The following is a 72,089-nucleotide window of genomic DNA, read 5'->3' as shown; positions in this document are numbered from 1 at the left end:
TTAAATAATTTGAAAGATCTTCGACTTCATAAGAACCATGTGGAATCGTTATATCGTAACCATCTATATAAAACTTGTTGTTTGTTTGGTCTACATTTGGAATTGTATTGTATGACATGAAATCTATTAAACCTAGTACATACTGTTCATTTTCGTTTAAAATAATTGGTGGGTAAATTTTTGTTGATAACACCGATTCTCTTCCAGATAACACAAAAGTGTACGACATGTTCAAACGATAATCATAGAGTAAATAAAAGAATATTCTTTTAAAAAGGGTATTTATTTAAAAAATCTAAACACAATTGTCCACAATTTACAGTGTTATAAGTTTGATAAATTTTATGATTATAAACAATTTGAGAATAACCATTTGAATTAAAGTATGATATAGCTTCCAACGGTGGTCTCAGATTACCAAAACTATCAAAATATACGACTTTGGATTTATTCTTCTTGTAAGCTGTCCAATGAGTTCCAGGACCGTCTTTATTGTCTAAATTAATAATTCCACTCTCATGTTGCCAAATTTTTTTCGGAAACCCATTTCTCATCATTACACCTCTAAAATGTGGGATTTTCATTAATTTTGCATATTTTTGTAACTCTACATTTGTCAAAGCATGTTTTGGAATTTTTATTTGATCCATTTTCTTATTCATAAAAAAATACCCATTCCACTTTTATATGGTTTCAAGTATAAACCTTTTCCAATTGCCAGTGCTTCCATTTTACGATTATGACGTTGTTTTTCGAGTAAATCTTCTTTAGCTGCTTTTGCTTCGTTAATAGTTTTAACGATAGCTGATGTACCCCCAGCAATAGTGCCCAATGCGCTTAACCCAGCAAATATCGGTATTAGAGGTAATATACCCCCAGTTTTTGGAACTTGGATTACTCGACCACGTGGTTTTTTAATGTTTTTGTAGGATTTCACAATTCGTAATGCTTGTTGAATAGCTTCCCTTAACGTTCTTGGTTTGCTTTCCAATAGTTTCTTTCTAATGTCTCGAATTACTCTCAATAAACTAAATGACTTTTGCTTTGAAATTTTTCTTTTAGAAGATGAGGAGGAGGATGTGACCTTTCTTTTAGTGCTGTTTCTTGTCTTATTACCAACCATCTTGACTGTTTCCAACCAACTACCCATAATACACACAACAACAAGTCTTTATTAAAAAAAAAACGACAATAGAAAATAGAGCATATATTAATTATTATTAATTACATAAAAAATTTTTAAAATTACTGTCTTCGAACGTGGTTGATTCCTTCGATTGGAAATGGTAGCGGTCTCCTTCCCAATGGGTAATCGGCATCTCTATGGGGTTCTAAATGGTTAAGCCTCCCTAGTTGTTATGCTTGAACACCCTCATCTCTTTGCCGATACCTACTAAATTCTCTCGTGAAGAGTCTTGTCCTGGCATTGTCTCTTTGCTTAGTATGGAATTCAACAACACAACTCTTAACTCCCATTTCACTGTTATCTTTACTTTTTTTCTCTGTTGAACTGTTAACACACAGCTTATTAACAACGATACAGATCAGACTGAATTAGTTATTGGTATATGTGCGTATATATATAGTATCTACATATTTTTTCATTATATTTTTTAATTTAATACAATTTACTTATTATATCTTAACTTTTTTCTTAACTGGATCATCATCATCCTCATCTTCATTGTTTATGTCTCGTTTTCTTTTTTGGGTATTGTTTAATAAGTAATTTAAGTTGATTTTTGCTTTTTTGACACCAACTACATTGTCATCAATTATTTTTCGTTTTTCTCTTCTTTTGGAAAGAAGGTCATCATCATCATCAACAAAATCATCTGTAATGTCCACATCCATATTATTTTCTAATTGTTTTGCTCTTTTATGATTTAAAAGCTTTTGTTGTATTTTTTGTTTATTTTTTTTTACATTTTGTTTGCGTTTACTTGATTTGGAAATAGTTAATCCTTGGAGTAATAAAGTACAATGGTCTATATTTTCAGTTAGTTTTTCTAAATTATTTTTAGCTTTGTTCAATTCTTTATTACAACTTTTTGTTACAGCTTTATATTTAGTAGAACCTAGACCCATACCTAATTTCACTTTTGCTTTCATTGCACCAGCTACACCAAGTGCTGCCAATTTTTCGGAAAATGCTGTATTTTTCGATTGAAACTGTTCAAGAGCTTTTTCACCTAGAATCTTATCAGCCTTATGTCGTTCGGATAGATCTTTATTTTGAGAATATGCAATATCATGTTCACGACACGCCTCGTCTAATCCATTTATTCCCCTATCTCCTCGTGCTAGTCGTTTCTGTAATTTGGTGCCGGGTCCACAAAACCTATAACCTCCAGGGATGTGCATTTCGAAAGGTAATTTATTAATGACAGCGTTTAACATATTGGTAGCGTACTCGTAGACGATTTACAAATTAATACATAGTTATTCTAAATATAAGTCTTTATATATTTTTTCTCTTCTTCAGACAACTGACCTCACATTTCACCAAACATACTACTTGGTATATTTTTAGCACCAGATCTGGATCTCAAATATTCTATGTAGTCACAGTTTATACAATTCCTATTAGATATTTCAGTCTCCCCACCACACTTTGGACATTTATACTTTACTGGTACAGGCATACTTATTTTTGGATAAATAGATGACTTGGGTTATTTTTGTCACCACCAAATTGTCTAAATATACTTTTTAAGTAACAATTTACACAAAGTGTATTTGGAATCTCAGTTTCACCACCACACTTTGTACATTTATATGTCACAGGTACAGGCATATTCAAAGGGCAAAATAAAAATGAGCTTTATGTTATATTTACAGCTATTTTATTATTCTAATTTTTTATCATGCGATTACATTATTTTTTATTGTTGCGGTCTCTGTCTCTTTACATACATTCTACTAGGTATATTTTTAGCACCACTCTCTTCCTTGTACACCTCTTCCAATTCACAATTTATACACAGGTCATTTCGTTCTTCAGTGTCACCCCCACACTTTGGACATTTATGTTTCACAGGAACAGGCATATTTATTGTTCTCACTCACAATTTATTTGTTGTTGTCATTGATTCTCTGAAAAATGGGATAAACTCTTTCTACAAAGGCACAATCGGGACTAAATTTTTTGTGATCTTCGATTATATTGTCATTTGATTCCCATTTGTAAATCTCTACGCCACACTTGAAACACTTTACTATATCTTCCACTTGGAGAAAGTAAAATCCACAAGCAGCTAACTCTATTTCAGATTTATTCCCCTTCCAATTGTTAAAAGTTGAGAGCCTTGAATAAAACTCGTCTAGCATGTACACCTCAAGACACATCTTGATTACTGACAAAATTTTGCTGGATACATTTATTTAAAATAAATAACTTGTTTCAAAACAAATAAAATTTATAGTATCAATCCAATATTGTTTTATTTACATCTACCCACATATATCATTAAAATATATATACACAATAAAGCATTTATGTGATACATAGTTATTTTTCCTTTTCCTTTCAAAAGTAAAGATAAGACTAGGCAGGCTAGGCTAGGCAGGCTATACAGATATATCTAAGCATCGTACACAAAAAAAATTTTTGACGCAACAACACCTAAAATATTTCCAAGTCTCAATACAAAATTTATTTTTTCGATCACCCTGTACAAATTTAACGAAAAGAAGAGGAGATGAAGCGATAAGCGATGAGTTTTGCACTCGACATACAAGGTGGTCCGTTCCACTCAAAGACACCCCCTCTGGTCATTGTCGACCGATTCTTTTACTTCTTCAGGACAGGTAAGACAAAGAAGAGACAAGTGAGACAGGTGTAAAAACATACAGGTAACGTAGGTGACAATTCTTCGGCTGAGAAGAAGAGATCTAGAGATAAGCGACTAGTTCTTACGACCCTCTGGTCATTGTCGATCACTTCTTCGGGAGAGAAGAAGAAGAGATCAAGCGATAAGCGACCAGTTCTTACAACCCTCTGGTCATTGTCGATCACTTCTTGTACTTCTTGTACACCCCCAAGGTCAAATCATGGCATCGATACCTTCGCATCGGAGACCCTGATGGACAGGTTACCAAAGTGATTCAGGACCCCGCTTCCTTATCTACTCATATCCTCTGTGTTATTCCATTCTTCTAGCTATCTTTCAATTGATTTTTCCGTTTCGTGTCTTCTCTAGGTCATGGTAAGGTCTAGGTCTCTTATCTCATATAGCTTTTTTTTCTTATACTGCGAATATATGCGAATGAATACATCCAGTGACAACCCACAAAGCTGCCTCAGACACAGCTTGTGTCACTCGTAGCATACTTGTTTTTGTCTACTTATATCAAAAGTCTCCTGTAGGCCAGTATTTCTATCACCACACTACAAATTGCTATCGCATAGAGGACGATCGACTGCACAACACCATGTAAAGCCCTCGTTCTTTCAGATTTGGGTCCATCAATGTTGGGTATTATGCTTTCCAGCGCAGTCGCACTATTCGCAGCTTTTCGAACCATTTCCTAGATACGCCCTTGCACATTGTAGTTTTACCTTTTCCCTTTAGAATGATGGCTTTGATCTTCTCTGCCGTGAGTTTTATTGCATGCCATGTCATTCAATTCTTTGAGACGCTGTTTTAATATGGCTTAATCCATGCCACCACTAACACGACGTGGTCATTCGCGAATACTAAGAGTGCTCTCTCTGTATTTATAGTTTATAAATCATTCATTTGCCAGGTTCCATGGCGTGGTGCCCAAGACAAATCCCTGAGAAACCCCGGCCGTCACGTCGACGAGCATGCTCTTCTCTTAGTTTGTTCTGTTGCAACGTACTGAATGCATTCTTAACATCGAACAACAGCAGGACCGCTTAGCGGTATTGTTTATGACCTATGTTGTGCAGTGCGTCGAATACACTCACGATTGCATTAGCCATGCATTTCTCTTTGTAAAAATAAAATTGTCTCAAAAATAAGAACCAATGCATCCTTGCAGCATTCTTTTATACAGCTTACGAAAGAACGCCACATATGTACGATAGAAGGTAGGTAAGACAGTTATTTTACCCTAGTTTTGGTGAGCAGTACCAACCTCGATGTTTTAAAATATTTATAATGGGACGTCGTTTAGAAGAATCCTCTTGATACTTGGAAAAAATAGTTTTTATCTCCTAAAAAATTTCAAAATTCAATATCTGTTTAAAAGAAATAATTTTAAACTTCTGGTTTAAAGAGAAACATTACATATTTATTTTTATTTCACATATACATTTATTAGAAACAAATATATAAATTTATCAACAAACTTCACATTGAACCTTTCAACAACAAAACAAAATTTAAAACTATGGTTATGTACCAAATGGTAGAAAAAGATGTACTAACTGTCATATTATGTCGAAATAAACTTCTAAACTTTTGTCAAATATTAATTAATTAATAACGGTTAATTTTTATTTAAAAGAAATATAACATATAACAATTAGCTGATACATAAAACTCTATTTATTTATAAACTTTTAAATTTGTCATGAAAGCAAATTTTAGTATAATAACGAAAAATGTTTATTTAGAAAAATTTAACCAAACTGTTTCTTTTTAAGTTATTAAAAAAGGTTGGTATATTAGATCTAAATACAAAAACACTATCCCACAAATACTTTAAACGATCTGGATCCGGGACTCATGGGAGACACAAAATGGAAGCTGAATAAATCTTGGGAGAGGTTAAACATCAAATTGGCCCTCAGGTTATCCAGGATATATGTATTCTTTAAACTCGGTTGCTTATTTTTCACTCAAAACCATGTAGGCTCACTTAGCCCTCAGAAACGCTGTTATCAGATCCCTTGACACAGAATACAGCAACAAACCGGTGATTATCTCATTTTAAAAAGACTGCCAGATATCATTTTGAGATTAAATCACCTCCTTCTAATCAAAACTCATCGAACTAAACGTAATTTGCCGGTTAACTATCTGCGATGTTTTAGTGTTCAGACCGAAATATGTTCTCCGACTGCTACACTAACGAATTTTCGACGACAAAATCTGAAATCAAACAATGAAATCAAGTGCTCTGGCAGTCGGTTGACCAAGTATTGATCTCATCCCCCAACAATCGGTATAAATGTAAATGAAAAAATTTCTGTTTATCTTCTGTGTAAATTTCTAGGCGAAAAAAGATCAATCGAAAGAGCAGTTTTAATTATTATAAACAAACTCGAAAATAAATATATTATCAATATCAGAGACGTAAAAATATTAAGAATCTTTTTGGGCGTTTTAGGATATATGGAGTGAATCGAAAATGTTACAAAGTAGCAAAGTATAACTTGTAAATGTCAATTATAAAGTAACTTGTAAATCGTGAAGGTAAATTGAGATCCCTAAGCTTAATAAGTAATCTAAGTGAGCGAAGTTGCAAATCCAGGTCAGAACTTGTGCGGAAAAATAAAGGAAGAATTTTGCATAAAAATAGAATATATTCATATTACTTCAGTCGTCATAGACGAAAATGTCACTCAAACTTTAAATTATACGAACAAGCTGAATTTTACCGAGAATATTAATTTCGATACCCAAAAAAAGATGCAAAAAATTTACCACTTTTACCCCGGGCTTCGCACTAAAACCCCCTCAGGTAGGGGTGGGGGGTAAAAACACAAATAAATCGATTTACTAAGAATCTGTACGTCGTAGAAAAAAATTTTTTAAATGAAAAATGGAGCTGAGATAATTTTAAACAAAAATGTCTATTATCATTTTTTGTGTAGAATGAACTGTTCTCACAGAAACAACGCTTGAAGCGACCGTCGATTTTAAATGTCAGTTATGTGCGCGAAATCAATGTTCAATAAAATTTGTATCAGTTCAACAGTAAAAATTCTTTATCTTTCGATCCAAGTGTCCTATCGACAAAAATCAAAATATATTTTAAAGGTAAAGAGTTTAGCTTACGTATGTAATTTTTGTGTTTTGCCGCATGTAAACTTAAATTTTATAAAGGTGTTAAATAAATAAACGTGGCCCGTTTGTTTCCATTTTTATCATTTTTATGAAATAAATAAAATCTATCCCTTTTATTGACTGACCACTATAAAGTTTTGATTACTAGAGCCTAACATTTAAAACATATAGCATGAAATTTTAGTTTTGAGTTTTGGCAACAAATGTAACGCATTTGAAATATGGTTAAAAAACACTGGATTTGAACTTTCGCATAACAAACAGTCTAAAACGTTTCAAACTTTTTTTTATAAAACTAGTACGTTTTTCAAAAGAACCAAACTTCTGCTATAAACTACATCTAAAACCGTCTTCTTGAAGGCACTTCCCGCGACGTGCGATTATTTAAAATGTAAAACATCAAATTCTGCGTTTTTTATTCATATTTCAAATACTTCATATTTTTTGCCAGATCTCAAAATTGAAATTTTATGTCATAGGTTTTAAAGACTAATCTCTAAACATGAGAATTTTATTACGACTGGTTAATGAAAGTAATCAATTTTATTGATCTCACAAGGATCTTATAAAATGGCAAAAATCGCGCTACGTTTATTTATTTAACAACTTTATAAAAACTGAGTTTATTCGCGGCAAAATACAAAAATTGAAGACGAAAGTTGCGCTCTTTACCTTTAAAATGCATGTTGATTTTTGTCGATAGGACACTTCAATCAGAATATATCGAATTTTTACCGCCGAGCTGATACAAATTTTATTGAACATTGATTTCGCGCATGTAACTGGCATTCGAAATCGACGGTCGCTTCAAGCGTTGTTTCTAAGAAAACGATTCATTCTACACAGTAAGTGCTAATTTTTACTTAAAATTATCTCAGCTACATTTTTTATTTAAAATATTTTTTTCTACGACTCACGGATTCTTGGTAAATCGATTTTGTTGTGTTTTTACCCCCTACGAGGGAGGTTTTAGGAGGAATATGGTGGAATATAGAAAAGTAGTTAATTTTTTAGAATATTTTTTGGGGTCTTAAAATAAATATTCTCCGCAAAATTCAGCTTGTTCGTATGATTTTTAGGGGTCAACTCTCTGACGACTGAACTTCATATATAGAGATAATAATTGGAATATAAGTGATAGTTATACATAAGTGAGAATAGTAATAAGGAGATAAAAAGACAATCAGTGATTGAATGAAAAAACAATATCACGAGTTAACAGTAGTCTAAAGAAACTCAATATAGATAGGCGTAAAAGTGATAATTAATTTTACTATTATTAAGATTAAGACGACATAATTATAGTACAAATTGTATAAATTTAAATACTGTAGGTAAGTACAGATGGCAATACTTAATTAATGATGAAAAATTTATCTTCTCCGAAAGAGATAACTCGAGAGAATTTTTTTCTTTTAGGAACAGTGGTATGGTATTAAAGTAGTATAAAAGACGTATCTCAAAAATACTGAGATAAATATAGGCATTCAAAAATAGAAGTATCAAAAATATTAGAATTGTGTTTCGAATTTGTAAATAATTGTTTTTCAATAGTAAACTAAAGCACACATATTGGATAACATGCGTATTTTTTATAACATTTTTGGTTTACCTTAGGTTAACCTTGTAGATTTAGCACTATTATCAACATATTTGGCCTAGTAACAAATTTATGTGTACTTGAATCTTGATGTTATACAAATATAAACAGAAAGGAATCGGGACACTTAATAATCTAATTTATTCGTAGGAGGTATTCATAATTTAACATGTAAACACGCAATTAATTAAATAAGTAATGGCTTCCAGTATAAGTTATCCCGTTATAAAAAGTAGTGAACAATTAATCACCAATCTTTCTCCCAAGTAGTCAAGATGCAGTTGTATAAGAAATATCGCCAATCCATTTAGGCAATAATATGGTGGCATTACGAGATACGAGTTATATTCATTTAATTATAATATAAATATATTGTCGAACTTGAAAAGTGGTTTTGTGAAAAGCTCTAGCAGAGCTCTAGCGTTTCCTTTTTAGATTCGGTAAAGGTGGCATCAGGTCTAATAAGTAGGCCTGGTCCCTTTGCTTGGAAAGAATGTTGTAAATTCTAATGATGGCAAGTATATCTAAAATACTCTAACAGAACCTTCTCAAAGATTTCCTTTTCGCTTCTTATTATATTTGTTATGGGTTTTCTTTATATTTCCCAGTTACCCAATTCTCTAGATCCCAGATGCAAGTACATTTTTTTTCTGTATGATTTTTTCTGTGGAGTTCCCTCTTTCGTGACCGTTACTCTTCCTTGATCTGCTTAACGTTATTAAAGTTAACACTTGTTCTGGTGTTAACTATTGGCTTTGCCATCACCAGCACTTCGATGTTCTTTTCTACAGCGGTAGTCTGCTCCAAGATCATCTGCTTATCCTATCCCTTCCTACGAAGTATGTAAGATAATGTTCTTTAACATTATCTTACATACTTTTTCCACTCACGCACTTTTCTTGGGACTAGTTCTCAGTAATTTCTATTTTTAACCAGTTAATCGGTCTTTGGGCATCTACTTAAATTCGTCACATACTTGGTCATATCGCAATTAAGGCATCTGGATGTTTCTCTCTTGCATTTCAACGCTCTGAGCTGTATGAGAAGAAAAATCCTCTTCTCTTCTCCCCCTTACATCATTGCTCGTGTCCAAATGAAAAGCATCTCCTACATCTCGTTATTGCTACGCTTTATTCTATCACTCAAGAGTATGTAAAATCTATCTTTATTCTTTTAATTTTTCTTCTTCTTCCTGTTCATTCCAGAGATGCTCCTCGATGTTTTAACTCGGAATGCTGTCTGCATGTGGATCCCCAGGGTTTGTTTTCTTGTATATATATATATATATATATATATATATATATATATATATATATATATATATATATCTTTTTATTTTAGTTGCCGTGTTGCCAGATTCCAGTACGAGCCTAAGAAGGTATCCATTGACTTCTGACAGGCAACGGTGGAGGAAATATTTTTTAGACATCTAACGTCATGGAGCAAGACATCCTGGCATCTTGCGGCTGAATAGGATACTAGGCCAGAATACCACAGGGTAGTGCCGTATTAACCATATTCCAGCTAAAACCTTAACTACCGTTCTAAAGGAGTGTTTTGCCACTCAATGAACAACTAAAATGAAAAATTAAACACTTACAGATAATCATACCTACTACCGAAAATTAGAAAATATTTCCGTGAGGCCGTAAACTAATAAATAATAATAACCATAAATTTCAGATCCCTGGTTCAATTTCCTCCTCTGTTCTCTTGTTCCTTCTTCTTCATCACCCCATAAACCAGACAGTGTACTCCTCTTCATTTTTTTCTCTCCCCTCAACATTATCTTAATCATGTTCCTTTCTTCTAACCCGAAACCCATTTGCCTCTCGAAGTCTCTTCTTTTATTTGTCCACCTCTGGCAGTTAAAAATGTAGGCCAGAGCGTCCGGTACCCCGCAAATAGTACAGTCTGCCGAAGCAGATTTGTCTATTCTACTTGTGAAGGTGGCAAAATTACCATGTCCGGTCGGAAACTGCGCCCGGAAGTAGTCTAGTTTCTTCTACTTTTCGTTATCATTTGCTCATTCTCCCTGCCAATCTACTATCGTTCTCTTTCTCTCATTCTCATCTATATTTCCATCCAATCTCCTCGCATACGTCCTCGCTCGTTCTTTGCACAAGAAAACGATCGGCATCACCGCTCCAATGACATACAGAACCTCATTTTAAACCATCCTGTATGCGCTAGATACCCTGAGGAGCATTCGCCTTTGTGAAGTTTTCATTAATTTAGCGTATTTCGCAGTTTTTAGTGCACTACACCACCACGGGGGCAGCGTAGGCTACTACCAACTGGAGAACTCCATTTAGCACCCTTCTTTTTGTGCTACCTGGGCCTCCAATGTTTGGCATCAGCAGTATCAACGCCTCCAGATTTCAGTTTGTCTTCTCTACCATCTTTTGGATGTGTACTCCGAACCTTAGTCCTTCCAACAACCAGACCAGAAGAGAGAATTTATTCCGGCTTCCTTTGGGAACTAACACCTCAATTTTCTAAGGTGCTAGCTGTAGATCGTTCTCTCTGATCCACCTACTAATACAACGCTGTGTTAGCCGCATTAGCTATGTCCGTTTTTTTACTCGCCTTCGCAGCCAGTGCGAGATCATCGGCATAAGCTACAAGAGAGTATCCTCTTGGCATCTGTAGCCTCAACACCCCGTCGTACAGGACATTCCACAGAATGGGATCTAATACTGAACCCTGCAAAATACATTGCGACAAACTGATGTATCTATCAATTACGTATCTGTCTCAAGCAGGATGAGAACCTGCGTGATTGTATCCTGCGTGACTAAAGAGGTTACTTCTGTGACAGCATCTATGGTGGACCTTTTGGCCCTAAAACCATATTGGCGGTCGCTTAGCTTATGCTTTTCTTTCAGCTCTCGCTCAAGGCGGTCTTTAACAAGCTGCTTGTACAATTTAGCTACCGAAATAAAAGGAAAATTGGCTGAAATCGCACCTCTTCCTCTTTACCTTTACCTTTCGGGATAAGGACAACCTTAGCGTCTTTCAACATTCTTGGAAACTGCTCTTGCTCAAGCAGTTTGTTTAGCAATCTCAGGGAAACCTGCGGGTATCTTAGTGCGGAGAGTCTTACTGTCTCCGGCATGACTCCATCTATGTAAGATGTCTTATGGATCATCATCCAAGAGCCTCGCTGAGTTCCAACTAAGTAAAAGATTCGGCCTCTACGAAACCAGTAACCCTTTTACGCCTATCCTCTACTTGAGGAAAGAGTTCCCGAATTACACTAAGTTTCTTCTCCTCAGGGGTGTCTTTTTCACTTTCAATTCGGTACAGAGAATCTTGAAGCCCTGTCCCCAGATATCCCTTTCGAAATTCTGAAGCAGGTTACCGTCATTTAGCACGGTAAGCCCCATGGCGTGGATCCATTCTGATAGATATTTCTCTCTCCCATCTTGCACTCGTGGCGATCCATGGACGATCCTTCGCATCCAGTTCACCAGCTACGACGACCGGTACAGTCTTCGTCCTAGCCTCTTGCATAATGGAGTCAATGTACTCTTCATATACTCGAAGCACTATGTTTGGTGAAACATAGCATACACCACTAAGTTTCCGACATATACCTTAACAAGACCATTCTTAACAGATTGTCTGGTAATGCCAGCTCCTCGATTCACCACGTATACGCTCATGTCAGATCTCTTTGTCAACCGTTTTCCATCCACTCCTGAATGTAGGTCTCTCCCAATTGTTTCCATCTTTCTCTACCTTGCTCCAATCTAATCCACTGTTTGCCTGCCACTGCTCTTATGTCATCTACCCATCTTTTTGAGGTCTTCCCATGCTTCTTGTTGTCGTCCTTGGTCTCCATTCTAGAGTTCTCCGTGTCCACCTGTTGTCATTATATCGGGCTACATGACCTGCCCAGCACCATTTCATTTAATTTTTGTAACATATAATTTAGTTCTTGGATATTATCGGCTATTAAAACTATGTCATCTGCGAATCTCAAGTGGTTTAAGTATGATCCGTCGACGTTGATACCCTTGTTGTTCCATTTTAGTTTCTTACAAATATGTCTTCTAGAGCAAGGGTAAATAGTTTGGATGACGTGGTGCCTCCTTGTCTTACTCCCCGTTGTAGTTTTATGGGATTAGTTTTTGTGCTTTCATCCAGCTTTATCTGCATTTTCATATGTGTTTTTAATTATGTTAGTGTATCTTCAATCTATACTTGCATTTTCTAGAGATTCAAACACTGGCCATAATTCGATGGAATCGAATGCTTTATGGAAATCTACGAACGCCATATGAATTGGAACATTATACTCGGTGCATTTTTCTGTCAGTGTTCTTACGGTGTGCAAGTGGGCTATGGTACTAAAATGTTTTCTGAATCGAGCCTGCTCGATATGTTGATAGAAATCGAGCTTATGTGTTAGGCGGTTGGTTATGATTTTACTTAGTAATTTATGCAGATATAATAGCAAGGATATTGGTCGGTAATTCTCGATGTTTGCATTGTCTCCTTTCTTGAATAGTAGAATGACTTCTGAGTTGTACCATTCTTGAGGAATCTTTTCTCATCAATTACTTTATTAAATAAAATATTTAATACCTGTTCCATTTTTCTGACACTAATTTTCAACATTTCAACTGTAATTTTATCCTCTCCCGGACATTTATTCGTTTTTAGTTAATTTAGATCCATTCTTATTTCCTAGACATCATGTCAGATAACCTATCTTTAATGATCCTCTTTAAATCTCCTGAAATAGAATCATGTCTAACCTTCCCTTCTTGCGAGTGCCTCTACAACATCGTGAGCAACTCTCGACCTTCGCACATTTATTTGTAGAAACTTCGTAATAAATGGTTTTTATCTCTTTAACTTACTTACCCGTACGCTGTCTAATTACTGGTCCTAAGTGCTTTCACCCGCTCTTTCCTCCACCCTGCTGATAGGGGTCTCTCTTGAGCTTCCGTTTTTCCAGGATGAGTTTTCTATACTCCGGGCGTCGTAAGCTATCGGTTTTGTGCCCAGATTCTTTAAAAGTGAGGAAAAAAGCCTCCTGGTTACTGCATTGCCGTGCCTGGTGACTCATATACATATGTATCTATGTATGTATATCTAGGCCACCTTTATTTTTAAATTATCCGCAACTTTTTTTAATGATATTCTATTTCTTTATTTATTGTTTAGGTACGTCCAAGATGAATGCCGGTTTTCGGAGTCAGACAGCCGGGCGCCGATCCTCGCTGAATGGGTGTACAAATAATAATCCTTTATATTGTCGTACGGCCGTAGCGTCCTCCTGGTTTTCAGGGGTTTCTGGACGATCTACAACCGCCGCTCTCGAAGAAGATCTCAAGTTTCGAGTCCATCTTCGTATTTATGGAGTTGATGAAGATACCGGCCGCTACGGACAAGAAGTTCCGCCGAGCCTTTGTGGTAGGTGAGGAGACACCGGCAATCAGAATTCTCTTACAGTTCGAGCTTTCTTACAGACAAAATATTCTTAAACTTTGATCAGATAAAAGGCATATATCGAGCACAGTTTAATTTAATCTTGCCCAAGTACTTTCGATCCCTAGATCATCTTCAGGGGCATCTAAAATAAGCCAAGAAACGATTTTTTATAACCAAAGAAATTGATTAACTTCGATAAAAACTCGAAGTTTATGGTTGATAAAGAGTTTTTATGTGATTAACGTTTATAGACTTACTTCGTCAATTGCGGCCTATCCGACAAGAACAAAATGTCATAAACATATAAATGTACATCACACTACACTACAATAGGACAAACAAACACTTTAAAATTATTTAAGAAAGGCTACATAACTTGCAGAAGCCGGAGACAGAATGGCTCCCGATCTAACGGAAATGTTGGGGTGACATGTGACAAATGACAGCTTGGATGAGCAGTCACAATCATAGATATGTGATCTGCACCTTTTACAATTCTATGAAACTAAGTATTGACCAAAAGTCCAACTGACACTACTATAGGAAGTCACTGATGAAATATAAAATTATATAGAATATTTTTTAAGTAGATTGAATAATCCAGATCTCACACTCGAACCTGTCTGTAATAATTAAGGTGTTAGTTTGAGAGCAACTGAAGTCGACGTAAAGTAAGAATGCAAGAAAAGGACTAAACAATATATTAGACAGTGGGTAGTTGACTACAATAAAATGGTCTACCAAGCACTATCTGTAATGTAGAAAGGAAGAGATCTGACTATGTAATTAAAATACTAAAAATTGAAAATCAAAATTGAAAGCAAAGTATATAAATGGGGTGTAATCCAAGTAGTTCAGTTGAACCCGCAGTCAATGGTATAACTATAAAATTAATATGGATGTGCTCAGTGCAGGAAGTCTAAACAGTCGAGCTGGGTCCCCTACGAGGTGAAGCTGTAATAAAGTTTTTAAAAATAGGTTTAAATTTAGTACAATTTAAATTAATTTGAGTATTAAGACAGTGAGAGTTTTCATTTGTTTCCCTTGTAATCTCAAAATCTTCCAATAAATCCAACTTCATAAAGTTTTTCTTTCTACTAATGTCATGTAAGATAGATGAACCAGTGTTGATGTTAAAATTGTGTTTACTGGATAATAAGTGTTGACCAAAACTTGAAGAGTTTGGTCTTTTCAAATGTTCTGAAACTCTAGTGGATAACTTTCTAATGGTTATACCTACATAAGAGGCATCACAATCATCACATTTTAATTTGTAAATACCACTTTTGTTAAGTGTGTTCATCCTATCTTTGGTGTTGATTAAGAAGGAACCTAAGGTGTTTTGTGACTTGAAGGAAATTTTAATGTTATCAATTGTAGAAGTAAAAAGTTTAGATATCTTATTGGAAATGCTGCTAATGTAAGTGAAGGAGAAATATCTGGTGTTATTTGAAGCAGTAGGTTGAAGAAAACATTGTTACGAATATGCAAGCTTTTCTGCTTCTGCAATTTTTAGTTTAGCTCTATTAAGAAGCTTATAGATAATCTTAGAAGCTTAGGATCATAACCATTATTGAAAGCAATTTGTTTAAGAGTATTAAGTTCTGAATTAAAATTATCATTAGAAAGTGGAAATTTGAGTAACCTATGAATATAACTGTTGAAAGCAGCCATTTTATGTTGAGTTGGATGATTAGATGTATCATGTATAACATGATCTGTTTGGGTAGGTTTTCTGTAAATATTGTACTCTAAAGAATCTTTATTACGGGATATAGACATATCCATGAAGTTCAACTTTTTATCAGATTCTGGTTCCAGAGTAAAAGAGATGTTGGGATGGAGGTTATTAAGATCATCCAGAATCTGTAAAGCATCATCTTGGGTTCCCTGTATGAGAGCTATACAATCATCAACATACCTTGACCAAAAAACTATTTTGTTTTGCCGTCTAAGAAAATGTCGGCTAGAAAAGGTGATAATGGAGATCCCATTGCTAAACCTGTTGGTTGTTTATATATTTTTTGATTGAATTGAAAGAAGTCCTGATTCAGACAGAATTTAAGTATAGTTAAGATAGCATCAAAGTTTGTAGCTTCTTAATAGAGCTAAATTAAAAATTGCAGAAAAGCTTGCATATTCGTCACAATGTTTTCTTCAACCTACTGCTTCAAATAACACCAGATATTTCTCCTTCACTTACCTTAGCAGCATTTCCAATAAGATATCTAAACTTTTTACTTCTACAATTGATAACATTAAAATTTCCTTCAAGTCACACAACACCTTAGGTTCCTTCTTAATCAACACCAAAGATAGGATGAACACACTTGACAAAAGTGGTATTTACAAATTAAAATATGATGATTGTGATGCCTCTTATGTAGGTAGAACCATTAGAAAGTTATCCACTAGAGTTTCAGAACATTTGAAAAGACCAAACTCTTCAAGTTTTGGTCAACACTTATTATCCAGTAAACACAATTTTAACATCAACACTGGTTCATCTATCTTACATGACATTAGTAGAAAGAAAAACTATATGGAGTTGGATTTATTCGAAGATTTGGAGATTACAAGGGAAACAAATGAAAACTCTTACTGTCTTAATACTCAAATTAATTTAAATTGTACTAAATTTAAACCTATTTTTAAAAACTTTATTACAGCTTCACCTCGAAGGGGACCCAGCTCGACTGTTTAGACTTCCTGCACTGAGCACATCCATATTAATTTTATAGTTATACCATTGACTGTGGGTTAAACTGAACTACTTGGAATACACCCCATTTATAAACTTTGCTTTCAATTTTGATTTTCAATTTTTAGTATTTTAATTACATAGTCAGATCTCTTCCTTTCTACATTACAGATAGTGCTTGGTAGACCATTTTATTGTAGTCAACTACCCACTGTCTAATATATTGTTTAGTCCTTTTCTTGCATTCTTACTTTACGTCGACTTCAGTTGCTCTCAAACTAACACCTTAATTATTACAGACAGGTTTAAGTGTGAGATCTGGATTATTCAATCTACTTAAAAAATATTATATATAATTTTATATTTCATCAGTGCCTTCCTGTAGTAGTGGCAGTTGGACTTTTGGTCAATACTTGGTTTCATAGAATTGTAAAAGGTGCAGATCACATATCTATGATTGTGACTGCTCATCCAAGCTGTCATTTGTCACATGTCACCCCAACATTTCCGTTAGATCGGGAGCCATTCTGTCTCCGGCTTCTGCAAGTTATGTAGCCTTTCTTAAATAATTTTAAAGTGTTTGTTTGTCCTTTTGTAGTGTAGTGTGATGTACATTTATATGTTTATGACATTTTGTTCTTGTCGGATAGGCCGCAATTGACAAAGTAAGTCTATAAACGTTAATCACATAAAAACTCTTTATCAACCGTAAACTTCGAGTTTTTATCGAAGTTAATCAATTTCTTTGGTTATAAAAAAACGTTTCTTGGCTTATTTGAAGATATGCTGCTCTTTTATACACATCGTGTTTGAGAATTTTCAGCACAGTTCCGCCGAGAGGCCAATGACAGCGGAATTAATAACGGGCGCTGTGGTTGGCCGGCCAAAGTAACAATCTTTGTCGTGATTGGTTACCCTGGCGACAGTATTTAGGCGGGCTCGGCCAAAATGCACCAGCGCCCTGACAACCTGTATGATGGTAGTCTGACTCAAACGTTTTCCAGAATGAATACTTCATTCTGGTTTAAGGCACCTGACGCCAATGTGTGTCAATTTTTATTCGTTATGAGCATAAGTTTTCATTTAAGTCAATTTTTTTTCCACTTTTTATTTGTTTTTTCTTTAATAATTCGCCCAGTTGTTTGTAGTCTGTGTTTAATTTTTGACAAAATAAAATAAAAGGTGTGCGGATTTATTTTAAAATATCAGTTTTTGTCAGCAAGTAATTGCAAAAAAAGGTATTTGTACTTCCCATAAATATGTCTTAACTTGATATTTGCATATGTTTCCCTTCTGATTGATTTTAACATTGTCACTAAGCAAGAGAGCTGCATCCTGTTTTCTCGTAAGTGCCATGCTACACTGATCACTGATCAGTCAACGCTCTACACTGTGGGAGCAGAAATCAGCGTTCATAATTGCAATATGCTACCCGCTGCTCGGAGTCAGACAGTCTGAGTCAGAGAATCTACATCGGACTACCAGCTTTTACCAGCGTTTATCTTGGACGTACTCTTAGATAATAATATCGTCTCATACAGTTTACTGTTTTGTAGTTATTTAAATTTAAAATGGAGTAGTCGGAAACAAAATGATCAATATTTGTATATAATTAGTTACGTAGGAGTTACGATCCTGTATTCTACTAGATCTGCACTTTTGATGGCCATGCAGTGAGAACTTATAATATCTGTTTTGTTATTAGGAAAGACACTTCTGTTTTTAGTCTCAAATAGTTTGTATAATTTATTATTATTGTTAGGTTTCCGTATATTCTATATTTTCAAAATAAAGTTGATTTTTTTAAACTGTTTTTAGTGAACGAAAGTTATAATTTAGGTTTTACTGTTACTAATTTTAAAAGTCAAAAAAAGATAAGCAAATAATTAGTAAAAAGCACTGGGCGAATAAATCAACAAAACGTGTTTAATTGCACCTTTACTTTTTACGTTGATACGAATTCCTGAATTATATTTACATCTGCAAAAACTCATAAAAGTAACATTAGATTTTGTTGTATTACACGTTAAGAGTTCAAGAGCTAATTGCAAAATAATTTTTGCAAGATATCGGATGTGATGCAAGAAATTTATTTATTCTGGTGTAACGGTTTATCTACAATACGTTATATCTGGTCATTTATCTGTTTATTTGAGAATAATGGTGTGGTATCAAGATCTTAGACAATATAACTAATGAAATATTCAATACCAAACACTTGAGTTTTAGTTACAATGCCAAGAATTAATATACAACAATAGAGTAATATCTTCTGCAATAGTTAGAGAAAATTTTGAAATTAAAATGTTGGTAACAATAATATTCACATTATTAAAATTTGTTTTATTCTGCCACAATTTGTTATCAACATCGATAAATGAGAAAATTAGATATTACCAAATTTTTTATTATACGAGAAGAGAAAAAAAGTTAGGTTTATTTGGGTTAAAGCTGAATTTGGAATTAATTATAATGAAAAAGTAGACATGTTAGCTAAGGAAGCATTGGATTTAATAATTTATGGATAAATATGGCTATTCCACCAAATAACTAAATCGCATTTAGCCGATAATTCTTACTTAACTATGGTTTTCCAATTTTATCTTAAAAAACGATGTGATCTGAATTATCTGTAGAATTTGATTTATATATTCACTAGTACTACCCAACTTATTTAATTAAAAATTGTAAATTACCCAAACTGCGTGTGTAAAGAACATGACACACCTGAATATTTGATATTATATTGTAATAAAAATTGAATAAAGATCCAATATTGTTTTTTGGAAGCCTTTATGAAAATGAAATATTTAGTAAAACCGATCAATCTTTGTGGGTAGATAATTTCTAATAACTTTAACTAAACTAAACTAATAACTAGAAGTTTATAAGTTGCTATAATAACAATAATAATAAATTAAAAAGTGAATTTTATTAAAAATATAATAAGACCAATTGTTCGTTAGAAGAATATAAATAAAACTAGCGGACCAACTCGACATCGAGTTTTGGATGTAAGTTTTGCTGATATTTAAGAGGGGCGGAGTCTAACGATCCATCGTTTCCGTCGCTTGGTGTAAATGTTCCAAAAATCCTAAAAATAAACTGTATCGACGCCAATTTTTTTAAATTGAAAATCGATACAGTAGTTTTTTAGGATTTTCAGGAAGATTTACATTAGGAAACGGAAACAATATGATTGTTAGACTCCGCCCCTTTTAAATAAAAAACGGAAGTAAAACCGGAAGTAACTTTTTTTTGCATATTTTAGATTGTAAAATGCTACGTTTAAGAAAAAGAAGTCGGTTTGAGAACTCTAACTAACTAACTAACTAACAAAATTTATATTCAAATATTATTTAAATTTAAAAAATACAGAAAACAGTATGATGCTCCGCGCTAGTCTACACTACCGCCTACTGTTCCACTTTTTTGAGAAAACGCCACAATTTTACTTTATAATAAGTTTATTTTTTATTTATTTATTTAAAATAAACCTAATTTAAAGTAAAATTGTGGCTTATTCCCAACAAAATCTTGAGTATTAAACTCAAAACGTAGTCTAAATCTCTAAATATCAATCACAACACCTCACACACGCTGCACTTGTTGGAAACAGAATACTTTCTAACTAAACATAAAAATAAAAAAATACCAACTCATCAGATACTGTAAAACAGACCCTATAAATTAAAATCGGAGACAGGAGGATCCCGAATTTTGAGTGGTCATTATCGTTATTCCTTAAGTGGAAACACTTGTTGGTGCATTCCAGCATTCGAGAATTGACGCGTTGTTGCATTGTGTATAATATTGAATTCCTATACTTTACTATAGGAAAAATTTATTTTATGGCCGCCATTTTTAAACTGGTTCGAATTTTTTAAATTTTAAACCTTAGGGGGAATCTACTCAACAATCTGTTAAATTATTCGAAAACATTATTCTCCTATCTGTCACCGTTTAGAAGGAGTATTGCGCACAAGAAAAGGGCTTAGCCTTTTAGTATATAAGATATTTAGAAAAACCGATCAACCTTTACAAGTAGACAATTTCTATCAATTTTTAGAAGTTTATAAGTGGCCATATATTATATCAACGCACTAAGAGTTTAGGAATAAAAATTTAAAACAATAGTTTAAATTAAATAAAAATAAACATAACAGTCAAAACTAAATAAAAAAAAAACACTCTAATAATAAAAAAATTATCAAAAAATTTAAAGAAAAGATAATAAAAAAAAAGAAAAATATGAATAAATTGAGGAATAAAAAATAAATAAAATAAAATTTGACAAAAAAATAAAATAAATATATGGAAAAATATAACAAAAAGGGAAAGCATAGTAAAAATAATTTTAGACGTTTAATAAATCGGAAAAGTGTGTATAAAATGGTATAAGTCAAAGGAATTTTTATGTGCGGCTGAGATTCTTCAGAATTTTAAGATTAAAATATGCGCTGCCGATGTAAAGCTTCTTAGATTTCAGTTTTCCTATAGTTTTCGTTGATGAAATATAGAGCCAATCTTTCCGCAATCATAAAAAAGCGTTCAAAAATAAGTGTTAAAAGTTAAGTGCATACAGATGATAGTAGTGAATAAAGTAAATACCATCAGACAAGTAACATAGTTACAAGTTTTAAGTAAATAAGTAATTATGTAAAAGAATAAAAAACTGATTTTGGCGAATGTTTTAAGTCCGGAGTGTATGAACTTCTGGCTAATCAATGGTGATTGGCCATATTCCTGGTTCTATCATTTAGTATTTAAGTACATAAAAACTTCAATTAAATAAGGAGAGATATTACAATATGACAGCCGTTACATCAATCATAACAGGCTTGCCAACTCTTTCACTACACAAATACCTAAATTTAACAAAATAAAATTTATGTCTAAACATACCGCCCCCTTGAAAGGACGCAGTTTCAAAACCTACAGAACTAACAAAATAAAAACAATGATTAATCAATTAAAAGGAAAGGTTAACACTATAGTTAAAAATTTTCATTTCTCATTTCTTAAATTAAAATTAACATACAAAAAATTATGAATTGAATTGTAACAATTAAAATTAACAGTCTATTGGCAAAAAACATATACGATTGAGTGCTCTTTTTGTTTCACTACCACGCACTTTAACAATCACAACTCTAGTAACTCCATCTGGACCTGGATGCATTTCTGTCACTCGTCTTAGATGCCATTGAAGTAGACGAGTCTTGTCGTCTTTGATCAGCACCAAAGAACCTAGCTTTAACATTTGGTGGCAATTAGATTTCCATTTCTGGTGCATTTGTAGCTTGTTTAAGTATTCCAGTTGCCAACTCAACCACAGCTGTTGAACCATTACTTGTATAGATTGCCATAGACGGTTCTCAGGAACATAAATAATCTCACACTCTGGAAACATGGTTAAAGTACGTCCAATTATAAAGTGTGCTGGCGTTAAGGCAGTGCTATCGTCAGGATCGCGGAGATAAGACAAAGTTGCCTAGAATTCAATATACCTTCCACTTAATGCAACAATGTACTAAATTCTTCAAAAGTCGTAGACCGACAACCCGTTACTCTTTTTAAATGGGACTTAATACTTTTTATTCCCGCTTCCCATAAACCCCCAAACGTAGGAGAATTTGCAGGTATAAAATGCAATTTTATTTTTTCGTGTAATAGACTTTGAGAAATGGAGTCAGATGAATTTTCTAAAACTCATACACATCATTTATTTCCTTGTTTGCGCCTATATAATTCGAACCATTTTCAGAATCAAGGTTTTGGCTTGGTTTTAAAACAAACTATACATTTATTTATTACATATTATTTACAGCAGCTACGAGCTGAAATAGGCCAATATTTTTGCCTCAATGAAAAAATTTATTGTTGAACACCACAATAAACAAACGTTCATGTTCAATTAACAGAATTCTTTTTATAAATAAAAGGATTCAATGTTATGTTTTTACTTTTATTTGGTATTTCTTTATTATTAATTAACTTCTTGTATTCTAAAGGAGAACATTCCCACAGTTTAACTTAACAATTATTAGACAATCGTAAAATATAAAATATGCTAAAATCCTTAAAAATTTATTCAATGAAGAAAAACGCTCTAACAAATAGTTAACCGAATTATAGTTATTTACGGCAACACAAGAAACAACCTTTGCTTCTGGTACATTCTGACACTGTTCAGGATTTAAAATATTCCATTCTTTACTATCTTTAAGAAGCCATTCTGGTCCAGACCACCACAAGTTATTATTCCTTAAATTGTCTGCCGAGACTCCTCGTGACAACAAACCTGGTGGATTGTGTTCTGATCGAACATGATTCCAGGAATTCATACTAGTCAAATTTTGTATCTCTTTCACTCGATTGGCAACAAATTGTTTCCATTTACTTGGATTACCTCTAATCTAACTCAAACAGTCAATTGTGGAGTCAGTCCAACAATAAATACTATTAACTGTATTAATATATATATTGTTGTACTTTTGAATGTCCATAAGCAATAAAAAACCGATATACAAATTTTATTACTTAAATAAAAATTAAAATTATTGATATTTCATAAAGACACGGGCATATAAATTTTCAAACATCCTGTATAAGACAAAATATGTATTTTAAGTTGTTCGAAGAATTGTTCATTAGGCCTCAGAGACAAGACTTTCAAATATTATCGATAAGAAATTTAAATAAGTCGGTTATTGTGGAATGGATTTACCCGAAATAAAAGTGTATATAGAAAGTGTTAAAACAATAGACCGGGATTTGCGGTGGTTTTTCTCCCCGAAAGATTATATCGGTAAAAGTTTATTAACAAAAGACATTGAATTGAGAAACAGGTATCGTTTGTAGCTATTAGTAAGAAATATTTGTAAAGCAGATAGATTTAGTTAGAATAATTAAAGAAGATTGTTTTCTGGAATTACCCGAATGACGTTTTATAGAGAGAGTTGGTTGGTAACGATATACGTCACAGAGGTGGATGATTTTTATTGGTCAATTTTTGAATGCAAGGAGGTTGGTTTTGGCTATGAGATAGGAGAGAGAAAAAAAGGTTAGTTAGTCAGTTTGAGTCGTCCAAGAAGGAAGGAGCTTTGTGATTTGTGTTGGTTTGAAGTTCCGAAGACGTAATTTACCGGGTGTGTTTATTTGCTGTGTAAAAGCTGACCAGTGTGAGGAACGGGGTACAGAGAGATAGAAAACCAAAGGGTATAAGAATATTAATAGCAGACGAAGCCGGAAACATTTGGAGTTGTAAACAGGCGCGGAGATTGGCTCAAAAGGAGGCTGCATAGACTAACACGAGTTGTTGGTTTTCAGATACAGTGACAGATAGGAGAAAGGTGTACGTCATCTGGACCACAATAGGAGCAGAAGCAGAGAAAGGTTTTTTTTTGTTGTGGCGTGGCCATAGAATTGCAACGGCAGAGAAGGAAAGGTCAGTCAATTTTCATTAGAGCCGGAGTGTGATTTTCATTTATAAATTAAATAAATTGAATAAATAATAGAGACAGTTAATTTTGCGATCACTTAAAAAAAAAAGAATTATAAAAAGAGCTTAGTTATAACACATATTAAAAATCAATGTAAAATAACATTTGGGTCCATGATAGAAAACAACTTCTCATATATTTAAAGTTAGTATATTGCAAATATTACAGGATTGATTGTTATATAAAATTTCATTAAAATAAAGGACATCTCACATATAGTTCAGTTGAAATTCTATGTATTTTATTCAGGTCATATTACCTATCCCGATTAGGAAGCCAATTGGAAAATATTTTGAATCCACGATCAAAGGTAAATAGTACAATTTAAATAGCCTGAGATTGTAATTAATTAATGCTGATTTATTGTGATTAATTGGAGATTAGATCATTTAATAAATATAGACAGGATTTTTCCTAAGTAAGCAATATAATACAATTTAAATAGCATAACAAAATGGCCCCCAACGTGTAAAGCTTTGAAAAATATTTCTAGTTGGCAAATTTGAAAGGATAGGAGTAGACGAGCAGATATTTGAAAGTTTATATGCCGGGGATAAAGTGAAATATTATGTAAAAATTGAGGACATAAAGATTTATATATTTTTTTTAAGATACAATTTACCATAACTGATTTATTCGTGATATTGACAATTTATAGGTTACCATAATTGATTTATTTGTGTGATATTTACATTTGATAATTTTACCATACTTGAATTATTTGATTGATTTTGACATTTGATATTTTACCATTTGATTTATTTGTGGGATATTGAAATTTGATACTCGTACTCAAGAGTTATTACATTTGAACAGGAAAAGTCCCGTTTGTTGCAACAGACCAGTAGAATTTTATATTTGGCGGGGATATTATTGCACAAATTTCAAAGTTTCATATTTGGCGGGGATAAATAATCTAACGAACATGTCGACCACAAGGAGTCAAAGCAAAACGCAAGAAAGGAAAGAGGATAAGATAGAAGAGGAAACAATTATTGATGAAGGATCGGATAATAAAGGAAATGCTACAATAATGGAGGAAAGAAAAGAAACAGGGATGTTAGAAAAATTATTAGCTATGATGCAAATACAGACACAACAAATACAAGAATCGTCACAAAAAATGGATAAATACCAACGGGAAACAAAACAAACAATGAGCAATATAGAGCAGCGTCTGGAAAACTATGAACAGGAAATTAAAGGATGTGTTGAGGGGATAAAGAAAGAACTGATACAACAAATAGAAGAGATTAATGAAATTAAAAATAATATGAAAGAACAAGAAATGAGAATTAAAGATAATTTGGAGGAATTAGAAATAAAATTTGAAAATGCGCTACAAGAAGACCGGAAAGAAACGGAAAGGAGATTTAAACAAATTGCACAGATGAAGATAAGAGGAGTAGAAAGAAAGGAAGTCATCGTACATAGCACAGAAGACGTAAAAGTACGATTTGGCGGGGATATAAGGAAAATACACCCAGTGCCTTTTATAAATAACCTAAAGGAAAAAGTCAAATACATAGGACCGTTTGCAACAGCAAAGGAAACCATCAGAAACCATCTCAAAGAAGAGGCAAATCTTTGGTTTGTCAGCAAGGAAGAAGAATTGGACAATTGGCAAGATTTTGAGAGAAGATTCTTAAATTATTTCTGGAGAAAAATCCAGCAACTACAAGTAAATAAAGAGTTACAAAATGGAAAATACCATGAGAGGATGGGCGTATCAGAAAAGATGTACGCATTAGAACTCTATAATAATGCAAAACATTTGCAATATAATTATTCATCAGAACAATTGGTAGAGTTGATATCGCGACATTTTGAAGATACCTTGGAAGACCACATAAATCTCCAAAATTACAAGGACATTGACAGCTTATGTCAATTTTTGCAAATGAGAGAATCACGTAGGCATGAAAGAAGAGAAAGAAGACCGCAAGAAAATTATAGACAAAGAGAAAACCAAGAATATAGAGATAGAGGTCAAAATTTTAGAAGAGATTATACAAGACGAGAATTCATACCTAGACGGGGATATGAAAATAGACCGAACGGAAGAGAGAATTATGAACCCAGAACCCAGAGATGGAATGAAAACAGGGATCGGGAAAATCAGAGTAGAAATAACCGCCTATACCGCGGAAACAGATACAATAACCCACGGAATGAACAGGAATCTCGCGGTAACCGATACGGGAATGATAGACCAAAAGAGAACAGAAGAGAAATAAATAATATGCAAAGAGAAGAAAATGAATATGAGAGAGAAGATGACGGGAGAGAAAACACAGAAGAACAACAGGCGTGTTTACAAGAAGGCGCTCACTAAAAACGAAGAAACAACAGGAATTTTTTGTCACCCCAAGGAATTTATTAAACTGGCAGGAAACAATGAAAAGAGAAATGGAGTTAATTTAAAATTTGTGGATGGATTTATAAATGAGAAACCAATTAAAATTATGATAGACACAGGCTCTGAAATAACACTGGTCAACAGAAAATTAATCGAAGAAGTAAATTTAACAAGTCTAATTTATAAAATACCTAGGGTGAATTTAGTGGGCGCAAATAAACGGACATTGGCAACAATAAATGAAGGTATACGAGTAATGGTACGATTGAAAAAAAATATGTATGCACTTCAATGTGTAATAATGCCGAATATGTCACATGACATGATTGTAGGCGTTGACGAATTAACGGAAAAACATGTAGTGATCGACTTCAAAACCAATACGATGAAAATAACAAATTAAAAAGAAGAAGAACAGGATAAGGAACAAGAGAAACAGATTACGGACGAATCAGAGAAAGAACAAACGGTGGAAATGAACCTGGTGACGAAGAAAGGAAAAGGAAGAAAGAGGGGAAAAGGTCAGAAAAAGATCAAAGAAAAAAAAAACTGGGATTCCTCAAAAGATGAGACGAGCTCAGGAGAAGAAGATGGAAAGATTTTGACAAGAAATGAAAGCAAAACTTGGGATTCCTCAAAAGAAGAGACGAGCCCAACAAAAGAAGATGGAAAGATTTTGACAAGAAATGAAAGCAAAACTGGGGATTCCTCAAAAGAAGAGACGAGCCCAACAAAAGAAGATGGAAAGATTTTGACAAGAAATGAAAGCAAAACTTGGGATTCCTCAAAGGAAGAGACGAGCCCAACAAAAGAAGATGGAAAGATTTTGACAAGAAATGAAAGCAAAACTTGGGATTCCTCAAAAGAAGAGACGAGCCCAACAAACGAGGATGGAGTAAACAGCGATGAGTTGAAACATATGGATTCTGAAAAGATCAGAGGTATTTATAATATCCATGATGTATATAAATATCACGAATGAAGATTTAAATTTGTATAAAGTAGATAGTAGGATAGGATAATACGTAGCATAAGTACAGCTAGCATACAGGAAGTGCGTTTCAGTTTGCCTCGAGAAAATTTAGTTGCATAAATTGATAAATTTTATCGATTACAAAGGCGGGGATTTGTTGTACTTTTGAATGTCCATAAGCAATAAAAAACCGATATACAAATTTTATTACTTAAATAAAAATTAAAATTATTGATAAAGACACGGGCATATAAATTTTCAAACATCCTGTATAAGACAAAATATGTATTTTAAGTTGTTCGAAGAATTGTTCATTAGGCCTCAGAGACAAGACTTTCAAATATTATCGATAAGAAATTTAAATAAGTCGGTTATTGTGGAATGGATTTACCCGGAATAAAAGTGTATATAGAAAGTGTTAAAACAATAGACCGGGATTTGCGGTGGTTTTTCTCCCCGAAAGATTATATCGGTAAAAGTTTATTAACAAAAGACATTGAATTGAGAAACAGGTATCGTTTGTAGCTATTAGTAAGAAATATTTGTAAAGCAGATAGATTTAGTTAAAATAATTAAAGAAGGTTGTTTTCTGGAATTACCCAAATGACGTTTTATAGAGAGAGTTGGTTGGTAACGATATACGTCACAGAGGTGGATAATTTTTATTGGTCAATTTTTGAATGCAAGGAGGTTGGTTTTGGCTATGAGATAGGAGAGAGAAAAAAAGGTTAGTTAGTCAGTTTGAGTCGTCCAATAAGGAAGGAGCTTTGTGATTTGTGTTTGTTTGAAGTTCCGAAGACGTAATTTACCGGGTGTGTTTATTTGCTGTGTAAAAGCTGACCAGTGTGAGGAACGGGGTACAGAGAGATAGAAAACCAAAGGGTATAAGAATATTAATAGCAGACGAAGCCGGAAACATTTGGAGTTGTAAACAGGCGCGGAGATTGGCTCAAAAGGAGGCTGCATAGACTAACACGAGTTGTTGGTTTGCAGATACAGTGACAGATAGGAGAAAGGTGTACGTCATCTGGACCACAATAGGAGCAGAAGCAGAGAAAGGTTTTTTTTGTTGTGGCGTGGCCATAGAATTGCAACGGCAGAGAAGGAAAGGTCAGTTAATTTTCATTAGAGCCGGAGTGTGATTTTCATTTATAAATTAAATAAATTGAATAAATAATAGAGACAGTTAATTTTGCGATCACTTAAAAAAAAAAGAATTATAAAAAGAGCTTAGTTATAACACATATTAAAAATCAATGTAAAATAACATTTGGGTCCATGATAGAAAACAACTTCTCATATATTTAAAGTTAGTATATTGCAAATATTACAGGATTGATTGTTACATAAAATTTCATTAAAATAAAGGACATCTCACATATAGTTCAGTTGAAATTCTATGTATTTTATTCAGGTCATATTACCTATCCCGATTAGGAAGCCAATTGGAAAATATTTTGAATCCACGATCAAAGGTAAATAGTACAATTTAAATAGCCTGAGATTGTAATTAATTAATGCTGATTTATTGTGATTAATTGGAGATTAGATCATTTAATAAATATAGACAGGATTTTTCCTAAGTAAGCAATATAATACAATTTAAATAGCATAACAATCTATATATATATATATATATATATATATATATATATATATATATATATATATATATATATATATATATATATATATATATATAAATATGTTCGGATAAGTTTCCGCGGTCAGATAAATGAAAATTACTAAGTTCTCGGGAAGAACCGCGTTGAGAATTTAAAACTCGACGTTTCGGCACCCATTTTGGAGCCATTATCAAGAGTGATACGGTTCGGTTCGAGTTCGGGGTCTCAATCTGCCTACTCCCCTCACTTGAGACGTACCAGTATCGTGTTCTATATTGCAAGAACTGTCTCTCGGCACTGATTTCTCAATCTGCCTACTCCTCAGTGTCGAGTGACAACCGGTCTTACCCTGTGTGGCTGCTTTTATACTCGCTGTATGCGCGGGAACGGTATGCGCTGACGTGGTCTGAACTGACGTGGCCTGAGCGGTGTGGACGGGAGGTCGCTGAAGCAGGGGTCGCCATGTTGCCGGCAATCGTTTCGCGTCATCGCGCGTGTTCAAGCTGTTAGGCCGTTTTTCGATTTCGATAGCTTCACGGATGATTCTCGCTTTTAATGAGCGGATGGGAGCGATGGTTTTTGCTTTTTTGAAATCTATTTTATGGCCTGTCTGAATATGATGTTGGGCTAGGGCTGAAGTGGTGTCGGAATGTTTGACTGATAGAGAATGTTCGTAAATACGGTTATGGATTCGTCGGTTTGTCTGTCCTACGTATGTACGTGGGCAACTGGAACAAAGTATCTCGTAGACACCATGGTCTTCATTGGGGATTTGGTCTTTTACGGATCTAACGAGATTGGACAATTTGGAGTGAGTGGTGAAGATGGTTTTGATATTAAGAGGGATAAGAGTTCTACTGATCTTGTCACTGACATTATACCTGTTAATAACTTTAAAACTCAACAGTTTCCGAGATAATCGTATTTTACAAATCAACTGCATAATTCTGATTTACCGCAATTACACCAGGCAATGAAAGAAAAATAGACAAAACATTAATACTTCTGAATTTTGGTATGAAATATCTTTAATAAAGTTAATAGCTAACGAAATATTAAATAAAAGAAATATATCAACAGGATAATTAATTAATATGATTTGACAAAATAATAGGATAATTTGATTTTTCATCAAACATTTTACGTTTTATATTAAATTAAAGTCATAAACAATTTATTTTTCAAACCAAATTAAGAAATAGATTAAACTCTTTGTCGAAGTAAGTGTTCGATATGTCCACCATTTTCCTCAATACATTTATCAATCCGTTCCATAAAAGATCGTCTCATATTAAATAGCATCATCGGTTCAATAGAAACTGCTGCAATATTTATTTCTTCCCAAAGTTGGTTGCGAGTGTTTATGAGATTCTTGTAGACACGTTGTTTCATTGCTCCCCATACACTAAAATCAAGCGGATTAAATTCTGGGCTACGGGTGGCCAAGGAAAATGACTACCACGACCAATCCAACGTTCCGGAAAGTTGGTATTCAAGTATGTTCTCACTGCCCTTGTATAACGTGGTGGTGCATTATCTTGCATAAACCACATATTTTGACTTAAGGTTAATGGTAATTCATCCAACAAATCAGTAAACTCATTTTGTAAAAAATGTAAATAGTTCTCACCATTCAAATTACGAGGTAACTCGCGTGGCCCTAAAAAATGGTTACCAATGATTCCACACCATACGTTTATTTTAAATTCATGTTGGAAATGCCTTTCTCTCTTAACATGGGGATTTTTAGTATCCCAGAAATGATTGTTCCTTAAATTAAAAACACCATGGCGTGTGAATGTAGCTTCGTCCGTAAATAATATTCTATCGGCGAAATAGTTGTCTAAATTTTGCCTGTTTCGGATATCATTTGCAAATCTGCATCTTAACGGTAAATCTGCTGATAATAGATTTTGCACAGGTGTAAAATGGTAAGGGTAAAAATGCTCACGGTGTAGGATTTTTAAAACTGAAGTTTTGCTGATTCCTAACGCTGAAGATAAACGCCGTATACTTACTTGAGAATTATCGTCAACGCTAACCATTACTTCATCTTCTTAATCAAGAATAATGATTTTTGGTCGACCTAAGTTGTCACGTTTAGGACGAAACGAACCACTTTCGCCTAAATTTCGAAATAGATGTTTAAATGTTTGGTGATTGGGTTGCAGCCTGTTTGGGTATCTTCTTAAATATTCCCTTTTCGCTGCTCGCCCGTTAAAGTGTTGCTGACAATAAATAGCAACCGTATCTCTCATATTCATATTAGAAAAATTATTATGCCTTGGCATTTTATGCTTTTCTTTAAGAAACCAAAATAGACTACATATTGCAAAAATGACTGATTAAACAAAACAAGACTTATTTTTAGTTGTCAAAAGCATTCGTGACATCAGCCTACTATATTAAAATTTTCCGTAATTTATTGGGGTTGTCTACTGGCATCAAAACTGCCTTCAAAAAAACGTGGTAGGTACTATAACTAACACTGTAGACTAGCACTTAGCTTCATATCATGTTTTCTATATTTTTTAAATAATATTTTTAACATTTAATAAAGTCACTTTATTATTTATATATTATTTATATTTTAACCAAATTATATTATATTAAAGTAATTCAATAAATTAAGTTTGCTAGTAGCGCCACCTGCGCTATGCTAACGTATCAACAAAATACAGACCCGTCAAAGTGAGACTTAATATATTAAGTTATTATTGAAATATAAATTTGATATTCGATCATTAATTTGATCGTAAATTTAATTATGTAAAATAAATAAGACGTTTAAAAATACAATTTGATTATAGTTTGAAAGGAATTTATTGACAACTAACGTTAAACGTGACGCCGTCTTGTAGCGCTTCTTTCGTGACTCTCACCCTAGGATTTTACAATAAAGAAAAAGTAATACAATGCCAGCATAGAAACTTATAAAAGCGGTATATAAAGGAAATTGTAAACATGATGACGGCCAACTGCTGAATACAAACACGGCACTCAAACAAGAAGATAGAAGCTTCTCTCCAATAAGATATTTAGCAACCATAACAAAGCATTTCGGGATATTACATTATCATATTTGAGTTGTTTTAGTAAGAACAAACTAAAAATTATACTTATTCACAGGTATTCAGTGCTTTACCGCAAAATTATCACAACTAAGAATTATTATGCAGCTGACTTATAAAATGCGATTAATTTAAAAACGGTTGAATTTTAAAGTTATTAACAAGTATATCCTTTCTTTGTAAAAATAATGTGTCTTTAATATTTTTTAATAAAAATAGGGCTAACTTACAGAGAAAAAAATTAAGCGCAAATGTATGCCACATATGTGGCATATCTGGCGCCCTCTATAAGCTACATATAATTATGCATCAAATTATAATTGCTCCTATTCAAAAACATCCCATTGTAAATTTTTATTCATAAATATTTACAAACGTGGAAGTTATAGCGAAAAATAAAATTTTAAATTTCCCCTTTAACACCCTGTATCTTTCTTAATATCAACATTTTACTAAAGCAAGTTGACTTAAATCGTAATATTTTAAAGTGAAGATTCTACGGTTTCTTTTTGTACAATTACTTAAGGAACACCATGGTGTGGTCACACCCTTTCTGTCTTTAATGAATACAATCCCCACTTGCAGTTCACATGCGATATGGAGGTAAGTAACACCATTCCGTTCCTTGACATGTTAATTGTACGAGGTGTTGACAACATCCTAAGAACCGAATAGTTTAGAAAAAGCATTGCTAGCAATCGCTTCCTTAATTATTATTCCATTCATCTCAAAAGATTCAAACACAACCTCGTACAGGGATTAGCCTTAAGGACTTATAAGTTGTCACATCCTTTATACAGAAGAAAAGCCACTCAGTTAATTAAAACTATATTAGTTGAGAATTCTTATCCAACTTTTCTTATTAATAGATAGCTTTTTCTACTGCAATGTCCTTACTTGACCCGTTTTATACCAACATACTTGACAACAATGAACTCCACCTTGATGAGGTATTCACATCTGAGTCTTCTTCTAGATATTTGTCATTACCCTATTTTCCACAAGTTACAGAGAAACTTACTAAATTGTTTAAACCTACTATCTACTAAAATAGGCATCAAAAATTGTAAAACAGTTGGAAATCTCTTTTCACGTACCAAAACACCTTTAGATATTTGGGAGAAATCAAATGTAGTATATAACATTCCATGCAAAGATTGTCATGTAAAATATATTGGCCAAACGAAAAGAACCCTTAAAGAACGTGATATATCCCATAAAAGTGATATCAGATGCAACAAGAACTCTGGTACCCACCCACTCTATCTCTCTTAACCGCCAAATCTACTTTGAGAATATTAAATCTCTAGGAACTGAGAATAATTTCTATAAGAGAACCTTCCTGTAAATGTGTCACATATTAAGGGAAACAACTCCATGAATAGACGTACTGACATCGATAATCTCAGCATCATGTATCACTCCTTGCTGTTGAATAATCCTTAAAATCCTTCTAGTTAAATGTTACATGTCATAATTTAACTTAGTTACACCTAAATCCGATCAAGACATGGCCTAAATTTTTCAGTTTTTGTCCTCTAAGGAAAAAAAGTAGCTACCATCGATTTTACCTTGATACTTTTAAATTAAATCCCTATATTCATTTCAACGAGAACTTTAGCAATTTTCATACATCACATTCTATGTAAAATCCTTTCCAAAAGGAAACACATGGCGAGTTAAACAATTTCATGTCACATTATATTTCATTAATATTTACTAATTCTAGGTTCCCCAACAATGGTCATCGGTACTTTTTATTTCCAACCCTCTTTTTAATTAGATTTATAAATAAATTGACTTTTCTATTCTGTCCTGTAAACATATATTTGTCATCTAGTTGATTTTTCGCACAAAGACTGTTTCCCAAGCTATATTATTTTTTGTTTTGCTCTTCGGAGTAGTAGATCCCTATCTGCCAAAAATAGGCGCTTTTTTAATTACTTTGGTGTCTCTAACAATATAGTTAACTTTCGATGCTTTTTTCAATAAATTTTTTTTTTCAAATTGTTTCACTAAGCTCAATTTTCTCCTGACTTCATGTTTCGATATATTGTACATCAGCGATAAAATAGAATTATTGTATTATATTATATGGTTCTTGTTAACATATTGTGACATTTTTGTAACTTTTTAATGTTTGTATAAATTAAAAAAACTCTGAATGTGTTTTTTTAACTGTAACTTTTATTATATTTATTAAATGTATTTTGTAACACCTAAACATATGCATTTGACATTATTTGACATCTATATATGACTTTACAATCACTAGAATTGAAGAAGTGCAGAAATACTACACGAAACGTTTTCTATTAAAAGATTGAAATAGTTTTTTTATTTTTTATTTCTCCTTGACCGATATCCTCATTTCAATGAGATTTTAATCTCACTCACGATGTGTATTTAATATATATATATATATATATATATATATATATATATATATATATATATATATATATTTATTTTATATAGATACCTATATATATATATATATATTTTATATATATATATATAAAATATATATATATATATATATATATATATCTATATATATATATATATATATATATATATATATATATATGTATATATATATATATATATATATATATATATATATATATATATATATAATATAGTTAATTTCAAGGAGCACTGTAATATTAAAAATAAAAAATAATTAAAAAACAACAAAATAATCAGTTTACTTGAATTTATTCCTAGCATGCTACAAAGTCTACATATTTATATCACACCTGTATATCCACTCTTTCATCATTCGGTCATCTAGAAAGAAAATAAATATTAAGCTTCATTAAAAAAAACAGTTAAATTACTAACTATACGATATCATAATTGTATTTTTCTTTGCAGTAAGTAAATGAATGTGCATATACCGTGTTAGTTAGCTTGTTTAAGCCGGTTTTTAAGTATAGTTGTTTATCAATATAATTTTATTACAACTAAATTAGTATGTTTACGCCATAGGGAGTATTATCTAAAGAAACCGTATACGTGAAAAAAATCCATTACAATAATAATATATAAAATAAAAAAAATGCGAATATAAAAAACAACAGTCCGATAACTTTATATATCTTTTTATATTCATCTATAAAGTAAGAACCTTCTTCTTTTTATTCTGCCGTCTTCTAACGAAGGTTGGCGATCACTTCTTTAAATGCTTCCCCATCTTTTGCAACATGAAATATCTGTTCAACATTGAGGTTAGTCCAATCTCTGATATTCCGCAGCCACGATTGCTTCTTTCTTCCGAAATCTTTTCTTCCCTCTACTCTTCCTTGCATGATGACGTGCAGAATAGAGTATTTATCGTTTTGAAGTAGGTATGTGGCCAGATACCTACGATGTTTTTTTTAAGTTTTTTTCACTAATGTTTGATGTTTTTCTTATTTTAATTGTGTTCATAAGCTTTCTTCATCTCGTCTTAACACTTCTTCATTTGAGACTTTTGCAGTCAAAGGAATTTTTGGAATACGCCTATATAGCCACATTTTGAATTATTCTATTTTTGTTACGTATTCGGCTTTCAGAGTCCAAGCTTCTACCTCATATAGCAGTTGTCACCATACATACCATTCAACGAACCTCAATCTGATAACCATACTCAATTTCTTATTTGTAAACATTGACTTGTATTTTATAAATCCTTTCCAAGCTATTTCAATTTTGACCTTTATTTCCTCATCTGGATCTAACTGTGAGTTTATAATTGCTGCGAGGTATTTATGCTTGTTGACCCTCTCTAACGGTTCACCCTCCATTATCAGATGTATGTTGTCAACAGGGCTTTTCGAGATCACCATGTATTTAATTTGATCTATATTTATTGTTAGCCCTAACTTTTTGCTTTCTCTGTTAATTATTTCTATAAGAATTTGTAAATCTTCTATATTTTCTGCCATATGCGGATTAGTAGAAAGTACACATTAAATAAATGTGGCGAAAGCACACATGCCTATCTGGCTCCTTGAATTTCTACTTGGTTTTTCTCACTATCTTCCACCCTTATGACCACTGTTTGATTGTAATATAGATTATTTCAATGCATTTATGAGTTTACCATGTTAAACTTTGTCAAACGCTTTTTGAAAATCTATGAAACATATGAATCAGTTTTTATTATATTTTCTGTATTTTTGTAATAGTACTGTCATTGCCCACAATGCCTCTCTTGTTCCCATTCCATCTTCAAGTCCAAGCTGTGTGTTGTCTAATTATTGTTCTTTACATTTTTTATATACACGCTGTTAAATAACTTGAGTAATATTTTTAAAGTGTGGCTCATTATGCTAATCAATCGGTATACATCGCAATATGAACCTACAAAAGAACCCAGTACCTACCAAACAGCAAATAGATAAGGCGAAAAGCTTGGATTCGTTCGGAAAAATATTCCCATGATATTTTTTGACATATTTTTTGGACCATTTCGAACAAAATAGGTTTCCTGGAAATTTTCTGTAAACTTGATCGTTTTCGAGTAATAAACAATTTAAAACTGAAAAAAACGCAAAAAACATAAATGAAAAATATTTTTTTGAATTTACCAAGGGCCTTAATTCAAGTTCAAACCTTGTTATATCATCTCCCGATAAATATTTTGAGCTTGTTCAATTTTAAAGCATTGTTTTTTAATCGTTAATGAAGCGCTTATGACAGGACGGGCGCTCGGGCTGCGGCGTGTATAAGAGAGAGAGAAACAAAATCTATAGCACAAATTTTTACTGATTTGAATTGTCATTGTACAAATAAGCGCAAACCCTGCCATGCGTGGTTCATTACCAAATAAAACAAGGTTTTTAATTAAAATAAACCCATAATTTTCATCGGAAGCTGATAGAAGAGGTCTTGATCTTGAATTTGGGCACTTGATAATTTTAAAAATAATATTTTTTACTTGTGTTTTTCACCCCTCAAAATTATTTATGACTGAGATTTTATTAACTCAAAACCATCAATTTAAATCCCACAGTATGGTGGGGATATGTAGATGATGTATTCTCAATATGGCCTCATGGATCAGAGTTGTTGGACACATTCCTACATGATATAAATGATAAAAAAGAGACAATAACATTTACCATGGAAAAGGAATATAATAACACACTACCTTTCCTGGATGTTTTAATCTCTAAGAGCGATACTGGATATGAGACTCAGGTGTATAGAAAACTAACACACAGATGTATAGAATTAAGAACGACTTCCGAAGTGGAAATTGAAATGTCAATAAACGTACTTTAACCTTTAATTGTGGCTTATTCCCATTTAAATAGTAACTACTTTAAAATGCTACAAGAAAATAGCTTCAGAACAATATTAAGAACACCATCATTTTTAGAGAGAGCTTAGAACAGATCTTTTTTTATCATAGTGATCTAACAAAACTAGATGGATGAACTAGAGGATGAACAAAACGATAACGGAGAACGTCTGAATGAATTATGCGAACTAAATAACCTAAAAATCACCAACGGATGCGTCAGACATAAAAATATTCATAAATATACATGGACGCAAGAAACACTAAAGCTGAAATCGATAATAGACTACGTAAAAGTCTATTATGTAACAAGATACCACAATAAAGATAAAAGATGTGAGAGTCAGAAGAGGAGCAAAATGTGGAACTGACCATAAACTACTAATAGCAAAAATGGGCATTAATTGGAAATATAACAAGACCTCCTCTACAGAAAAACCGTTGAACACTATAACAGAATAACAATAAAATATAGAACAGGAAGAACAATTAATAAGAGAATTATACAAACAACGTCTAGACCAAAAATTAATAGAACTCAGATACGGCAACATCGAAGAAATATATGGGCATATAGAGGCGAGTATAAAACAGGCAGAATTCGAAGCCCTTGGAGAGAAAGAACATATATAACAAATAAACAGCACTATTATGAAATAAATGAACCAACAAAAAGAATAATTAACGAAAAAAATCAACTATACAAAACACAAAATTTATAAAGAATATAGGGCAAAAGATAGGGAAGTATAAAAACAAATAACACAACAAAAGAATGGAGAATGGGAAAGAACCTGTTTAAATATTAAAACATACATAGGAGGTGCAAGAACTTCAGAGTTATGGAGAGTACTGAGAGGACTGAAATAAAACTCAAAAGAAAAAGGAAAATTCGAAATTGGAAATATACAGGACAAATAATGGAAGGCATATTACAAGGAACTGTTAACAGAACAAAGACCACAATTTATTGGAAAAGAAAACAGGCGAAGATGTAGCAGATCTTTACAGCAAGAAATAGAAATAGCAGATAGAGAAATAAGAACGACCATAAAAGCAATCAAAAATAAGAAAGCACCTGGACCTGTAGGCATTTCACCTGAGCTTATAAAGTACGGCTCAAAAAAATTACACCGGATGATAAAATGGATATTTCAGAAAGCCATAAATGGAGAACAGCTCCCAAAGGAATGGACGGAGGCATATATGACATCTATATTTAAAAAAGGAGATAGAAAATGAATAAGCGTAATATCATCAATAGAAAGATTATATGGAAAGATATTGCGAGAAAAATAGAGCAAGCAACAAAAGTCAAAATCGAGAAGGATCAGGCAGGCTTCACGGTAGGAAGATCATGCACCACATATACACACTGCAACAACTGTTGGAAAAGAAAAAAGGAAAAAATAGAGATATACATTTGACATTTGTGGACCTGAGAAAGGCGTATGACTCTGTACCAAGGTCAGAACTATGAGAGGTAATGTACAGATTCGAAATACAGACAAAACTCACAGAAGCTACAAAAGCTCTGTATAAAGAAAATAAAGTGTCCATTAAAATGCAAACAAGAATCATAGGAGAGTTCACCACAACAAAAGGGCTCCTGCAGGGTTATTCCGCGCCTCCAACCCTATTCAAAATATACTTAGAGAAAGCCTTGACTACATGAAAAAGAAAATGCGAACGAATACCTAAGTATATACGTCAAGCTTTGAAAACGATCAAGTTTGATTGCACAAGACCAAGAGGACCTCAGTTACATGATGAAGAAACTAAAAGAAGAATATACCAAGGCTGGCCTAGATATTAACCTCGCGAAAACAGAGTTCCTATCTACAAGTGAAGAAGACATAGAAGATCTACAGATTGACGACAACATAACAATCAAAGGAAAGGATAAATTAAATATGAAGACAAAAACACAGATTTATAAAACATTAGTACGAAGTAGTATGGCATATGGGGCTGAGAATTGGATCATAAACAAGAAAAACAGCAATAAGATAGTAACAACAGAGATGAAATGCCTGCAAAGATGCTGCAGAGTATCAAGAATGGATAGGAGAAGTAATGACAAAATAAAGCAAAGAACATCAATAGAAACAGACATAATAACATATATAGAACAAAAAAGTCTAAGTATAGTCTAGTGGTATAGACATGTAAGTGGAACTAGCGACAGCAGATGGATAAAAAGAATAATCCAATGAAGGGTGGACGCTCATTTGTAAAATGAAAATTGATATCAGCAAAAATTTGTGCCATATATCTTGTTTTTCTCTTAAGCACGTCGCAGCCCTAGCGCCCATCCTGTCATAATTACTTCATTAACGATTAAAAAACAATTTTTTAAAATTAAACAAGCTCAAAATACTTAACGGGAGTCCTTAGTGTTTTTGAGCCTTTAGAATGATATTTGGACGCTAAAAAGGTGAGTCTCTATGGTAATAAAAATATCGTCAGACATATAAAAGCTAAACGGACAAGATGGTCAGGTCATGTGGTAAGATCAGATGAAGACAGAGTGTTTTTGAGAGACCAGATGGTAGAAGATCAGTAGATCAGTAGGCCATTCCAGAAAAAGATGGAAGAATGATGCTGAAACTGATTTATCTAGGATTGGGGTACAACAGTGGGAAATGGAACCGCAAGATTGTAGAAGATAAAGGGCTATAGTGGATGCGGCGAAAACGCACGTCGATGTAAAGCCAGTTAAGAAGAAGTTTTTAAGCCTTGAAAATCGTGATTTTGTGTTTTTTTTTAATATTAAATTGTTTATACCTCGAAAAATGTTTGAAAAAAAATTTAACAACTTTTTGCCTCGGCGACTTTGTGAATCTTATTTTGAAGTATCTCATAAAAGTGATATTTTTTCTGAACCTTTCATCTTGTTGAAAACAGTTTTAGCGAATTAGATGAAATAATCAAAATACTAGTAAAACAAGTTACAACTGTGGGGCTCGCATAGCAACAGATGCGATGACAAATACATAAGGAAATATAAATAATGTTTTATACTTAGTAGGATTACATTTAATCAAACAAGTCAATAAGTATGTATATTTGGGACAACAAATTAAAATAATGTCCGTGTTCGATAAAGCTTGCGTGGAGGAGGAATTATGCGGCACGTTCCAATCTCCTAGAGAGATGTAGGATAGGTGTAAATAAGGCCTTACCAAATAAACATCCGCGAATCAAGTGAGGATAAGATATAGGTCAGCAGCTATGTCATTAACCCTCCGATGAGCATTTAGAACTGTCTACTAAATATAACACGTCTGGCATTTCGAACGATGTTTGGCGCTGTTCTGTATCCATGGCAGTCAGCAGTATGAAATTGACTTACTTAACACGTAGCTATGGCCGAGTGAAACGTAAGAGGCCTACTACAAAAGGCAGACTAGCGGTAATGGGTAGAGGACTAATGACATGTATTATAATGGTGGCATATTTAGCTGAGATACACGAGCGTAAACAAGGGTATTTTCATCAATGCGATTAAACGATTTATTATTCAAGTTAAAAAATCAGTTTAACAAGGAGTTGCCATTCTAACTAAAAATAAAAATATTGGCTCAGTTCTTAGATATACTGTTATAAGCGACCGAATAATATTTGCGTGCCTTAAAGGAAACCGCTGCAACAGTATCATCCAAGTTTATGCTCCTATCTCTACAGCAAAATGAGACGAATTTGGGGACTTCTATAATTTACTGGCGACAAAAATTAACACAATCTTGAAAATTGATTGGACGGTAATGGGAATGTTGTTGGTAATTTTGGCATGGAAAGCAGGATTGATCGAGTAAACGACTGCTGCAATTTTGCACGAATAGCAACTATATCAATATAATACAAATACTATTTTTTTAGCAACATATGTGCAGGTTATAGACTTGGTCATTACACAATATCCCTACAAAGAATCAAATCGACATTTTAATAATTCAAAACCGATGATACATCACGTCAATCACGTTAGCTAAAATGCCACAAACTGCATTTACCAAATGCAGTTTGTAATAGTGACTGATAAAAGCCCTGCCCTTTTAGATAAAATGAAAATAACGTAGCCAAAAAAAAAACAACAAACAAACGTCCCTGGATACCTAATGAAACGTTAGAATTAAAAGAACAAAAAAGATAAATATTAGAAAAAAAAGAACAAAAAAATAAATATTATGTTTTTATGGAAGTAAGCCAGAATTGATTGTAATGAAAATTACATTTTCAGCTAACGTTTGAAATTTTCATTTCCACTTTCGAAAAAGTTTTCAAAAATAGTGTTTTGTGTATTTTTTTGTATTTCTTGTATGGTGTAGAGCTTATGTATTGTGTATAATTGTAGATATGTCTGCGACTTCATTTAATCCGCTATTGTTGGCATGTTTTTGTTGTTGATTTCTTTTAGCATTAACATCGAAAGCCTCCTACATTCTGCGGTTGAATATGCTACACATTTTTTTTTTTCAGTAAGTAAGTTTGAAAGATCTTTGATGTTTCACTTTTTCATGTCTGTTTCTTTCATGATTATTGATGCATCCTTCAATTGTATTCTGTGCTCCTTATCCTATGGCACGTTTGTATATCTGAGATTAGTCGAAGTATCTCGTCATACTTGAGTTTTCTCCCACATAGACTAGTTGCATTCACAGGGTATATTACAAATGCAGTTTTTTGATTTTTTGTGCATTTTTGGGTCTAGTTTTGGACCAGATAAATCTGTGTATTGGTTATTTTAAACATTTTTGTAATGTTTTACTGATTTTCTATCCTCTTCAGTGTTTCTGATAAGCCCTTTACATATGGTATTCTTGTCATCTTTAAATTTCTTCTTGCGAGTGTTTTTTCGAAAACACATTTTCATTGGAGCAGGTGTTTCTTGCTCCATTATATAATGATTTGATAATTCCTTTTTTGATTTCTACGTAATGGTTTGAGAAATAATTTCAATATCTGTTGTTGTGAGTTAGTTTTCTGTAAAGTTTCATATTCTGTGTTCCTTTTTGTGATTATTACATCGAAAAAAAGGAAGTGAATTATTGTTCTCTTTGTGGTAAATTATTGGAGAATTTGTTGATTCTTTTTTATGTTGATGTCCGCAATGCCAATGAAGAACACGTGATCTACATATCTTTACTATATTTTGGGTTTTTTTTTCGTTGTTTGTGTACAATGTTTTGTTCTAAATCCTCAATAGATACATTTGCTAATAATGAAGATAAGGATGAGTCCATGGCAAACTTTTATTCGCTTCACTCTCAAAATGTTTTAGTAGACAATGTTTTGGGCTCCGGTCCGGGACAGAAAAACAAAAAAGCTAACGTATTAGTTTAAAATTCAAAATGAATCTTTTACTTAGACTGAAATACGCTGTTGTATCCGATCGACCTATTGATAAGCAATACGACAAGATATGAGGGCTTGCGGCTCGGTGATAAAACATTTTTAATGCCCTAGTTTCTATTTTGATAAGATGAAATTCAATATATACTTTTCCATTCGGTTCTCCTAGTTATGGTACTGCGGTCTCACATACACGACCTTATAGACTCAGTGTTGTTAATTCGCTCACTGCATTTTTAGCTAATTTGGGGTTTCCCTTTTTTATTTCGTGTTTAAGCGAACGAAGTTATTTCGCATTTATCGAAAGTGTTTAGTGTTTAAGTAATGAATACCTCAAAAGGTATAATCTGATTTTAAAAGCAGCAAAATTAAATTATTTAAGTAGTTTATATTTTAAACAAACACTTATGAAAGACAAAGATATTTTCATGATTTCTAAAAATGTGAACCTGGTATTTATTGAAATAAATATAATATTTTTGGTTAATTTGTCAATGTAACAGTTTTTTTGAGAATATTTCTCGTTCTGTCGTTTATTTTTCGGACGGTAATCTACAGTTTCAGTCGGACTTAGAAGATAGAGGTAAACTAAACTCAGATGTCTGAACTAGGTGCAGGACAATTTAAGGGAAATTGGAGTAAGGGGATGGAAAAGATAGACACTTGACAGGGAAGGATGGAATAATGTTTTGGTTTTTAGGCAGTCTACGGCTCACGAAGGGCTGTAGCGTGAACTGAAAGTGATTAACCTAGAATTACAACTCAATATATTTACTGAGGAATTTTCTTGAATATTAATTGAAATTTTTTTTTAAACATGCATATTGCCTGTTTTTCTCTGACGTTGCCTCCTTCCCAAGTGGAATATTATCATTCCGTCTCTTTTGTGGTCGATCTGTGCTTTTTCAAATGGCGACTTATTCCGTACTACTCTAATTATTCTTTGTCTTCCATTCTGCTATGCCTATTCCATTCCCTTCTTCTTTTTTACACTCATTCTTTAATGTTGTTTATTTTGCATAGGTTTCTATGCTTTCTTGCTCCTTTATCTGTCGAATAGTGGCTTTGCGGTCTGCTTATTATTCTCATTTTATTTTTCTCCAAATATCTTCTTGTCTTGCTTTTGTTAAGTCTAGTTTTTCTGTATATTTCATAACAGGTCGAATTATAGATTTGTATATTCGCATTTTTGTTTTGATATTTAATCGTCTCTGGTGTCTATATAAGTATTTCTTAATTGACAAGATAAAAACAGACAGAAGCTAGAAAGAAATTTTATGGAGATTTTCAAGGGATAGTACATGCAATAGCAAAAGTATCTGTAGCCATAAATATAAGAACTAGCAATGATCTGATGCTAAGCATAAATCGAAAATTTAATGAAAATATACAAAATGAAAATGGGAAACTCCTTATGATCTTCTACGTACAAAATGAATACAGAATTAATGTTAGATATGTCTATGACAAAGATCAAAACAAGTATATATACTTTTACCAACACAACTGGATACAAATCGATAATAGACTACATTCTTACAAATAGAAATAAATATTACAAACAAGTATTAGATGTACGTAGCCTGATCTCAGCTAACGTAGGGACTGCTCACAAGTTAGAACTAGGTCGCCGGCAAGTAAAATTAATATAACAAAAATTTGTCAAAAAACTATACCAAAGCAGGCTAGATCAAAAGATTTAACGACAACGAATCATGTGGGATAAAGATATCTAAGTTAGTTGGAAATAAAATTAAAACAGCATAAAACCAGAAACAAACTGGAATAATAAAAATAAACATAAACCTAAACAAAACAAAACGTACACATTGGTTCGAAGAAAAAAAAAAATTATAAGACTTATCTAAAGTATAGAAATATATCTGCCTAAAAAGAATTCTTATCTGAAATATATATCTGAAAACAACGTAGAAGACTTATGAATATAAGAGAGTTCGTATCGAGACACATGCGCTAGTCAAGCCGAAGAAAACAGAGAAATGGGAAAGGTTGTCGAAAGAAATGGATCACGATTTTTACGGATAACAAAAAGAGATATGAAAGTTCATGAGAGACAAGGAATATAAATTCAGGAATTATTAAAAGTTATGCACTTATCAATAAAGAAGAATGGACAACATATATGACAAATAAACCGAACAACGGCAAATGAACATTCTCTAGAAACCCCAGAAATAACATTAAATGAATTAACGCGAATGATAGAAAAATAAGATAAAAGAAGCCATCACATAGTTAAAAAGCAGAAAGGCTTCCAGAAATAATGGAATGGCAAACGAAATAATAAAATATGTAAAAATACAGCTTATATTACAATCAATTATAATATTTAATAAAGGGTGAAAGGTCATCAAGAATACCTGAGGAGTGCAGAAAGAGTATTATAATTACAAAGAAATAAGTTTATGAAGTACTATTTTGAAATTATTAATAAAAGTAATAACAAAGAATCTAACGAAAACGATTAGTATATAAGACAGAACAAGTTACATGATGTTCTGTAGAAGAACATCATGTAACGGTGCCGTCTTTGCAGTTAGACAAATAGCCTACCTGGATTTTATCGATTTAGAAAAGGCCTCTGACAAAGTAAGACTATCGGATGCCATACACATACTGTACAACAGATTAATACTATTGGATATCATAAAAATAATAGAGAACATATACATGTAGGAAACAGAACCTAAGTAAAAATTCAAATAGAAACAACATAATCTATAAACAAAACAACTGGAATCAGACAGGAAAGTCTAGTTGCAATATCTAATCTCTTATATTTATTATAATGCTGGACGAGGTTTTAAGCAAGTAAAAAAAATATAACAAATGGTATAAATGGTATAAATATAAAGATAAAATCCAAAAAATACTACACCAGTTTACCAGTAATACCAAAGCCAAATAATTTAATATTACAATTTCATCACCTATTATGAAAAGTTTAGTATTATCAAAGGAACCAAGAATCATACGAAAAGCATTTATTCCTATTATCAAAGCTGTCACTAACAAAATCGACAAAATTTTTAAGTCAAGAGAAAGAAAGACAATCTCTCTCTCTCTCTCTCTTGTCGTTTCCTCATTGCTGAGGATCGTGATTTCCTACAATGCGGGCTGTCAATTCTCTCCATCTCTTGCGATTTTGGGCTGCTCTCATGGACTCGGAAAACGTCTTTCCAGTGGCTTTCTGTACTTGATCTGACCATCGGATAGGTGAGCGTCCTCTGCCTCTACGTCCTTCTACGTTTCCGCGTAAGAAAGACAATATCCCCCTAACAAAAACTTACATCTCTTGTCCTATGAATCACAGACAACATTTCAAATGAACCACACGGAGTTTATGAAATTCCTTGTGCATACTGCCTCCGATTCTATATTGGCCAAACAATTCATAGAATCCAAAATGGGATTTATGAACATTCCATTTCCTTTTTATAAACCAAGAATTGTCGGAGAAGCCATAGAAATATAGAAAATGCCAAATTGTCTCAATAAAAGCGATGACGGCATACAGTTACCTTCGACATGGAGACCTTTCATAAAGAAAATATCGTCCGCTACATCCGCCAATCAAAATCCTACTGTCAGAAACGTTCGCGCCAACCCCCACGCCAACCTCCACCCAAACCACGTCACCATTGACGGTATTAATGAACCGTCCTCTGTTCTCAGTGGCAGTAATGCACTAATGCGTTGGTCAGTGATCAGTGTAGTAGTGTCTGGGGACTCGGGAGACTGAAGCCCTGAAGAAGAGATCAAAGAGGATGTTGATGATATATATATATATATATATATATATATATATATATATATATATAATTATATTTATATTAATTACCTGGTAACTATTTCCTAGAAATAATGCTCTTTGTGTTTAGAGATGAAAACTGGAAATTTCTTTTCAACTACAATTGGCACTGCGACTTTTACAGGATAAGGTTTGTGAACTGTAACCGGATAAGGCTTGAGTACTGAAACAGGTTGAGGTACTAGAACAGGAACTTTTACGGGCACTTTTACAGGAACAGGTACATGTTTATTAACTATCACTGGATAAGGTTTCTCGACAACCACTGGAAATGGTTTTGGTACTATAACTGGGTAAGGCCGATCTACTGGAACTTTTACGGGCACCTAAAATCAATATAGTTAACAAATTAAAAAAAGACCGAAAAGTTTTCAGTTAAAAGCTACCTTTATATATTATATAAATATATTATATATATATATATATATATATATATATATATATATATTATATATATATATATATATTATATAATATATTATATATAATCAGTACTAAGAAACACTAATTTGCGACTTTTATTATTTATATTAAAAATCATAATATGTACTAACCTTTACTGGAAATGGTACGTGTTTGGTCACAGGCACTGCATAAGGTTGTGGTACAGGATATGGAACCTTTTTTGTAATTGTAAGAGTTTTAATGTGTTCATCAGAATGACCAAAATCCCCTGCATAGCTGTGGTCGAAACTTCCAAAGTCGTACAATCCACGTTTCTGGTGTTTCTTTTCTACCTCAGCACAAACAAAGATGAAAATCGAAACAAAAATCTAAAAATATTATAAATATAATACTTACACTGATTAATTAATAAAAATAATGTTATTTATTTAAAAAGAGCTTTCGCTTAATTTTAATGACGGGGCAGAATTTTTCATTCTGAACTGAATAACAATTTTACAACTTTATATACTTCTATAATTCCCTGTTTACATTTTCTCTGCTTTTGCTGTTGAATAATTTCACCATAAAACTTTACTATGTCAATTTTTAAATCAACATTCTTAATATTCCCAATACTGATATACGGATGTGAATCTTGGACCCTACAATAAGCGGAAAGAAAAAAGATAGACACCATTGAAATATTCTGCTGGAGAAGAATGGTACAAATTCCGTGGACTGACCACAGGACAAATATTTCAATTTTAAATGAGCTAGAAGTCAGCAAACGGCTATCCAGCAAAGTCCATCTCTAACGAGTAAAATACTTTGGACATGTTATAAGAGCAGAGACAGAAAACACGGAAATACTTATTATCCAAGGAAATGTAGAATTCCGAACGGCACGAGGAATATCTCCAACAAGATGGATCGATCAAATTACAGGCATATGCAAAAGACCTATGCAAGAGTTAAAAGAAATGACCAGAGATAGAGAGTGGTAATATTATTGTTATAAATTTAATTTACGTTTGAAAGCTTATGGGAAGCACTTCACCATTTCTATTGTTTAATTATCTATGCTACAACTACATTTCTATTTCATTACGTTTTTAATTGTAGTATTTATTTACTGGTTCACTATAGTATTGTGGCATGCTAAATTTTTCTGTTACTGGCCTGTGTGAGTATTTAAATAGCCCTTGTAGATTATTGGATAAACGAATACGTTTTCTTTTAAACCACTCCATTCAAGTACTAATTATACATAATCCCTCTTAAAATGTTATTGGTTTTTGGTTAAAAGTGTTCTAAAGCGTATTATTTTCTCATGGGAACGAATATTTCTAACTAATGTACACATCCCCTTCTCAAAAATTAATTAGCTTATGCCTAATTTATAAAAAAGGCAAATTCCGATTTTAGTTCTCAGTTGCCAGTTAATACTTGAATGTCAATATGCACTCAGACGTACATATTTGTTGTTTAGTTACCATTTAGAGAAAATCACTATTTTGTGGTAAGTCGTTTACTGTTCATTATTAATTAATTGCCACAGTATAAATCTCTTTTTTTATTTATTTACAGAGTCCCACAGACAATTCACTTGTTGCCGCCATGATTTAATTAACAAGCTCAATTTGTCACGTCGAGACCAACTATCCTTAGTACTATTTTTGTCGAAGAGGTAAATATATCTCATTTCAACATCTTCAGTACCATCTGTTTTTCTCTAAGCTTATGGTCCTATCATCAAAGGTCAACGAACTAAATAGTTTATAATGATAATGTTTTTTTTTTAGAGACAGTAGCTCTTATCATTTTTTTGTTGATAGTTTATTTTTAGTTTTTGATTTTAGTGTGTTACTAAATTATAAAACATTATAATTTAGTAAATTTAATGTAAGTAAAACATAACAATAGCCAATAATATTCGTTTAGATTGTTGTCAAAGATTCATTTAATATTTAATTTTTTTTGTGAGATATTAAAGTCTCGATATTAAATAATTTCCGTAATGATTTTATTATATAAATTATATAAATGACTGCAATCTCTTTTAAAGTATAAGATTTTTAATGATAGTATGTGTCATTATATTTTTATTAAAAAAAATTTGAGTATGAATAAACAATGTTTATTGTGTATTTTTTTTTTTAATTCGTGTTTGAAAGTTTAATAAACATTATTTTTTTGTGACGTATTATTTTATTTTTGAGTATAGACGATATAAATTATTTAAATTTTGTTGTAGAACATAATATAATAATTCTTCCAAAGTATTTTATTGAATGTATAAGCTTTTTTGCAGCTTATGTTTAGATATGTCAATTTTTATAGTTTTTTGTTTATAATTTGCTGATATGTTTTCTGACGTGTTTTTTGTGTTTTTGTGATGTTTTCGAGAAAAATCTTTGTTTAGTTTTTTTTTTAATCTTGTTCTTTAATAAGTTTCGGATTAAAACTTATTGACGTTCATTTTGTTTGACAGTTTAGCTGTATTCCGTGTTTCTTGTTTTTCTTTGTCAAATAGTTAAATTTTGTTACGTAATTATTACCTATCGTTTATTTATCTATTTTGATCTACAATTTTTTACCATCTATATCCTTACCCACCCCAATAACGCTCTTTGACTTGAGCAACGTGGTCTTCATTGAGTATTGTGTGAGAAAACATTTTATTATCAACTTTTGACAGCTTATTTGTGACAGTATATCCCTAGTTTAGGAACAATACCATAGAATATACGTTGTACCTAACCACTTTATTTCTAAAGTATTTTTAGTCGTTTTTGCATTTTGTAACACATACATCTTGTATTGAGGTGTCATAAGAATAATTATAATTGACGACAAGTACATTATTTCTTCCACTTTTCTACCCGTTTTAATTTAGTTCCATTTATTTTTAATCTTACTTATCTGTTGTTTTATTTATGTTATTGCTGATAAGCAAGATCCTGACATTCTTTATGTTTAGGTTTATTTTAAATGCCCATGTAAATGTCTATAATTGATTGTTCGTCTCTTGATTTGACTTCTCTTGTGATCTTGTGTATCCTTTTATGTTGGATTTGTGTGTTCATAATCACCAGGTTATTGTCTAAACAGAATTCGAGTAGGAATTTTTCATTTTTGTTTATTTTTCCTCCCCATAAGGTTCGATGACATTGTTCCATTTTTCTGCTTCTTTTCCCACTCTAGTGTTCATGTCTCATGTGATCACAATTTTCTCTGTACAGTCATTTATCACTTCTTGTAATTTATCCCAGAACTCATTCTTCTCGTTTTTTGTTGCGTCTTCATCTGGTCCATAGCATATGATTAGGTTTGTATTGGTTTCCTCTGTATCCATATCTATGTCTACTCTTAGTATACGTTCGTTGTAATATATCCAATTTTCTATTTTGTTGATACTGTCCTTCTTTATCATGCACGCTACTCCTGCCTGAGCTCTCTTCGTTTCTTCCACTTCACTGTATATTAGTAACATTAAGTTTTATAATATTATAAAGCCTTTTTCTTTGTTCTTTGTCTCTGTTCTAGCTACTATTTTAATGTTCTTATCTCTAATTTCTTCCCCCAGTTCTATTTCCTTCCCATTTATATCTCTCATATTCCATGATGCCATTTTCAAAATTATTTTGTTTTTTTTCTGTGTTTAAGTTGTACTTTAATTTGTTTTTTTTTCCGTTTGTGTTAATATCTTTAAATCTGCTCATGTCCCTGTTCTGTGCCTGTTTTGTTTCTCGGTCCGTCATTTGTTTTCCTTAGCTAGTTTTTTTAAACAAGTTGGCTCTGTATTGTATGTTACTTTTTCTATCCGGCCTGATTTTTGATTCCATTTCCACTTAATGCCTTCAATAACTATGAAACCATATCCAATTTTTGTCCATTTCCCATTAGTCTTTTCATCTGCTGCTATCTTCCTAAGATGTCTTTGTATTTCTATCTCTTTTAATGTTAGGTCACATTCTATATATACTCTATGTTGCTTATAGTTCATTAGTTTACCCTTGGCTTTCAGTATTTTCATTTTATTTTCGAATTTTTTACATTCGATAATACACATTGTTTCATTTATTTTTGTACCCTATTTATTTCTGATTTTACTCCCATTTTTGTTTCTATGAAGTTCTCTAGTTGCTCTGCTTCTATTGTAGCCTTGTAGGTAAGCCTCTCATTATTAGGTTATTTTTCTTCTTTTCTTTCTGACATGCTTTCAAGGTTATTTCTATTTTATCTATTTTTTGTTTCATCGTAGTCATTTCTTTAGATTTTCATTTTCTCTTATTTATTTCTTTTATTTGCAATTTGTATTCACTTTTTCTTTCCTAATTTCTTCTAGTTCCTCAATCATATTACCCATTGTATTTTTTATATCTTGTAGGTCCTTGTTTTTCTTTTTATTATCGCTTGCTAATTGTCTCATTAGTTCCATCATTTCGTTCTGGCTGGGTTTCATTCGTTGATGGTTTCGACCTGTCTGGTGTTCGGCTCACTTTTCTGCTCCTGCTAAATATGTCTATCTCCTCTTTGCTTTTTCTTTTATCATCTTCATCAACATTACCATCCGCTATCTTTCTTCTTTTTCAAATAATTAAAGTATTTATAAATATAAATATTTGTAACCGTTACGGATCGCGACAAGCGCCGCACCCACCTCAACAGATAAATCTTAGCAATTCTCGATCCTAACCAGTTTCGACTTCTACTGCTTGTAAATACAAATACAATCAATATCAAAACAACGAATAAATTCAGCCTTTATAATTCTGTATAGTTTTACCGAAACCTGATTAACAGACCTATTGTTTTTGTTGATAATTATTATTGTTTATCGTTCTTAATCACCCGTCCAACGCAAAAAGTTCAACTCGTTTTGATCCCTCAGAAGTTTCACTTTTATCCTTAGGGCAATTAAAACTAACTATTAATTAATTAATACAGTTCAAAAACAGATAACTGACTATTTACTTACATAAAGGTCCTTTTTAGATACTCTTTGCACTATTTTGTATGCAGATTACACTCGAAAACACCCAAGGTTGGAATTTAATTTCGGAGCCACACTACACACGTCCAACTAGTCCTAACTTTACTTCGTTCAAACGTTCGAGCAAAACTCAAAAGGACACAAAAACCTTGGATTATATCATTAAAAGAATAAAATAAACGATGAATCCATTTGAAACAGTTGTATTTCGACTGGCAAAGCTACAACTGATTCTAAAGAATATGCCAATTTCCCACTGGACGTCAAAGAAACTGGCAGTCAATAAAAATTAGAATTTATTTCAAATTGCTCTTCGGCTCCTGGAAGATTTGAGAAACCCATAAAACGTAACAAAATCATCAATTTTGCTTCTCAAAACATCACAAAAGTTCTCATGACTAAAAATAAAAATAAGTATTTATGAAAAGTTAACGAGACATCTTTGGACGAATTCTGATAGATATTATACAAAATAAAATTATTCTAATACATTGCTTTACTTTCCACTTCAACCCATATGGCCTGCACTTTTTTTATGTAATGGTAAAATTTTTAAAACTCCTAAAGCAACATTTGCGAAAACTTTAAAATCGTACATGCCACAAACATTTGAAAAAATTGCAGAATTAATACTAATAAAAATTTGTTCTACAAATGCTGTAGAAATCCATTTAATATTTGACCACTATTTGTCACCCTCAATTAAAGGTTTTGAACATCAAGCTCGAAAAGAATTCTATATTTTATACAAAATTTCAGGACCTTAATAAGTTAGGCCTAAAGATTTTTTGAAAAGCCTTAAGAACTATCGTTTTTTAGTGCTATCGTTCATCAGCGCTATCTGATATCAAGCTTACAGTAATTACATTAAATAAAAATAGAAGAAGCTGCTCTTACATGTTACCACGAGTAAGAGGATAGGCGAATTGTTTTTCGTGCTCATAAAATTGCACCTGGATCAAGGATTTTAATTAGAGCTTCGGATACTGATGGTTTGGTGATTTTGCTGAGAAATATGCCCAAAATTTCACAATTCGCAAAGTGGTTAGCCTCCTCAGAAAGCAAAAAGTTACATAACCAACACCTTGATTGCATTAACTGCATCTATTTGGCTCTGAAGTTAGGTTCAAAATTATGTCAACGTTTACTTGGTTTTCACGGGTATACAGGTTGCGATTACACAGCAGTATTTTGTAATAGAGGAAAAATTAGACCAATCAAAATATTTTCTTAGAATAAAAGTTATCAAAAGTATTTGCAACGTTAACTGATGAAGCCGACATATTGTTCACGAGTTCACCGCGAAAATTTATGATGTAAATAACTGCAACAAAGTACCTACATGGTGCAAGGAATCGCATTTTTAGAAAAACTTATGCTGCTAAAGAAGACAACAAACAAAGAGTTTAAAAAAAATAAAAAGTTTTGACTCCAACATTATACGTCATGCTGGAAATCTTTACAACAAAAAATTTGCAAAAGCAACCGAGTCGGAATGTACAAAACTTTATTCCGAAAACTCTGGTATACATTTAGATGATTATTTAAAACCAACAGGATTTATTGGGGGCCAAACGCCGTTAAAAGTGCAAGACATTTTTGAAATGACGAAAAATGATGGCGAATCTAGCGAAGGCAGTAATAAAAATTTAAGTTCCGATGAATCAGAAGTAGAATAAAAATCACTAATTAAAATCAATGTTTTAATTGATTATAGTCTGGAGAAAATTATATTGGGCACCTCTCTTTTAAAATTATTAACGCACTAAATTACCTATCAAATAATTTTTATCCATTAAATAGATCAGTGAAGGTCTTTCTTTTATCAGATCTTAGACTATATGTACAGTATAGGTATTAGAAACTACATTATGTACATTGGAATTTATTTGACGTAATGTGCAAAAATGATTAGTTACTTTGCAAAATAGTCATTTACCATTAAATATATTAACCATAACCATTAACCTATAATTTACCATAAAATATAAATATTTTACCATTAAAACATTTAATTACGTAATAACATAACTTTTTACCACTTACCAAAATCTTCATTGTAAATAAATGTAGGTGCCACTGAATTGTAATAAAAGACCAGTTTTTTTTATATATACTAGTCATAATATGAACTTTCCCCCGCAAAACCTTAATTTTCTATCAACTGTGAAAATTTGTTGCATTCCGTCCAATGGAGCATTTTATGCGTTTCTGTATTTCGTCACTATCTTATTATAATAATTAGAAACTTACATTTAAAAATATTGCAGAATTTTATTTTGCATTCAATAATTTTGGAAATAAAATTAAAATATTTTATGATTAACATCGGCATACAGCAAAAATCTTTATCCTGAGATAATTAAGTACTAAATTATGAAATGATTAATAAAATTTAAAAATCTAAAAGCTATATAGAATCGATTTATACTCTTGAAATATTTACTACAATTCTAAGAAAAGTACAAACTGTACTAATAGGTAAACTCCAAACTCTATAGCTTTGTAATCTTTAATAAACCATTTTTGACCATATTGCATCACTATACAATTTTCAGCAAAAATATTGTAATCGTCTAAAGACGCGATCAGCCAAAATAAAACTTTGGCCTCTTATTGGAAATAGGTGCTTAATTACCTTAAATATGCTATTTTGCACATAACATAATAGCGTAAATATAATTGCAGAATTTTTATTCTGACCAGAACAAGAATCAAAATACAGTTTTAAGATTTGGGTTCTTCCAGCTGGGTTCAAGGAAAGGTACTTTGCTTCTAAGTAATAAAGAAAATGCATTAGTGCGGAACTCACTTCATTTGACCCTTTGCCACTTTTGTTCTCAGTCCAGATGTAAGCAAAACAATTTTATTTATTTAATTATTTTATTAAACAATGCAAACATTTACATACTTCTACAACAGCCAAACCCAATATGGGTAGATATGTCACAGTACCACCAAATCTAATTACAAACCTTTTTTAACACTTCTGCTAATCAATTAAACCTTCAGTCACAACCACCTCCACCGGCTCAAGTTATTACAAATTCAGCACCCTTATACACTCATTCAAATCAAATACACCCTCAGCATATAGTCGAAAACCCAAATTACTCTCCACAGCCGACATCGACTAAAGAAGAAATAGAAAGTCATACACATGAACATGCAACTCCCTTATGGCAAAAAGCAACCAAAAAAGGAAGAAATCAGAAATAAATAGACAAACTAAGCAAAATACACCAACCACAAACTGTCAACAACACTGATAACCAAACATCAAGTACTTAATCAAAAGATCAAAGGCCACCTTCAATTTATGTCTACGGACTATATGGAAATGATTAACTCACTGAAAATGATTAACTCACTGACAGGGTTCACTCCCGCTGAAACTTATTATACAAAAGCACTCCCAGATAGTGTAGTAAAAATACACGCCTTGAGTCCAGAAATATACAGGAAACTAGTAAGCTATATGAGAGAAAAGAAAATTGTATACGACAGCTACCAACTTTATCAGGATATAGCATATATAATTGTAATAAGAAGACTTCATCACACAAATGTTGATATAGATGATATAAAAACGAAACTTGCAAAAAAATGTTACATTGTCAGAAACATATTCAATGTTTAATATAGACTAACAAAAGAATCTCTTCCACTCCTGTTATCGGTCTTGAACCCAACACAAATATTAAAACAGCATACGAAACAGAATTTCTTTTAGCTCAAAAATTAACGTAGAGGCTCCAAAACAAAAGAACAGTATATTCTAGTGCACCACCCCCTGGAACCAGGCCAAGCCAGTATATTGCATCAAATGTCAGGCCTATGGGCACTCCGAATCATGCGGTGGTCATTGTAATACAAAAACATGTATTAAACCTAAAGATACTCCTGAAACTTGCGCTTTATGTAATGGTAGCCATCCAGCCAATTACGGAGGTTGCACTGTATATAGAGACCTAGAAAACACAGAAACAGAAATATTGTAATACAGACTACAGACTACAATACAGCATGTAACCCAAGAAAACACAGTGCAGCAATCAATCACGTATAAAGGTATTTATTACCAGGTCGCCTCAGGACATCCCCAACGACAAAATGAAAGAAACGAAAGTAATAATACAGAAAAACCTAAGCAAAATCGTTCTCGATTTCCGAAGTGGAAATTGAAACGTCAATAAACTAATTTTAACGTTTAATTGTGGCTTATTCCCATTTAAATAGTAATTAATTTAAAATGCCACAAGAAAATAGCTTCAGAACAATATTAAACATAACATGTACCAAAGTTTTTCTACACCTAAAATTCAGAGTACTTTAATCAGAGTAGAAACATTCTTGTGGCTATATATTTTCGCAGCTATTTATTCACAACCTAGACACGATATCCTAATTGAAGAATACAACAAATTCTTCCAAAACTCAGGCTCCAACTTCCTGGTGGCAGGCGATTGGAATGCCAAAAATACCCTATGGGGATCACGACTATCTACAACGAAAGGTAGAAACCTACATTGATCATTATAGAAAAATAAATTTATTTTTCTTATCCACAGGACAACCAACATACGCCAGTAAATAATAACGCATACGCGTTCAAAATAGAGCCTAGTTTTAACCTAAGTTTGGATCATCGCGCCCTAATAAAAACATTAAGTATAATTATACATAAGCATAAATATATAATTAACAGCCATTATGACTATCTAAAATAAATAAACAGAGAACATTTGAAAACACCATTAATCGGAATATATCGTTATATATCATCGAATAAAAGAATCTGATAAGTTGGAATTAGCAGTAGAAAAGCTAACGGCTGTAATACAAAACGCTGCTTGAGAATCTACTCCTATAAGTAAAGACGGTAATCCTGAAGACAACAATATGCCATTACATATCAAACAAATTCTAACCGAAAAAAGACGATTGCTTACAAAATGGCAAACTTCCCGAAAACCACAGTTAAATAGACTAACACTGGAATCAACGTCACAGCTAAATAAAGGTCGTAATGATACCTTTAATTTCTATACTAACAAATTTTCTCCAAATGACCACTCTAAATGGAGAGCAACTAAAGCAACCGAGACTACTAATTCCTCCAATTAAAAAACCTGATAGAAGTTGGGCACAGACTGACAATTAAAAAGCAAATATATTTGCAGAATATTTAGAAAATATATTTACTCCAAATTTAGGTCATACATAACATAAATGATGGTGTAGTTAACGAATATTTAGCCCATGTTATCCTGATTCCCAAACTAGTAAAGGACAGCAAATTTTGGTAAAACTACAGGGTGTAATCAGTAGGTAATATTGTGGAAAATATCATCCTTAGCAGACTCCAAGCAGAAACAGACAGGCGAGGGATAATTCCAGAAGCACAGTTTGGATTCCGATCAGAACATTTTAGCGAGCTAAAGCAACAGAGTACATAGCAGCCAGTTTAATCCTAAACAATACACAGAAACAGCCTTCTTGGACGCAAGCAATGCCTTCGATAGAACCTGGCATAAAGGTCTAATTTACAAAATGAGAGGCTATGGATACGTCGGAGCAATAACAAGACTAATCTCTTTATACTTGGGAAACTGGAGCTTTAGAGTTTGAATAGGACATGTCTTGTCCGAGCTCGAAAACCCAGAGGCAGGAGTACCATAGGGAGTAGTATTGTCACCATTACTGCGTAAAATATACACCGCTGATGTTCCAAGGTTACCTGGAACTCCATTTAGCCTTTATGTCTACCACACAGCAATAGCGGCCAAACATATAAATGTAGATATAGCAGCAAACAACCTGAAAACAGCGTTAAAACACATGAGGAATGAAGTATACAATGTAAAATCGCCATAAATTCTACGAGATATCCGAGGATACGAAGAACTGCGATCGAAGCAAAGTAAGTGGTTATACACGTGACGAAAGCATTATACCGACTTGTATGCTGCTTAGTTTATACAAAAGTAACTAGAAAACCAAAAATGTCTTAATAAGAGTAATCCTAGCGCTTATTAGAAAAGAGATCCATGACATTGGATAAAACATCGACAAAATAAATTCAGAGTCATTACAGCTGAACCTTAAACTAAGTAATACAATATATCCGACAATGTGGAATTTTTATCTTACTAAAAAAACAAATCAAAAAGTTTGAAAATCTTTTACTACAACAGCGGCCAGAGAAGGCAAAAAAACTACAAACAAATTATTTTATAACTTTTCAAATCTGACATTAAATGAGGTCACAAATAGCGTTTTTTCAAAAGGTTACAATTTTGTGAACATATCGTGAAAAGTTTTACACCTATGAAGACAAAAATGAATATTAAGTGAACTGGTGCAATCAATGTGAGACGAAAAAGTGCATTTGAAGTTCGCTGTAAATGTTTATTTTAGATATTTATGTATGAACGGTTTTCGGAGTTTTTTTGTCATTTATTTTTAAAATATTATTATTAAAAGTCAATAACAAATGCAATAAAAAAATTTTATTTGACGTTTCGGCTTTTGAAATTTCAGTATGAGAAATTGTTTTCAAAATCATCACTTGTATGTTGTCAAAGTTTGTTGTATGCTTGGCTTTCGTTAGAATTTTCTTCCACTCATTTCGATATGTGCTTAGTTCCCTCCAGTTTCTCACTTCCAGAATTTTGATATCTCTCATGACCTGATCCTCCCACGTATCTCTGCGTCTTTCCCTTTCAGTTGCTGGTTTCCATCTTGTGAACTTCTTAATCAGTAGGTCGTTTTTCCTTCTCTCTATGTGTCCCAGCCATCCCAGCCTCTGTGCTTTAATAAGTCTAACTATATCTTCTTCCTTCAATATGTCTCTTAGTTCATGGTTCATTCTTCTTCTCATTTCTCCGTTGTCCATTCTTATCGGGCCCATAATCCGTCTGAGGATTTTCCTTTCGAAAATTCTCAATTTTTCTTCATCTTTTTCGTATATTTTCAGTTTTGTATTTCTGGATAAGTTCTTGTCCTTCATGAGACTATGACATCTCCAGTATGTTTGTTGCCTGCTAGTATTCGTTCCGTTACTCCTTCACTTCTCTTGTTTTGGGCATTCACTATTACTCACAAATATTTAAATTGTTGGACTCTTTCAAAAGTGTAGTTTTCTATTTTGATTTCTCTCGTCCTGTTATCTTCTCTTCTAGAGCAGATTAGATATTTTGTTTTTCCTTCGTTAATTTCTAGTCCATGCTTCTTTTGCCAGGACTGTTACTGCTTCTTTTAATATTTCCTTGTATCTTCCCATAAGAATTAATTCATCTGCATATGCAACTATTTGTGTTAAGTGGTGGGCTATAGTTCCTTTAATTTTGCTGGCCTTGACTGTTTCTTCTACTGCCATGTTGAATAATGTAGTTGAGAGGGAATCGCCTTGCCGCACTCCTGTTTCTATTGCAATTGATTTTGTGCTATCTTCTTCTGTTGTTACTTTAGCTCGAGCTCCATCCATGGTCATTTTTGTTGACCTGATTAATTTTGCTGGTATATCTTGATTTTTCATTTCAATAAATAATTTATATCTTCCAATAAGTTCTATGTTGTGTTCGTGGCATTTTTCGTTTGTTTGTGTAACTGTTTGGATCGCATCTGTAGTGGATCTGTCTTCTCTGAATCCTTGCTGGTAGTCCCCAATTTTTTCTCTGTGAACTTTTGCTTGATGAGGGCTGAGGGCTGTTAAAATTTTATATGTTGTGCTTAGTAGAGATATTGTAACAACTATGGTTGTTACAGTGTGTTACTTCTCCATTCTTAATTATTGGTATAATTCTGCCCTCTTTCCAATCCTCGGGCATTTCTTCAGCTTCCCATATTCTAACTATTAGGTTATAGATGCTTGTTAATAACTTTTTCCCTCTGTTTTTAATCAGTTCATTGGGAATTTCATCTCGGCCAGGTGTTCTTTTTTGTTTCATTTTTTGAATGATGTTGAATGAATAAATATTCATCATATGTTGGTATCCCTATTTCATTATTTCTAATCTCCTCCATTGCGCCTACTTCCTCTTACTACATAATATATCCTACAACATAAATAATACTAGTATTATTTATGTTGTAGGATATGGTTTATTTATTATAGGACAGGGCGCATTCACAGAACTCATGAATATCTACTGAAGAAAAAACTTATTCTTCCTTTTTATGATATATATTTATAATTTAATATGGTTTTCAAAGTTTTTTATGTCATTTATTTTTAAAATATTATTATTAAAAGTCAATAACAAATGCAATTGTTATTTGAAGTTTCAGATTTCGAAATTTCAGTATGAGAAATCGTTTTCAAAATACAAATTCTATAAAATTCAATAAACCTACAACAGCAGCAATAGTTTGTTACGCTACTGTAGAAACTGTAATTTGGTTAAAGGATTTTTTGTCAGAAATAAATTAAACATAAAATTTGTCAATATAAAACAAAATATTTTAAATACTTTAACGCATTTACTTCATTAAATTTCTTAAAATATAAACATTTAATCGGTTGACTTATTAAAAAAATTAGTAAAAAGTAGTAAAATTGTAAAAAGTTGCCAAACTAGTAAGATTAGTTGCCTAAATAGAGGTAATAAGAAGCTCATTAGAAACACGCCGTTGCTACCATAGATTGGTACGTTTCTGCAAATGTTTATAAGCTACTTTCTTTTTCTCTCTTGTGTGAGGTTGGTTGTCTTCGAACCAACTACAAAACGATATTTCTCATTTGGATTTTTCTTCTGCAGTTATTACGTTAAATATTATCCCGAATATTAAAAAAATTAAATAATTGTTCAGACTACATTTATCTAATAATATTTCTGAATATTTTTTTTCTACTGATATGTAAACTTTTTTGTTGCTGTTGATTTTAACTGTTATTGTACCTATTCTGTTTTTTTTTTGTGGTCTCTTCTACCTCAATTAAATGGCTCCCGCCAGTAACGTTTAAGCCACTTTTCGGACCTTGTCGCGCAGTAACGTTCCAAGCGCCCGAAGATGTCTACTCGCCTACTACTGCCTAATATTGATCACTAGGAACAGAAAAGCAGCAGGTAAAGACGGGATACTAAACGAGTTACTAAAATAGTGCGGAGCAGAAATGACAGAAAAATTAACATTAGTTAATAAAATTATAAAACACAATAAAATACCGGAAGAATGGAAAACCAGCAAACTAATTCTACTATTCAAAAAAAGAGAAAAAAAGCCAGAAAACTTAAGTGCTAATAAATCAGGGGATAAATTTAGGAGATGAACAGGGTTTTCGTAGTGGAAGATCGTGTACAGATGCAATATTCGTTATAAAGCAAATTATTGAAAAATCAATAAAGATAGACTATATATATATATATATATATATATATATATATATATATATATATATATATATATATATATATATATATATATATATATTGATATGATATGGGAGAAATAAAAATGTTTAAAGAAAATAATTTATAAGTTATATACTAGATAATATTAGATATAACAAGTATTTGGTTATTTTAAGAAGTTATATACTAGAGAATTTAATAAAAATTATTTATGTGAGGGCATTTTTAAGAAATTAGCATATAATAATTGTAAAAAGTTGTATTTTAATGTTGTAAATATATTTAAGTGAACCATGTGACTAGGCAACCAACTATACATGTGAATATACATACTCTCCAAGTGACATTTTAAATAATTAGGAATATAAGTGGGGTAATAATAATAATGTTAGTTTAAAATGTTTAATTTATATATATTTACTGATTTAAGTGTTTATTCTGATCTGAAAAGCCTAAATGTCAACAAAATTATTAATAGAAAGTATGGAATTCTCTAGATCACCGGAGATGGCCTTGTTTGCGAAACGGTTTGTTCCAGAAAATTCAGACATGTATTTAATAGAACAAATGGAACATGATTTCTTACCAGATGGTTCTGGAACATCCAAAAAGATATAAATACCCGGTGATTTGGATTCAGTTAGTCAGTCAGAAATTTTAGTAAGAAAGTCCATTCAGTTATGAGTTTTTAAGTATGAAAATTAATTAGAGGCAGTCAATCAGTTACAATTGTTCAATATAGTGAGTTAAATCAATATTAAGAAACAGTATAAAGAAAATAATATTGAAGATTAAAAATTATGTTATGTATAAATGATGATAATGGAAGAAGTATTAATTGAATATTAAAATTAAATGATATTTTGGTGATTGGATATTGATATATTGAAAAGAAGAATAAAAATAAATGCTGTTTGCTGGTTTGCTTGGTAGTTTATAAATGCTGGTGAAGAAAAATATCTTAAATTGGTGGAAGCTGATAATTGGAAAAAGTAATTTCATAAAAACAAGGATAACTGAAGATGAGAAGAAGACATTTGAGTGGTGATTATAATCTATATAGTGGAAAACAGTTCATTTAGGCATTCAGTGACAAAAAAGTACAAAATTTTTGGTAATATAATTTAGTTCGTGTCATAACAATTTCAATTTTGAAGATAGTTTGTTTAAATTTTACATTGTCTATAGAATTTAATTAGTTTCATAAGAATTTCAATTTAAAGATAGTTTATTTTAAATTCACATTAGCTAGTTTAGATATATATATGTGTGTTTCATAGTAGATCTAATAAAGATAATTTAAAAAAGTACTTACAAACTAATTCTTTGAGAACCGCGATAAAAACCCTATATATTATATTATTAAAAATACTCATTGCTCATCATTCAAACAAACAATACATCATAACAATATATTTATATATATATATATATATATATATATATATATATATATATATATGTTAGTTTTGATATTTCCGCGGGAGCTGTATGTTATATCAATGGTATTCCGGGTTTGACTCCGCGTTAAATGTTGTTGGTTTTGATAAAAACCATTTTGACGACGCTTCGGCAAGATCTCACTTGCCATTTTCAAGTATCTCTGGATGGTCTGCTTTTTGTCGATGTTCGAGTGGAAGTGACGCTACGGGTGTTAGGCAGCTGGCTTTTGTAGTTACTGCGCGTTGTAACTACAAACTACACTTTTATCAAAACCAACAACATTTAACGCGGAGTCAAAACCGGAATACCATTGATATAATATATATATATATATATATATATATATATATATATATATATATATATATATATATATATATACATATATATATATATATACATATATATATATATATATATATATATATATATATATATATATATATATATATATATATATATAGAGGGTATAGTTCATCCCAAACCCTTCTTTCAGTGCGTCACAGTTGATCGAATTCTCTCTAACGCATTAAGCTAGAAGTGACAGAAAAAAACGTGAGTCTGTGATTATTATACATAGAACTTGGAAAATTATATATCGTTCACGGGTATTTGCATATTAAAGCGAATTCTACTTACGGATATATACCTAATTGGTTGGAGTTTAGAATACGCTAAATAGATATCCAATCAATGATGCGCATAATATAATTTGACGCAGATGGGCTCGATAGTGACACTACTTTGACAATGTCAACTGATAAAATGATAATTGTCATTCGAGGTTAGTATTTTCAGCGATGATTTTCAGACATTTTACAGTGAAAATTTAATTTTGTACTTATTGTAGTTTTTACTCCACATTTTCAAAATATATCCTTTTCACATTTAGCCGATTACGATCCTTCAACTGTCAGATTTAACTAAAATGTCATGCAATAATTCTCGACATTCTTAAAATCCTATATGACGTCAAAATTAGTGACGCACTGAAAGAAGGGTTTGGGATAAACTGTATAATAGACCAGCATTTCTGTGTCAGATTGACCTAAACAATGCGTTTAACAGAGTAAGACTCAAAGATGTAATCCATCTTCTGTATAATAGAGAAGCTCCAATAAATATTATAAAAACTATCGAAAATATCTACCAAAACAACAAAAGGGAAGTCAGAATAGATAGACAACTTACAGAACCCATAAAAATAGGCAGCGAAATAGGACAAGGGGATTCATTGAGCCCCACGCTTTTCAATTTTATAATGGATGAAATAATCAAAAGCGTTACGAAGAGGGTACAGAATGGGAAACAAATAAATCAAAATACTCTGTTAGGTAGATGACGCAATATTGATAACCCAAGATGAAGATCTTGGGTTATCAATATTGCGTCCACAGATTTAAACACTGTTTAAAACTGGTCCATAGATTTAACATAAGAGCAAAAGAATTTAATATGACAATCTCATCTCAGAAAACTAAAACAATAGTAGGCAGCAAAGAACCAACCTGATGTAAAATAGAAATTGATGGCATCAGTATTGAACAAGTAATGGAAATAAAATACCTGGGAATTACACTGTCTATCTATGGAGACCTGGACAAAGAAGTGAGAGATCAAGTACAAAAAGCAAATAGACTGGCAGGATGCCCTAACAACACTATATGGTGAAACAGACACATTGACCCTGAGATGGAATCAAAAATTTATAAAGCCAGTAAGACCAATAATGACATATGCTGCAGAAATTAGACCCGATACAGCCACAACGCAAAGGCTACTGGAAACAGCAGAGATGAGAGTACTGAGAAGAATTACAGGAAATACGTTGAGATCGAAAGAGGAGTAATGACGTTAGAAGAAAATGTAACGTACAGTGTATAAATGAATGGAGATAAAATGGAATAGAATAAACATAAGCAGAATAGACGAGATCCGTGTCGTCAAAATAGCAAGAGATAAGTCACCAATCGGCAGAAGAAGTAACGGACGACCGCGCAAAAGATGGAGTGACGACCTTCCATAGAGGTACTAATCCAACAAAAGAATGCACACACAAAATGTCATGTGTGTCTTATGTAATGGTAATGGAACCGCCCAAGGTGGTCATTATTAAAAACACAATTAAACATCATCTCGCAAGAGAACACACACAAGCCACAAATATAGTTGTATACATAGCCAAAAAGCCCCAAAGCATAAAATACCAAAAGAAGACTTTAAAGAATTCTGCGACGAACTAATCACATGATTCATTTTTGGCTGACTATAAAGCAAGCCAAGCGTGAGATTTGGGGTTCTAGACTAGATACGAATCGAGAAAGAGAGCTGTATAAAGCAATAAACAACAGTAATCTAGAAATTATAATACGATTACCAACGTACTGGATAACCGACTTAAATAAAACCACTGATATTCTAGACTTTGGCTTAACTAAATAATTTAACAAGAACTATATGCATGCTGAGTCATGTTATAAACTATCTTGATCATTCTAGAGTTATTATAAGACTAAATAAAAAAATCCTCCACAGGGAAAGGCTGTGTGTATTACATAACAGTAAAACAAATTGAAACGTGTTTATACATCTGGTGGAGAAAAGACTTCCACTAAACATTTCCCTAAAGACCAAGAAAGAGATAGAACATACTCTAGAACACTTTAACTTAGTCATGCAAGAAGCTACCTTAGACTCAACGATACCCAGCAATAATAAAAAGAAAAGTGAATGCACATCGATATCTATACGAAAGAAAATAATCCAGAAAAAAACTCAGGAAACAGTGGCAAGCAGCTAGATCGCCACAAACAAAAACACAGCTAAACAATGCTGTAAGTGAGCTAAAAGAAATGATAATAACGAAAAAGAAACTACAATTCAGTACTACAAACTACTCCCTATGGAAGGCTACTCGAAAATTAAAAAGACCCCAATACAATATACCACCATTAAAAAAAAGGCAGATTGGTAGAACACAAAAAGGAAAAGCAGAGACATTTGAAAATTACCTATGAACTCTATTCATTCTCAATTAAATAACTGACCCGAACCGAGAGGAAACAATAAACCGAACACTTGAAGAATCATACCAGCTAGAATTATTGGAAAAAAGAAAAAAAAAAGTGAAATAAAACCACAATAAGATTAAACACCAATCCTGAAAAGTCCCACGGTACGACCTTATCACAGGACAAATATTACAAGAGCTGCCGGAAAAAGGATATATATATGTAGGGAATATTTCTTAGTATAAGTATTTATCAAAGCTTTATTCGTTAGTTACGCCACTGCAAGATACCACTTAAACTATATGCTTAAGTCGCTATAAACCAGACGCCATTCAGGGGCGAAGGGGACAGGAAATATGTAGACGAGATCACACATTCCTGAGCTAAAGGGGATTCGATATTTGTCGCTCGAACTGAATAGACGTAAATTATCGCGCACGCCGAAAAAGACGAAAGACGAAAACAATTAACGACGGGGGTGTTCGATTCTTTAATTCGCAGACAATTATACGTAATTTTGTGTACCTGTAAATAACATCATTACAAAAATCGGTAAGATAGTTTCGAAATTTATTTCGAAAAGCCATTTTATTGTTGCTTCCTAATAAGACAGAGAAGATTATTTTTCACGTTAAGAACGGCTATGAATAACTGTTCTGATGAGACTTATTAAGTCGAAATACGTATCAACAGATACATAGACGCTTTGTACGTGAAATCAAATCTTTTCTGTCTTTTTCATAACATCATTACAGTTTATTTTATGTAACAAAGACTTCTCGTATGAATCGCGGATTTTTATTCTAACGTTAGTTCCTCTTCAAATAATAAAAGAACTTTATAGACCTACACATATCTAACACAATTATTTAGTTCAATCATGATAATCAGTTATTACCCAACACAATGGAAAATAGCTGAAATACCACCCATTTTGAAACAAGGTAAACCATCTAAAGGGTAGAATCATACCGGCCTATCAGCCTACTACAAGTGCTCTGCAAAGTGTTCGAACAACTGTTACTAACAGGACTAACATCTCCTCTAGAAGACAACGGAATAATTCCAACCGACCAATTTCGATTCAAACAGAAACAATTCAATAAGTATATCGAATAGTAAAAAGAATCGATAAAGACCTTGAGGCAACCAGATATTGTTCCGCCCTATTGATAGACATAGGACAGGCGTTAGTCAAGATATGGCACCAGGGATTGCTCTATACGCTAAGGAATTGCTTACATCTAAACTATTTGCCCATAACAGTGGGAGTCCCACACTGGGTCCTGTCCTGTACCTACCAACATGGCATGTCATCACAATAGCTACATTTGCAGATGATACGACGATCTTATGCTCCAACAAGAATCCATACATCGCATCAGAACTGCTGCAAAATAACATAAATAAAGTCTAAAAATGTTTAAAAAATGGGGAATTAAACCAAATAATCAAAATTCGATATATGTAAGATTTACAACCGGTACAGAAACATGTCCATCTCTATGTATTAACCAAAAACAAATACCACAAAAAGATGATGTAAAGTACCTTGAGATTTACATGGATAGAAAACTGACCTAGAAAAAATACATATTTCTAAAAGAAAACTGGGTCATAAAGTGGGAGACATATACTGGCTAATAGGAAAACAATCCCAGTTAACAACTGAAAATAATTACTCCTATACAAAGCGGTGTTAAAGCCACTATAAACCTATGGGACAGAACTGTGGGGAACAGAGGCAAATTTTAATATAGAAATTATGCAAAGGTTTCAATCCAAAATACTAAGGATGATTTTTAATATACCGTTGTATATCACCAACAATGCCGTGCATCGAGATGCAGATTATTTTTTATACAGTTTTTATTTTAAACCTGCTTAGAGTAAATATATGATGACTAGAAAGGAATTGAATGTGAGTAGTGAATCGATGTAAAGAACAGCTATTTTGTGACGCTACCCGTGACGATGCCTTCTCATAGCGCTAGTTCCGGGACGCCAGCCTCAACGTTTTACTATAGAAAAAAAAAAGTAATACAACACCAGTATACAAGCTTCAGAAACATTTATAATGTATTGACACAAACGAATACGTTTGCTAGTAAATATTTTCTTTCTGTTTTATTTTTACATTTATTTAGATTTTGTTTATAGAATTATACTTTTATTTGAAGAACAACGTCAACCACAAACAAAAGACCCTAAAAAAATAGTAAAATTACTTGACACTAAGATAATAAAAAATAAATCTTTATTAGATCATAAAATTAAAGAATTGATACAAGTCGATATCACAGTTGCGAACAAGAATAGTCTGTTTTACACCTATTAAAAAAACTCTCTGTCTTCTTTTCTCAGAGCTATTTCTAAGATTCACCTTAAAGATTGGCTTGAAATTAGTGATGACCATATCCTCCTAATGATGAACTGACATCATGACTACTAAAATCAGAGGAGCTTAAACTTAAAGATCCAAAATGACCACTTCCTCCAAAACTTGCGTGTTCTCCTAAATTGCTTGCTCCAAATCCTAACGAGTCGTGATCTCCACTATACTGAAGTCTACTGGAACTGTAACTGTCACTTCCATGACCAGAGTGGATAACAACGGGAAAAAGTTTCTTTACGATCTGTATGTCTGGTACATGAACTGGAACGGGCTTGTGGACTGGTACTGGGTAAGGTTTAGGAATGTGTACTGGCACTTTTACAGGGACGGGAACTTTGTATGGTACTTTAACTGGAAAAGGTACATCTTTAACGATTTTTACTGGATAAGGTTTGTCGATATGCACTGGATATGGTTTGGGAACATGAACAGGATATGGTTTGTCCACTTTTATGGCTACCGGTACTTTAACGGGATATGGGATTTTCTTTTCGACAGGTACAGGATAGGGCTGGGGAACTGGTACATTTACTGTTTTGTGAAGTGTTATGTGACTAACGTGACCGTTCTCTCCTCCAATACCTCTGCCAAAGCCTCCGTCAAAACCACCGTGTCCCCCTATATCGCTCCCTAGACCATTATCGCCTAAACTGCTTCCTAAGTCATGTCCTCCCAAACTAAGTTCACTTTTATGTCCTCCAAATTCACCTCCATGGCCAAGGGCGTCTCCACCTCCTCCAAGCAGTAAGCCGCGTTTCTTCTTTGGTGTTTCTTCTGTTAGCACAGTGGCTATCAGCAAGGTGCAAATCTAAAAAACAAAGTATAAACTTACAAATATTGAATTTATGCAAATATTTTATAAAACCGGCGTTTTTATATCATTAACCTAACAAAAGACTAAAAATTAACAATGAAAAGTTTATCGATATATCTTCAAAAAGAAATTCTTTTAAAATCAAATATTTTATTACTATTTTAAGCAACAATTGAAGTTTAAAATAAATTTATTAACGTTTCTATTTTCACTTCGAAAATCGTTAGTGTTTTGAGAACGATTTCCGAAGTGGAAATTTAATCGATAATAATTAAACTGCAATTGTAGCTTATTCCGATTAAAAAAGTAATTACTTTAAGATGCCACAAGAAAATAGCTTCAGAACAATACAAATATTTTATTAACGAAATTAATTGTAATTCTTCTTAATATACAATTTATTATAGATGAGAATAAAATGTATATATGATTTATATATTTATATATTATATTTATATATAAAATAAGTTTATACTTGTTTAAAAATAATACTATAAAACTTTATAAGGGTCTTTAGTAATCGTTTTAATAAATAACATCCGCCACTGATTTTTGGTATATCACCAGTTACTTTTTACAGCTCGTTTTAAACACTTACCAAAATATTCATGTTCACAAAATGAAACCAAGTAGAGAGCGATTGATGTAGTTACGTGGATTAAGGTGTCTATTTATACCGAATATAATCATCGTACCCCTCTTATTTGCGCCAGTATTTTCTCTCTCATCGCAAAGTATTGTACCCATTATACAGTTATAACAACAGTCTTGGTCGATGGTCTTTGCAATTGGTCTGGAACAATATGTCCTGTTACTCTTACTAGAACCATCTTGTGTATAATTTTGTTCTTTCTATTATATTTAGACACTTATCTATATTGTCTTAAATATTTTCAAGGTGGTTATTTTTGTCACATTCAAGTTTTATTGTTAATTTGATTATTTATCTTCTACCCATTTTTTTATGTAATTCTTTAACTTACTCTGAAATCATTTGCACAACTTAAATCCCCCAATCTTTGATGTTCTTTATTATTCTTCAATTCTGTTGTCAGTCTTCAAGTCAGTATTTGTAGTATTTCAGCTTTGTTTTTGAATGCGAAAGTTTATCGTTGGCTATACGAATGATTAATTATTGTCTTCTTTATTTATTTATATTATTTTATTTAGTTGGTTTTACTTCACATTCCATAAATAAAAACTTTTCTATTGGAGTTACTAAAGAGGAAAATTTTGCACGTTTAGAAGGGTGATTGCTTTAAAAGGATATACATAAACTCTGTGGAATAGGCCTTAGACTGTTTAGGTAGGTACTATATGTATTACGTACTTACACATTCGTGTTTTCAGACCATAAGATAGGATTTAATACGAATTTTTTTTCCATAGCTAATGTTAAAGTGTTGATATAACAACTGTTTTGAGTAGATAAAGTATCACTTTAACCGCAAGGGTATATAAAGTGACCCTTTAATAGCAATAGTAGATAAAATGTTTTAACTTTTTTTTATTCAATAAAATTTACAAATTCAAACACATTAGGGATTAAAAACAACTGAAATTTTACAATTAACATTATTAGAAATATCTATTTTTGGAGCATCACAACTTGTACTCGTTTGCTTAAACACTTGATTCGAGGTACTGGATTGATTTTATATTAGATACAGAGTAATTCATATCCCTAGCAACGGAACAACACAATTGCGATTTTTGCGCTAAAAATTACAATTTTCTTTGAAATTCTATTTTTCACCTGAACTTCGTATTATACCAGATAGGCCAAATTTCTATTGTTTGTACTTTAATAAAAAAAATATCTAACCATTAACTTTTCTTCAATTTCACTTATATAAAATATCACCGACATTCATTTCCTAAAATCTGTTTTATTTTTTTTCTAATAATTTTTAAATTGCTAAATTACATCATTTTAATAAATTAAATCTGTTGAAAATATTTTTATTGTCTCACATAATTTTTTTTTACCTTGGAACTATCCATATAATAGCAGTTGACAAATTTTGCTATTAGTTTCTTGGCATTTGAAAAGGCCAAAAGCCTTATAATACAAATTTTTACATTTATTTTTTTAACTCTTTTTTTATACTTTCCTCTCAAGTAGTTGACAATAAAATAAAGTTTTAAGAGGTAGAAAAATCATTTACAAATTCTACGTTTGGGTGGAAAGATTTACTTAAAAATTAAAGAACTTTCCTTGCTTTTATTTTTTTTTGCCAAAGCTCATCGAAGCTTTTTTATTGGATAACCATTCCGATTTCAATTCATCTATCTTTTTCTTTAAAAAAACTATCGATTTTTTCTTTTCTCATTACTCTTGGATTAAATATATCATCAATTATGTTATTAAGAAGAATCAACTTGTTGTTTAGCTGATTTTAGATCAGTACATTTTATAACGATAAGGGATGTAAGCCACTCCTATCCAAAAGTCAACCTCACCTGCTCGTGTGATGATCTAGATCATGGTCATCTGGTACATCCTGCTAGATAACTAGCGAGGCTCTGACGTCCGAGTGATTGCCGGTATAAGCAATCCCCCCACTTACTGACCAACGGCTTCGGGCGGATGAGTTGGTAAGTGGCAGGGCACTCTTTTGTCCTGGGGTTGATAAATCGGCCCCGAAGGCAAATGAACCGAAATTTGGCCAACGGCATAAGGATTTAGAAGGTAAGGGAAAGCCACTAAATTAAAGATCCACATGGATATCCCTGGAATAATTATTTTATATGTCGGACAAAAGTGAACCAAAGGCCCTCAGTTCCGGGCAGACCTTAGATGGTCCGAGGGTGCTAAGAATCCCCCGGTTTCGACTTAAAGATGTTATTCGTAAAGTAGCGACATGGAACATCAATAGTTTGTGCATCCCAGGAAAGATAGATAACTTGCTCAAAGAAATGCGGCGCCTAGAAGTGAAGATAATGGG

The 72,089-nt window shown here is 32.5% G+C and overlaps 1 protein-coding gene across 1 annotated transcript; it reads right to left on the bottom strand.

The window, feature by feature from the left end:
• Positions 1 to 46,769: 46,769 nt before the first annotated feature.
• Positions 46,770 to 69,804, bottom strand: LOC140438821 (uncharacterized). The gene is made up of 7 exons (XM_072528465.1): positions 69,740 to 69,804; positions 68,339 to 69,135; positions 67,234 to 67,322; positions 59,375 to 59,832; positions 54,169 to 54,201; positions 47,294 to 47,512; positions 46,770 to 47,065 (listed from the first exon to the last, which is right to left on the bottom strand). Exons 1-7 carry the CDS (start codon positions 69,749 to 69,751, stop codon positions 46,784 to 46,786), a joined length of 1,890 nt encoding a protein of 629 aa, XP_072384566.1. The 5' UTR covers positions 69,752 to 69,804; the 3' UTR covers positions 46,770 to 46,783.
• Positions 69,805 to 72,089: the final 2,285 nt, after the last annotated feature.

The sequence above is a fragment of the Diabrotica undecimpunctata genome, chromosome 4 (assembly GCF_040954645.1).
Source record: "Diabrotica undecimpunctata isolate CICGRU chromosome 4, icDiaUnde3, whole genome shotgun sequence".
Classification (NCBI taxonomy): domain Eukaryota; kingdom Metazoa; phylum Arthropoda; class Insecta; order Coleoptera; family Chrysomelidae; genus Diabrotica; species Diabrotica undecimpunctata.
The sequence above is the reverse complement of the archived record's forward strand: the minus strand, read 5'-3'. Positions and strand labels throughout refer to the sequence as shown.

Coding starts and splice junctions, on each gene's coding strand:
- LOC140438821 (XM_072528465.1), bottom strand. Junction 67,323..68,338: donor TTAGGAGGATATGGTCATCA/CTAATTTCAAGC, acceptor GTTATTTTGCAG/CAGTTCTGATGCGATGTATG. Junction 47,066..47,293: donor ACGTACCATTTCCAGTAAAG/GTTAGTACATAT, acceptor TATTGATTTTAG/GTGCCCGTAAAAGTTCCAGT.